The sequence below is a fragment of the Aegilops tauschii genome, chromosome 7 (genome assembly GCF_002575655.3).
Source record: "Aegilops tauschii subsp. strangulata cultivar AL8/78 chromosome 7, Aet v6.0, whole genome shotgun sequence".
Classification (NCBI taxonomy): Eukaryota; Viridiplantae; Streptophyta; class Magnoliopsida; order Poales; family Poaceae; genus Aegilops; species Aegilops tauschii.
Genome location: NC_053041.3, coordinates 541,353,555 through 541,425,643, shown reverse-complemented (window position 1 = coordinate 541,425,643; position 72,089 = coordinate 541,353,555). Strand labels below are relative to the sequence as shown.

The window sequence follows — 72,089 nt, the reverse complement described above, 5'->3', positions numbered from 1 at the left end:
TCACAACCCCGCGCCCCGCCAACCGTAGTAGGGATTCTTGTGAACCCATAGGTGTTGTTCCCCGACATCTTTGGCGCGCCAGGTAGGGGTTTGCAGTTGTGAGAATCTGGTTTAGCAGCCGGCTTAGCAGTTTCTTGTGGCCACGGCTTCTGGAGAAGAAGATGGCCAAGAGGACGGTGCCGCCTACAAGTGCGAAGGGCGCCAGTGCAGCGACGGGAAAGCTAAGTCATGCCGAACTTTAAATATCTCCTTTTTATATAAGGCTATCCCCTCGGAGATCTCGTTCTTTGTACGGAAAACCTGCACGCAAAGGGGCCCTCCCGCGATTGGCAACGCCCTTGTTCTGTTTCGAGTCTGCTAAACAACGCAAGCGGCCGCGTCGAGAGTGGCAGGGTAGCCTTTCGCAATTGGCAACGCTCTCGATTCTGACTCGAGTCAAGCTCGACAGTTCGAGCGGCCACGTTAAGGGCTGTAAGGTGGTTCGCCCGGCAGCAACCACACCCGGCAGGCCATTGGGGATCCGTCCTCAAGACGCCGCCCTGGGTTTACGCGCTGGCAAGCCTACCCGATAAACGTAGGGTGGACATACAAAGAGGGGTTGAACAGGAAAATAACATGCATCATATCAAAAGTACTGCAGAGTTATATTACATCAATTGCCGCCGCGGTTCTAACTAAAGATAGGAATTGTCTTGGTCATGAACCTGCAGCGACGGTAAGAACGGGGTGACTAATCCCGGCGTTGGCCCTCCACCCTCTGAATTCTATCGATACCGCTGATGACGGGCTTGATACGCTCCTTGAGCGGCGCGAGGTCAGGATCCTCCGGCAAGCTCTCCAGCGCGGCGTCAAAGTCAAGGTCAGGATACCAGTACGCCACCTTGGTGAGGACCTTGGTCATGGCACCCCGGCAAAGTCTCCGGGACTCATCGGCCATGGAGGCCGCCCAGTTGGAGTGAAGCTGCTCTAGGGCCCCGAGGACGCCCTCGAAGAACAGGGTCAGCTTGGCGTTGGTAGTCCCGCTGCGCTCTGGGGCGTACCTCACATTTGGCATCCCCATGGTAGCCAGCTGCATGGTGATCCTGCCAGCGACGTCCACGAGACGGCCGATCCAGCAGTTCACGCCCTCCACGGGATCCTCGTGGTTGGCGGCTTCGTTCTTCCGAAGCTGCTTCTCGGTGTCCAGCTCCTTGGCCAGGGTCCCCTCCCGGGCCTTGGCCTCCGAGAGCGTCCCCTCGAGGCCCTCCAACTTCAGCTTCAGGTCCCTGATGGAGTTGTTGGCCGTGGAGAGCAGCTCGGCCTTGCCGAGGATGCGGCCTGCGCGTCAGCCAAGGCGCCCTTGGCCGCGTCCCTCTCCCCCGTCAGCTCCAGGGCTTGCTTCTTCAGCTCATCCTACGCCACCTCTAGCTCCTTCACCTTGTCGGCGTGAACCAGAGCCTGGGCATCGAGCACCTCCTTGTGCCTATGCTTCAGCTATTGGGTCCGCTGCACGACAAGTTTCTCCACTTCCTCATCCTTGGCGCGGAGTTTGGCGTCGACGGCCGCCTCGCGTTTGGCGAGGTCCTCCTCCTGGGAGTTCAGCGCGGCCTGGTGCTGGGTTCGAGCGGCCTCGGCTGCGGTGGCCAAGTTCTCCGCCGTCTCCTGGGCCTTCTTGATGTCAGCCCGCTTCATGGTGAGCTCCACGTCGCGCTTGGCTAGCTCACCCTGGGCGACCTTCAGCTCCTCGCAAGCCTGGCAGAACCAAGTCTGCGTCTCGGTGACGCGCACCTTGAGGTCCGCCTCCGCCTTATCCACCGTTGCCATCCTGGACTTGGCCTTGTCCAGGCGGGCGCGGTGAAGCGCCTGGAGCTTCCAGAAGTTGGCGCCCATGGCCTGGAGAAGCCGCTCCTCCTGAGAACCATCGCCCCCGGTGCTCGGTTCGTCAACAACCTCAAACCCGGCAGCGGCAAGCACCTCCTCGTCGAACACCTCTCCCTTGACGGGCGCCCTGGAGCTCGACGCCCCTGGAAGGTGGACAAAAAGGTCGTTTCCCACCCTCAGATACCTGCCGGAGCCAGAGGCAGCAGAGAAGGAAGGCTGGTCCCTCAACCATCTCCTCCTTGGCAGCGGCCTTGCCGGCCTCCCCGGCAGGCCCCTTGCCGGCCTCCTCGGTAGTGGCCTTGCCAGGCTCCTCGACAGGCCCCTTGGCGGCGTCCTCAGCAGCACCCTTGGCGGTCTCCTCGGTAGCAATCTTCTCGGCCTCCGCCGCGGCATCCTTGGCAACATCCTCGATAACGGTGTCGACGTCCTCTGGGTCCAACGAGGGGAAATCTAGATACCAAGAAGGGGATGAGGCGAGGCCAAGATCAAGATTCAGAAAGAACAGAAAAAAAAAAAGAACAGTGACGGAAGGCAAGTGGCTTACCCGTGCCGGGCTGGGAAGCGGAGGTCCCCTCCCCGCCAATGTTTGGCGCTGAGGCAAAGCCACCAGCACCCGAGTTCGCCTCCTCCTCCTCCGTGTGCATGGGCTCGGTGCTTGGCGGCCTTGCCGGGGATGCCCCTCGGGGCGGCGTGGTCGATGGGGGCGGCGTGTTGGGGGTGGCCCTCTGTGGCTCCTCCTGCTGCTGTCCCCCTCCTGCAAACGCGGCAAGGTTAGCACCAAGGGACCATGCCCCCAACACACGCTGACAAGGGGCGAGTGATGGACTTACGCTGGGGGCTGTGCCGGGGGCTGCTGTCTGGACTGCTCAACACCACCAGCGGCGCGCCAGCAGCGCCCACCGGGGCTGGCCGCCCGCCGAAGCCTTGGCCCTCTTCACCCTCTGGGCCAGCGTCTCCGTGTCCCTGCAAAGATGAAAACAAGTCGAGATAAGTGGTGCGGTCTGAGGGGGTGGAGATGACAGAAAAGAACAATACTTACTCGTCCTCCACCTCCTCCTCTGCTGCTTTCCTCTTCCTCCTTGGGTTGAGGGACCCGAAGTCGAAGGTGACCCCTGCGTCGTCATCTATCGGAGGAGGGGAAGCTGATGGAGTCCGAGGGCGTTTGGACGAAGAAGAGGCGGTCGCTCTCATCTTCGCCGCCGCGGCCCTTGTCTGGCTCCCGGACCCCTCCTGGGCTTGCCGCGGTTGTACGGCCTTGCCGGGCCGGACCGGCTCGCCAGAGGTGGCCCGCCGCAGGACCAGCCCTCTCCCCGTGGCCGGAGGATCGACAGCCTCCTCCTCCTCCTCAGACGACTCGTCGACCACATCCTCGACGAGAGGAGCCCCGGTGCCAGTGCTGCTGGCCTCCCCAGCGGCCTCCGCCCACTGGGTGAGCTCCGTCTCCTCTACTTCCGCTGCGGCCTTGTCCTCCATGCTACCGGCGCTGCCGGCCTCCTTGGCGAGCTCCGCCTCCATCGCCCTGGCGGTGTAGTCCAGCTCCGCCTGGGTGGTGTCCTGGACGAGCCGCGGCTCGGCGGTGACGTACCCCTCATGCAAGGTGTCGAAGAACTCCTGCACTTGAATTACCTCTGGCTCGACCCAGCTCAGGTCGAGACCATGCGCATTGAAGTCCGGCATCATGGCGATGATGTCGGTCCGGCGAGAGTTGTTGCTCAGCGGGACCACTCCCGCCGGCAACTTAAACAAGGGCCCTTGGCGACCTTGCCGGCCTTCGTGGCGGCCCTCATGGCCTTGCCGGACCGCTCGACCTCGCCATCGCGGTTCACGTCGAGCTGGAAGAGCCGTTGGTAGAGATGGGCGTGCCTCATCACTGTGAGGTTGTGGTCGAGGCCGGGGCGGAGCCTCATGATGTCGGCGGCATTTGTGAAAATCCAGGCCGGCCTCCCCTTATTGTGCAGCAGAGCGATTCGGCGACGGATGAAATCCGCCCCGATCATCTCAAGGGTGAGCCCGGCCTCGGTAAGGCGAAGAATCCTGGTGGTGGCGACCGTGAGCTTCGCGTTGTCAGCAACAACATTGCTCCAGTCGCTTCGCTGAACCGGCGGCGCCTGGCGAACCTGGCAGAAATCTTGTGGATCATCCTCCTCAATCCAGCACCACCGGCCCCGCCATTCTTCCCACCTCTCCTTCTGAGCGCCCTCCGGGTATGCACCCTTGGACCGTGGGATCTAGCCGACGCAATCGGAAATGGCGCCCCCCGATTGGATTCGAGGGAAGAAGTAGTGACGGAAGAGCGCTGTGTTGGGATGCACCCCGGCGAAACCCTCGCAGAGGTGCGCAAAAAGAGCCATGCACGCCACGGCATTTGGAATAAAATACAGAAGGTGGAAGCCATAGGTGTGCATGACGTCATTGAAGAAATCCGAGAAGGGGGGCAGAGGCCGCATGAGAAGTAATCGACGGAATGGATACCGATTTGGGGCGGCTTCGACGCAATTGGCAGGGATGACGCGTGTGGCCGGATGCCCCGTCGTCTCTCCCCCCGTCTTGCACCCCCACAAGGGCTTGAAGCAGTCCTGGAGCTCGAACACATCGACCATTGAGGGGAAGTAGGCAAGCTGCGTCCGCCGCGCCGCCAACGCACTCTCCGGCAGCTCCGTCGCTCCGGCATCCTTGGCCACTCGCTTGCCCTTGGTGGATTTGGGGGCCATGGCGACTGCGAGGGGCGAGGGATAGAGTACAGCAAAGATGCAGCAACTGCGGGCAAAGGCAAAAAGCTCGAGAAAGAGGACGAAGGGGGAGGCGGCAGCTCTGAGATTGGAGAAGACGCGGGAAGGAGGGTAAAGTGAGCAGCGCGCCTGTGGTTATCCCTTTTTACGGGGAAGGCGCGGGCCGCATCCTTTCCCATTAACTACGACGTGACACATGCATGCGGGAACCGCATCGCGCATGACCCCCACGTCACGCACGACCCCCCCCCCCCCCACGTCGCGCGTTCAACGCGGGTCGTGGGGAAGCACAGCGGACGGAACAGTTATTGCGGTAAAAATCCGCCCCGCCTGCCCGTGCACCATTCTGGGCCTGGCCCAACAACCCGTCGCGCTTATGTGTGGCCCAGGCCCGGGGGCTCCTATCGGTGTACAAAAGTAGGGGCTCTCCCTTTGTACCCCTTTACTTGTGCATGGGCAGTCGGAGCCACGCGCCACAGCAACACTTAGCAGGGCAAGGGAGGGAAGCCAGAGAGAAGCTGAAGCCCAAGACAAACAAGGCAACGCCAAGACCAGAAACACCAAAAAGAAAGAGGGCGAGGTGGACCCCCAGCAAGGCCCTTGCCGGGGCAGCCTCCGTGGCCCCGGCCAGAGACTTGCCGGGGCAACTTGCCCGACACCAACAGAGCGAGCCACCCTTGAGCCCACGGGTTCCGACCCAATTGACCACGTTGGGACCAAGGCTCGGGAGGCACCTCTGTGGTAGCATGCAGATCTTTGTCAACATCATAAACATGTGATATCAGATGAGGGCCAGAATACGGCGATCCTCCGCGGGATTCTAGCCGAGGGAATCCACAAGACCCCCGGCAAGCACTTTGTCGGGGACGACTGCAACGCAACGGCAAGGCCCTTACCGAGGACATCAGCGGGGCCACAGCCAGGCCCGCATCGACCAAGACTCCACCACCGTTCGCATGCAGCTGCCAGCCCAACTACCTGGGCAGGCACCTGCGTGGCAACATGCGGCTTCCAGGCCAACTCAGCAAGCTCCTGCGTGGTGGCATGCATATCTTCGTGAAGGCTCCACCACCGTGCCACCTCAGCTGCCTGTCTGCCTACATGGCGCCACATGCATCGCTGGCCTGGGCGCGTGTCAAAGCAAGGCGAGGCGGCGACGGACGGGACGGGCCTCGCCCCCATCCCCGATAAAGATAAGGGACACCTAAGCAATGCATTAAATGCGTCTTGTCCTGTAATACGGGCGATAAGCTCGCGGCACTATAGACATTTCCACCTTCTGTATGCCACTGTGGCAGCCCCTTTTGACTATAAAAGGAGGCCCATGGCATACTGGAGGGGGATTCGGCTCTTTTGAACCACATAGCTCCCATTGCTAGTTCAAGAGCTCAAGAACACTCTCAAATACACATCAAAGCAGGACTAGGGTATTACGCATCCTCGCGGCCCGAACCTTGGTAAACGAACTGTGTCTGGCTCCTAATCCTGCTCTTTTCACAACCCCGGGCCCCGCCAACCGTAGTAGGGATTCTTGTGATCCCATAGGTGTTGTTCCCCGACATCTTTGGCACGCTAGGTAGGGGTCTGCAGTTGTGAGAATCTGGTTTAGCAACCGGCTTAGCAGTTTCTCGTGGCCACGGCTTCTGGAGGAGAAAATGGCCAAGAGGACGGCGCTGCCTGCAAGCGCGAAGGGTGCCAGTGCGGCAACGGGAAAGCTAAGTCATGCCGAACTTTAAATATCTCCTTTTTATATCAGGCTATTCCCCTCGGAGATCTCGTTCTTTGTATGGAAAACCTGCACGCAAAGGGGCCCTCCCGTGATTGGCAACACCCTTGTTCTGTTTCAAGTCCGCTCAATAGCCCAAGCGGCCACGTCGAGAGTGACAGGGTAGCCTTCCGCAATTGGCAACGCTCTTGATTCTGACTCGAGTCAAACTCGACAGTTCAAGCAGCCACGTTAAGGGCTCTAAGGTGGTTCGCCCGGCAGCAACCACACCCGATAGACCATTGGGGATCCGTCCTCAAGACGCCGCCCTGTGTTTACGTGCCGGCAAGCCTACCCGATAAACGTAGGGTGGACATAAAAGGAGGGGTTGAACAGGAAAATAACATGCATAGTATCAAAAGTACTGCAGAGTTATATTACATCAATTGTCGCCGCGGTTCTAACTAAAGATAGGAATTGTCTTGGTCATGAACCTGCAGTGACGATAAGAACGGGGTGCCTAATCCCGGCGCTGGACCTCCACCCTCTGAATTCTATCGATACCGCTGATGACGGGCTTGATACGCTCCTTGAGCGGCGCGAGTTTAGCATCCTCCGGCAAGCTCTCCAGTGCGGCGTCGAAGTCGAGGTCAGGATACCAGTACGCCACCTTGGTGAGAACCTTGGTCATGGCACCCCAGCAAAGTCTCCGGGACTCATCGGCCACAGAGGCCGCCCGGTTGGAGTGAAGCTTCTCTAGGGCACCGAGGACGCCCTCGACGAACAGGGTCAGCTTGGCGTAGGTAGTCCCGCTGCGCTTTGGGGCATACCTCACATTTGGCACCCCCATGGTAGTCAGCTGCATGGTGATCCTGCCAGTGACGTCCATGAGACGGCCAATCCAGCGGTTCACGCCCTCCACGGAATCCTCGTGGTTGGCGGCTTCGTTCTTCCGCAGCTGCTTCTCGGTGTCCAGCTCCTTGGCCAGGGTCCCCTCCCGGGCCTTGGACTCCAAGAGCGTCCCCTCAAGGCCCTCCAGCTTCAGCTTCAGGTCCCCGATGGAGTTGTTGGCCGTGGAGAGCAGCTCGGCCTTGCCAAGGACTGCGGCCTGCGTGTCAACCAAGGCGCCCTTAGCCGCATCCCTCTCCCCCGTCAGCTCCAGGGCTTGCTTCTTCAGCTCGTCCCGTGCCACCTCCAGCTCCTTCACCTTGTCGGTGTGAACCAGAGCCTGGGCATCGAGCGCCTCCTTGTGCCTCTGCTCCAGCTCTTGGGTTCGCTGCACAACGAGTTTCTCCACTGTCTCGTCCTTGGCGTGGAGTTTGGCGTCGACGGCCGCCTCGCGTTTTGCGAGGTCCTCCTCCTGGGAGTTCAGCGTGGCCTGGTGCTGGGTTCGAGCGGCCTCGGCTGCGGCGGCCAAGTTCTCCGCCTTCTCCTGGGCGAGGCGGCGACGGGCAGGATGGGCCTCGCCCCCGTCCATGATAAAGCTGAGGGACACCTAAGCGATGCATTAAATGCGTCTTGTCCTGTAATACGGGCGACAAGCTCACGGCACTGTAGACCTTTCCACCTCCTGTATGCCACTGTGGTAGCCCCTTTCGACTATAAAAGGAGGCCCATGGCATACTGGAGGGGGATTCGGCTCTTTTGAACCGCGCAGCTCCCATAGCTAGTTCAAGAGCTCAAGAACACTCTCAAATACACATCAAAGCAGGACTAGGGTATTACGCATCCTCGCGGCCCAAACCTGGGTAAACGAACTGTGTCTGGCTCCTAATCCCGCTCTTTTCACTACCCCGCGCCCCGCCAACCGTAGTAGGGATTCTTGTGATCCCATAGGTGTTGTTCCCCGACACACATGTTAAGGCGTTGACTATGTCTTTTGTAGCAACCATGGAACATTTTTATGCATTTAGGCTTGTTTGGGGAAACCGATAGACCTTTGTTTGTTTCCTTTTACCAATCCTAATAACCTCAACGTAACTTTTTGGTCAAATGGTGGATTTTAGAGTGAAGACACATTCCTCTAAAGATGTTAGTTTAGAGCCCAAAGACCTTAAAACTTGAAATTTGAGAAATTAATTCATCTCATATAGTCGTGATGTATGAAACAAATATGCGGACGTTGGTTAATTGGCAACCCTTTGTGTGTGAAAAAGGTTGACTGTATAATCAGGATTAGTGAATCATGCTAATAAGTTGGTGAAGAGGCATCAAACTAAAATTTGGCTCATATCTTGTGTTATTACACCAAGGAACCTATTCGACTAGATATCTCAATCACCAAATTTTAGCAACTTTTAAGATATCATATGATAGGAAATACAATAAAATTAAGTAAGCAACTCAAGTTATACTAGTGTCGGTATCATTATTTTTGCAAAAACAATTAGCTATATCTTCTGCATCATCCACCGGCTTTGGGACTTACTCGGGTCCCCGAAACGGCTGGTACTACTTACAGTTGTGTTGTACCAAGTTGCGAGATTGGGTTAGATGACGTGGATGGAATGTGGCAGAGGGTGGAATAACCCTAGGATTTCGATCCACTTTTAATTTGGAAGCTAGAAATGGGAACAACAATGGAGCAAGTATTTTTGAGTAGCTCTCAGTTGTCTTGTATGACATGGGTTGCTCCCATTCTGTCATCCAAATGTTCTCCATATTTCCTAGTTCATCCTTTTTTGAAATTCAGACTAGGATGATGATCTCTAAATAAGCTTGCGTGTTGGTCGAAAGATATGATTTTTTGCCAAGAGACATCACCAACCATTTCACATATTTGCCAAATTCACCCTCTTGAAATAAAGTTAGAGGGGTGTTTGCTTGAAGCCATGATAAAATTGGTGTACTTCTTTTTATTGGAATTAAACCCTAGGTTGGCAGTTCATGTCTCTTATCATAGTTTTAGTATACTTGGCGATAGATTGGTCGCTTGGAGTCATCTACGATGGTTAGAGCATTTACTGGGAAGGAAAATTGCTTTTCCAAGGGAGATTGACATGTTTGTAAATCATTGCATTGATGCTATCAAAGAAGATAAAGAGGTACCTTATGTATATGGAACTATGTAGTAGTCAATAAGGGAATGATGGAATGACTTGAGTCAGATCCAACTAGATACATCAAAACATTGCGAAAAACACATGAATACCAAATTTGATATGATAGATTTTTATGTGCAGCCGAGTTCATGAAAATGGATGTAAAACACATATTTGAAGTTGGCGGAGCAAGGGTGGAACCTAGTAAGTTGTTACTCAGAATAGATAGAATGCACTGTTCACTTCACTGTGATAGAATCATAATAGTGAGTTCCGTCAGCGAGCTTCCATCTTGAGAATTTTTGTTAGGAGGCACTAGATATACAAGGTAATTCTTGGATGCTAGACATCTTTTGGCTGCTCTGAGTGCCACCCTCTTGCAAGCAAATAGGGCCAAATAGCTTCCCAAAATTGATCATTTAACTTCCCCTTAATTCTCCTAAAATCACCTGCTAAGGCGTTGGTTACATCTTTTCTAGCAAGCATGGAACAATTTATGCCTTTTGTCATGTCGGCTGAAACTGATAGACCTTTGTTTGTTTTTCATTTGTCTTGAACAAAATCCAATTATATTATGCTTCCCTTTACCAATCTCAACAACCTCAACAAATTTTTTTTGGGTCCAATAATGGCAGACATGTTCCTCTAAAGATGTTACGTTGGAGCCCAAAGACCTTAAAACCTGAAATATATAAAAGTAATTCAGCTCATATAGTTATGATGTGTGAAACAAATGTGCGGCTGTCAGTTAATTGGCAACACTTCATGTGGGAAAAGGTTGGCTATACAACCATGATTAGTGAATCATGCTAATAAATTACTAAAAAAGCATCAAACTGAAGTTGTTCTATTGTGTTAATACACCAGGCAACATATTTGCCTCATCATTTGAATCACCAAATTCATAGCAACATTTAGGGTATCATATGATAGGAAATACAATTAAATTCGGTAATCAACTCAAGTTATACTATTGTATGGATAATTCTTTGTTGTTGCCTTATAAAATGTCTATGTATAGTTACAAATTAGAGACATGTAGGTTTGTCAAGAAGACGTGGTATCACATGACTATTACAAGTATTTCACTATTGTTTTTTATAGATTTCTATCCGATTTTCATTGAAGGGACGTAATAATGTTTTAAACTAGTATCTATTTCTTGCTACAATCATGTAGAATGTTCTGGGCAAATCCCATAAATATCCGCATACAACCAAGTGGTTTAATTACTTTCTCTATAACAATTAGCTATCTACGTCGGATCATCCACTGGCTTTGGAAGACGCTCGGGTCCTCGATGCGGCTGGTAACTTACTATTGTGTTGTCCCAATGCAAGATTGGGTCATACGACAGGGATGGAATGCGGCGGCGGGTGGAATAAGCATAGGATTTTGATCTAGTTTTAGTTTGGAAGGTAGAAACGGAAACGACAATGGAGCGAGTATTTTTGAGTAGATCTCAGTTGTCTCGTATGATATGGGTTCTGTCCCATTCATTCATCAGAATGTTCTCCATATTTTCTAGTTCATCCTCTAAAAAAATTAACCTAGGGTGATGATATTGAAAAAATAACCTTGGGTGGTGCTCGAAAGACATGTTTTTTGGCCAAGTGACATCACCTACCATTTCACATGTTTGTTTGATTCGTACTCTTGGAATGAATAGATCGGGTGTGCTAGAATCAATGATAAAATGCGTTTTCCTATTTTTGTTGGAATTAAACCCTAGGTTTGCACCTTGGTAATAGATTCTTCGCTTGGAGGTAGATTGTTGGTCCGAGGGAGATTGACATGTTTGTAAGTTATAGCATTGATGCTATGAACTAAGACAAAGATCAACTTGATGTAGAAGGAACAATGTAGTAGTGAATAAAGAAATGATGGAATGACATGAGTCGGAGCCTACAAGATACTCAAAAACAATGCAAAAACATATGAATACTAACTTTGATATTATAGAGTTTTACGTGCCAATAAGTCATGAAAATTGATGTAAAACACATATTTGAAGTTGGCGGATGAGGGCTGGAGCCTCGTGCACTGTTATCAAGGATAGATGGATTGCACTGACCGCTTCTGCATCAGTCGTAGAATAGAAATATTGAGTGCCTTCGGTGATCTTCCATCGTGAGATTTTTTATAGTAGGCACTAGATATACAAGTCAATTCTTGGTTGTGCGGGCGTCTTTTGGCTGATGTGGGCATCACATCTTGCAAGCAAACAGGGCCAAACAACTTCCCTGAATAGATAACTTCGCCTTAGTTCTCCTGAAATCACATGTTAAGGCATTGACTATATCTTTTGTAGCAAGCATGGAACATTTTAATGAATTTAGGCATGTTTGGGGAAACCGATAGACCTTTGTTAGATTTGGATGTTTCCTGAACAAATCTTGTCAACCATGCTTCCCTTTACTAATGCCAACAACCTCAGCAGAAGTTTTTGGTCAAATGGTGAATTTCGGAGTGATGACACATTCCTATAAAGATGTTAGTTCAGAGCCCAAAGACCTTAAAACTTGAAATATGATAAAGTAATTCAGCTCATATAGTCGTGATGTATGAAACAAATATGCGAACGTTAGTTAATTGGCAGCACTAGGTGTGTGGAAAAGGTTGATTGTACAATCGTGATTAGTGAATCATGCTAATAAATTGGTGAAGATGCATCAAACTAAAATTTGTCATTATCTTGTGTTGTTACAGCAAGGAACATATTTGGCTTGATATCTCAATGATCAAATTCTTTGGAACATTTAAGATGTCATATGATAGGAAATACCATAAACTCAAGTAAGCAACTCAAGTTAGAATAGTTTATACTAGTGCATTGATAAGTCATAGCTGCCGAGTGATAATAAAGTCCATGTGTAGTTACAAAAAAGAACAACTCATGTAAATCTTATAATGAACCGCACACAGACCTGTCGATTTGTCAAGCCGAAGTGGTTTCGCATGACTATAACAAGTATTTCACCTACGTTTGTTATAGATTTATTTATCCTATTTTAATGAAATGTACGTAACAATGTTTTAAACAAGTGTTTATTCCTCGCCACAATCATGTAGAATGTTCTGGACAAATTCCATAAATATTCACATACAACCGCGTTGATTTACTTATTTTCTCAAAAACAATTAGCTATCTCTGACTGGTTATCCATTGACTTTTGGAGATACTCGGGTCCCCGACGTGGCAGGTATGACTTACCATTTTGTTGTGCCAAGATGCGAGATTGGGTAAGACAAAGGGGATGGAATGCGACCGATGATGGAATAACCCTAGGATTTCGATCTAGTTTTAGATTGGAAGGTGGAAATGGAAATGACAATGGAGCAAGTATTTTTGAGTAGATCTCACTTACCTAGTATCATATGGGTCGCGTCCCGTTCTGTCATCCGAATGTTCTCCAAATTTCTGAGTTCATCCTTTATTATAAATTCAACATAGGGTGATGATATATAAAAACCCTTGGGTGATGCTCGAAAGACATAATTTTCAGCCAACAGGCATCACATGCCATTTTAACATATTTGTGTGATTCACACTCTTGAAATGAAGTTACTGGGGGGGGTTGCTAGAAGATATGATGAAATTTGTGTACATCTTTTTTGGGAATGAAACCCTATGTTTGCATTTCATGTCTCTTGTCAAAGTTTTAGAATATTTGGTGATAGATTCGTCGCTTGGAGTCATCTACAATGGTTTAACCCTCTACGGGGGACAAAAATTATTGTTCTGAGGGAGATTGACATGTTTATAAGTTATAGCTTTGATGCTATCGACTAAGATAAAGAGAAACTTGATGTAGAAGGGACAATGTAGTAGTGAATAAAAAAATGAATGCATGACACGAGTCGGAGTGTAGGAGATACTCGAAAATAATGCGAAAAACACATGAATACTAACTTTGATATTATAGAGTTTTATGTGCCAATGAGTTCATGGAAATAGATGTAAAACACATATTTGAAGTTGGCGGAGGAGGGTTGGAGCCTCGTATGCTATTATTAAGGATAGATGGATTGCACTGACCACTTCATCAATAATGATAGGATCGAAATAGTGAGTGCCTTTAGTGAGCTTCTATCTTGAGAATTTTTTGATAGCAGACACTATATATACAAGGTAATTCTTTGTTGTGCAGGCGTCTTTTGACCACTCTAAGATCCGCCATCTTGCAAGTATGTGGGGCCAAATAGCTTCCAAAGATAGACAACATCGCCTTACTTCTCCTGAAATCACCTGTTAAGGCGTTGAATGTCTTTTGTAGCAAAAATGTAACATTTTTATGCCTTTAGGCTTGTTTGCGGAAACCGGTAGACCTTTGTTTGTTTTGGATGTGTGCTGAACAAATCCAGTCAAATCCTACTTCCCTTTACCAATCCCAACAAGCTCAATACATGTTTTGGGTCCAATGGTGGATTTCAGAGTGAAGACACATTCCTCTAGAGATGTTAGTTAAAAGCTCAAATATCTTAAAACATGAAATATTAAAAAGTAATTCAGCTCATATAGTCGTGATGTATGAGGCAAATATGAGAATGTTGGTTAATTGGCAACACTAGGTGTGTGGAAAAGGTTGATTGTACAATCATGAAGTGAATCATGCTAAAAAATTGGTGAAGATTCATCAAACTAAAATTTGGCTGATATTTTTTAGTAGATCTCAATTGTCTCGTATGATATGGGTCGCATCCTGTTCTGTCATCCAAACGTTCTCCATATTTCCGAGTTCGTTTATTTTAAATTCAACATAGGGTGATTATATTGAAAGAACCTTGGGCGATGCTAGAGAGAGATGATTTCTGGCCCATGTGACATCACCTACCATTTTCACATATTATTGCGATTCACACTCTTGAAATAAAGTTAGAGGGGGTTTGCTAGACGCAATGATAGAATGGGTGTACCTTTTTGTTGTAATTATACCCTATGTTTGCATTTCATGTCTTTTGTCAAAGTTCTAGTATGCTTGATGATATATTCGTTGCTCGGTGTCATCTACGATGGTTTAGCCATCTACTAGGGAAGGAAAATGGTAGTTCTAAGGGATAGTGACATGTTTGATGCTATCATCTAAGACAACTAGGAACTTGATGAAGATGGGACTATATAGTAGTTAAAAAAGGAATGACGAAATAATATAAGTCATAGCCTACTCGATACCGAAAACATTGGAAAAAACAAATGAATACCAACTTTGATATTATAGAGTTTTATGTGCGAATGATTTTATGAAAATAGATGTAAACACATATTTGAAGTTGGTGGAGGAGGGGTGGAGCCTAGTACGTTGTTATTGAGGACAAGTAGAATGCACTTGCCGCTTCATACTCAACGATAGAGTAGGAATAGAGAGTGCCTTTAGTGAGATTCCTTCTTGAGAATTTTATTTATAGTAGGTGCTAGATATACAAGGTAATTGTTGGTTGTGTAGATGTCTTTTGACTGCTCTAAGTGCACCTCATGCAAGCCAATGGGGCCAAACAACTTCCCAAAATAGATCGTTTAACTTCTCCTTACTTCTCCTGAAATCACCTATTTAGGCGTTGACTATTAATTTTGTAGAAAACATGGAACAATTTATGCCTTCAGGCATGTTGGCGGAAACCGATAGACCTTTGTTTATTTTGGCTGTGGATGAGGGTTGGAGCCCCGTATGCTATTATTAAGGATAGATATTGCACTGACCACTTCATCATCAGTCATAAAATTGAAATATTGAGTGCCTTCAGTGAGCTTCCATCTTGAGATTTTTTTAATAGAAGGCACTAGATATACAAGGTAATTGTTGGTCGTGTGGGCATCTTTTAGCTACTCAGAGCGCCACCATCTTGTAAGCAAACGACGCCAAACAACTTCCCAAAATTAATAACTCTACCTTACTTGTCCTTAATTAAATCACCTGTTAAGGTGTTGACTATGTCTTTTGTAGCAAGCATGGATTTTTTTTATGCCTTTAGGCATGTGTGTGGAAACCGATCGACCTTTTTTGTTTTGGATGTGTCCTCTTCAAATCCAGTCATATTATGCTTCCCTTTACCAATCTAGACAACCTCAACGGAAGTTTTTGGTCGAATGGTGGATTTCATAGTGGAGAGACATTCCTCTAAAGATGTTAGTTCCAATCCCAAAGACCTTAATTTCTAAGACGCAAAAGTAATTAAGCTCATATAGCCATGATGTATGAAACAAATATGCGAACATTGGTTAGTTAGCAACACAAGGTGTGTGGAAAAGGTTGACTGTAAAAAATCATGATTAGTGAATCATGCTAATAAATTGGCGAAGAAGCATCAAACTAAAATTTGACAGTTATCTTTTGTTATTACATGAGGGAACATATTTGCCTCGATATATCACCAAATTCATTGAAACATTTAAGATGTCATATGATAGGAAATCCTAGCAAGTTAAGTAAGCAACTCAAGTTGGATTGGTGTATACTAGTGTATTGAAAATTCATAGTTGCCGCATGATAAAAAAGTCCATGTATAATTACCAAGGAGAAGAACTTATGTATATCTAATAATGGACCTCATAGAGACATGTTGGTTTGTCATGCAGAAGTTGTTTGACATGAGTATTACAAGCATTTCACCTACGTTTGTTATAAATTTTTATGCTAGTTTCCTGTAAGGGATGTAACAATGTTTTAACAAAGTGTTTATTTATCATTAGAATCATGTAGAATGTTCTGGATAAATTCCATGAATATTCGCATACAACCGCATCGGTTTCATTATTTTTTCAAAATACTATTAGCTATCTCCGCCAGGTCATCCACCGGCTTTGCGAGACGCTCCGGTCCCCAACGTGGCTGGTATGACTTACCGTTGTGTTCTTCCAAGATGCGAGATTGAGCCAGATGACGGGAATGGAATGCAGCAGAAGGTGGAATAACACAAGGATTTCAATCTAGTTTTAGTTTGAAAGGTGGAAATGGAATCAACAATGAAGCGAGTATTTTTTAGTAGATTTCAAATGTCTCGTATGATATGGGTCGCATCTTGTTCTATCATCAGAATGTTCTCCAAATTTGCGAGTTCATCCTTTCTTTTAAATTCAACCTATGGCGATGAATCAAAAAAACCTTGGGTGATACTCGAAAGACATGATTTTTGTCCAAGAGACACCACCTATCATTTTCACATATTTGTGTGATTCACACTCTTGAAATGAAGTGAGAGGGGGATTTGCCAGAAGCAATTATAAAATGTGTGTACCTACATTTGTTGGAATTAATCCCTAGGTTTGCATTTTGTGTGTCTTGCCAAAGCTTTAGTATACTTGGTGATAGATTCGTCGCTTGGAGTCATCTGTGATGGTTTAGCCGTTTTCCAGGGAAGGAAAAATGTTGGTCGAAGGGAGATTGACATGTTTGTAAGTTATAGCGTTGATGCTATCAACTAAGACAAACAGGAACTTGATGTCAATAAAGAAATGATGGAATGACATGAGTCGGAGCCTAAGGGATACTAAAAAACAATGCGAAAAACACATGAATACTAACTTTGATATTATCGAGTTTTATGTGCCAATGGGTCATGAAAATATATGTAAAACACATATTTGATGTTGGCGGATGAGGGTTGGAGCCTCGTACGTTGTTATTAAGGATAGATGGATTGCACTAACCACTTCATCATCAGTCATAGAATCGAAATATTGAGTGCCTTCAGTGAGCTTCCATCTTGAGATTTTTTATAGTAGGCACTAGATATACAAGGTAATTCTTGGTTCTGCGGGCATCTTTTAGCTGCTCTGAGCGCCACCATATTTCAAGCAAACGGGGCCAACCAGCTTCCCAAAATAGATAACTTCACCTTACTTCTCCTGAAATCACATGTTAAGGCATTGGCTATGTCTTTTGTAGCAAGCACGGAACATTTTAATGCATTTAGGCATGTTTCGGGAAACCGGTGGACCTTTGTTTGTTTTGGATGTGTTCTAGACAAATCTAGTCGAATCATGCTTCCCTTTACCAATCCCAACAACCTCTACATAACTTTTTGGTCGACTGGTGAATTTCAGAGTGAAGACACATTCCTCTAAAGATGTTAGTTCCGGGCCCAAAGACCTTAAAACTTGAAATATGAAAAAATAATCTAGCTCATATAGTCATGATGTATGAAACAAATATGTGAACTTTGATTAATTTGCAACCATAGGTGTGTGGAAAAGGTTGACTGTACAATCATGATTAGTGAATCATGCTAATAAATTGGTGAAGAGGCAACGAAGTAAAATTTAGCTGATATCTTGTGTTATTAAACCAATGAATATATTTGGCTAGATATCACAATCACCAAATTCTTAGCAACATTTAAGATATCATATGATAGGAAATACAATAAAATTAAGTAAGCAACTCACCTTATACTAGTGTATACTAGTGTATGGAAGATTCATAGCTGTCGCGTGATAAAAAGTCCATGTATGGTTACAAAGAAGAAGAACTCATGTATTACTTATAATAATCATGTAGAGATATGTTGGTTTGTCAAGCAGAAGTGGTTTCACATGACTATTACAAGTACGTCACCTATGTTTGTTATAGATTTTTATCCTGTTTTCACGAAAGGTATGTAACAATGTTTTAAACAAGTGTCTATTCCTTGGTACAATATTTAGAATGTTCTCGACAAATTCCATGAATATTTGCATACAACCACATCAGTTTCATTATTTCTGCAAAAACAATTAGCTATCTCCGCCGTGTCATCCACCGGCTTTGGGAGTTGCTCGGTTACCCCACGTGGCTGGTACTACTTACTGTAGTGTTGTCCCAAGATGTGAGATTGTGTCGTATGAAGTGGATGGAATGTGGCAGAGGGTCTAATAACCCTAGGATTTCGATCAACTTTGTATTTTGAAGGTGGAAATGTGAGCAACAATGGAGCGAGTATTTTTTAGTAGATCTCCGTTGTCTTCTATGATATGGGTTGCGTCGCATTCTATCATCTGAATGGTCTCCATATTTACTAGTTCATCCTTTTTTTAAATACAACCTAGCATGAAGATCTCTAAAAAACCTTGGGTGATGCTCGAAAGACATGATTTTTCGCCAAGAGACATCACCTACCATTTCACATATTTCTCTAATTCACACTCTTGAAGTAAAGTTAGAGGGGGATTTGCTAGTAGCCATGATAAAACTTGTGCACCTCTTTTTGTTGGAATTAAACCATAGGTTGGCATTGCATTTCTCTTATCATAGTTTTATTATACTTGGTGATAGATTCATCGGTTCGAGTCATCTACGATGGTTAAAGCATTTACTAGGGAAGGAAAATTTATTCTCCAAGGGAGATTGGCTTGTTTGTAAGTCATTGCGTTGATGCTATCCACTAATTAAGACAAAGAGGAACCTTATGTAGATGGAACTATGTAGTATTCAATAAAGGAATGATGGAATGACATGAGCCGGAGCATACTAGATACACAAAAACATTCTAAAAACACATGAATACCAAATTTGATATGATAGATTTTTATGTGCAGCCAAGTTCATGAAAATAGAGGTAAAACACATATTTGAAGTTGGCGCAGCAAGGGTGGAACCTAGTAAGTTGTAACTAAGAACAGATAGAATGCACTGGCCACTTCATAGTGATAGAATCAAAATAGTGAGTGCCTTTAGCAAGCTTCCTTCTTGAGAATTTTTGTTAGGAGGCACTAGATATACAAGGTAATTCTTGGATGCTGGATGTCTTTTGGCTACTCTGAGTGCCACCCTCTTGCAAGCAAACAGGGCCAAACCGCTTCCTAAAATTGATCATTTAAATCACCTTAGTTCTCCTGAAATCACCTCTTAAGGCGTTAACTACATCTTTTCTAGTAAGCATGGAACAATTTATACCTTTTGGCATATCAGTGGAAAACAATAGACCTTTGTTTGTGTTACATGTGTCTTGAAAAAATCTAGTTAAATTATGCTTCCCTTTACCATTCCCAAAGACCTCAACAAAAGTTTTTTGTCCAATAATGGATTTGAGAGTGAAGAAATGTTCCTCTAAAGATGTTAGGTTGGAGCCCAAAGCCTTTAAAACCTCAAATATATAAAAGTAATTCATATAGCCATGATGTATGAAACAAATGTGGGATTGTCGGTTAATTGGCAACACTTCGTGTGGAAAAAGGTTGGCTATACAATCATAATTTGTGCATCATGCTAATAAATTACTGAAGAAGCATCGAACTGAAGTTATTGTCTTGTGTTATTACACCAGGCAACATATTTGCCTCGTCATCTCAATCACCAAATTCATAGCAACATTTAAGATGTCATATGATAGGAAATACAATTAAATTTGGTAAGCAACTCAAGTTATACTAGTGTACGGATAATTCATTGTTGTTGCCTTATAAAATGTATATATATAGTTACAAAGCATAGACATGTAGGTTTGTCAAGAAGACGTGGTTTCACATGAGCATTACAAGTATTTGACTCTTGTTTGTTATAGATTTCTATCTGATTTTCATGAAAGGGATGTCATAATGTTTTAAACAAGTGTCTATACCTTGCTACAATCATGTAGAATGTTCTGGGCAAATTCCATAAATATCCCCATACAACCAAGTGGTTTCATTACTTTTTCTAATACAATTAGCTATCTACGTCGGGTCATCCACCGGCTTTGGAAGGCACTCGGGTCCCCGATGCAGCTGGTATGACTTACCATTGTGTTGTGCCAATGCAAGATGCGAGATTGGGCCGGACGGTGGAGATGGAATGCGGCAGAGGGTGCAATAAGCATAGGATTTTGATCCAGTTTTAATTTGGAGGAGGAAACGGAAATGACAATGGAGCGAGTATTTTTGAGTAGATCTTAGTTGTCTCGTATGATATGGGTCGTGTCCCATTCATTCATTCGAATGTTCTCCATATTTTTGAGTTCATCCTTTAAAAAAGCAACCTAGGTTGATGATATAAAAGAAACTTGGGTGATGCTCGAAAGACATGATTTTTGGCCAAGAGACATCACCAACCATTTCCACATATTTTGTGACTCACATTCTTGAAATGAAGTTATCCGGGTTTGCTAGAATCAATAATAAAATGCTTGTACCTATTTTTGTTCAAATTAAACCCTAGGTTTGCACCTTAGTGTTAGATTCGTCGCTTGGAGTCATCGATGATGGTTTAGCCATCTACCAGGGAAGGAAAATTGTTGGTCCAAGGGAGATTGACATGTTTGTAAGTTATAGCATTGATGCAATCAACTAAGACAAAGAGGAACTTGATGTAGAAGGAACAATGTAGTAGTCAATACAAAAATGATGGAGTGCCATGAGTCAGAGCCGATGAGATACTCAAAAACAATGTGAAAAACACATGAATACTAACTTTGATATCATAGAGTTTTATGCGCCAATGAGTCATGAAAATATATGCAAAACACATATTTAAAGTTGGCGGATAAGGGTTGGAGCCTCGTACACTGTTATTAACGATAGATGGATTGCACCAACCACTTCTGTATCAGTCATAGAATTGAAATATTTAGTGCCTTCGGTGATCTTCCATCTTGAGTTTTTTTAGCAAGCACTAGATATACAAGGTAATTCTTGGTCGTGCAGGCATCTTTGGCTGCTATGATCGTCACATCTTGCAAGCAATCGGGGCCAAATGCCTCCCAGAATAGATAACTTCGCCTTACTTCTCCTGAAATCGCGTGTTAAGGCGTTGCCTATGTCTTTTGTAGCATGCATGGAACATTTTTATGCATTTAGGCATGTTTGGGGACACTAATAGACCTTTGGTTGTTTTGGATGTGTCCTGAACAAATTTTGTCAAATCATGCTTCCCTTTACCAATCCCAACAACATCAGCATAACTTTTTAGTCGAATGGTGGATTTTGTAGTGAAGACACATTCCTCTAAAGATGTTAGTTCAGAGCGCAAAGACCTTAAAACTAGAAATACGAAAAAGCAATTCAACTCATATAGTCATGATGTATGAAATAAATATGAGAATGTTAGTTAATTGGCAACACTAGGTGTGTGGAAAAGGTTGACTTTACAATCATGTGTAGTTACAAAGAAGAACAACTCATGTATATCTTATAATGAACTGCGCAATGACATGTTGACTTGTCAAGCCGAAGTGGTTTCGCCTGACTATTAAAAGTATTTCACCTGTGTTTGTTATAGATTTTTTATCCTATTTTCATGAAATGGAAGTAAAAATGTTTTAAACAAGTGTTTATTCCTCACTACAATCATGTAGAATGTTTTGGACAAATTCCATAAATATTCACATACAACCGCGTTGATTTCATTATTTTTTCAAAAAAAAATAGCTATCTCCGACTGGCCATCCACCGACTTTTGGAGGTCTCTGGTCCCCGGTGCGGTTTGTATGGGTTACCGTTGTGTTGTGCCAAGATGTGAGATTGGGTCAGACAAAGGGGATGGAATGCGGCAGATGGTGGAATACCCTAGGATTTCAATCTAGTTTTAGTTTGGAAGGTTGAAATGGAACCGACAATGGAGTGAGTATTTTTCAGTAGATCTCAGTTATCTCGTATCATATGGGTCGTGTCTTGTTTTATCATCCGAATGTTCTCCAAATTTCTAAGTTCATCCTTTATTTTATAATTCAACCTAGGGTGATGATATCGAAAAAACCTTGGGTGATGCTCGAAAGACATGATTTTCAGCCAACAGACATCACCTACCATTTTAACATATCTGTGTGAGTCACACTCTTGAAATGAAGTTAGTGGGGGGTTTGCTAGAAGATATGATAAAATTTGTGTACGTCTTTTGTTTGAATTAAACCCCAAGTTTGCATTTCATGTGTCTTGTCAAAGCTTTAGTATATTTCATGATAGATTCATCGCTTGGAGTCATCAACAATGGTTTAGCTCTCTATGGGGGACAAAAAATTATTGTTCCGAGGGAGATTTACATGTTTTTAAGTTATAGCATTGATGCTATCAACTAAGACAAAGAGGAACTTGATGTAGAAGGAACAATGTAGTAGTGAATCAAAAAATGAAGGAATGACATGAGTCGGAGTCTAGGAGATACTCAAAAACAATGCGAAAAACGCACGAATAGTAACTTTGATATTATAGAGTTTTATGTGCCAATGAGTTCATGAAAATACATGTAAAACACATATTTGAAGTTGGTGGAGGAGGGTTGGAGCCTTGTACACTATTATTAAGGATGGATGGATTGCACTGACCACTTCATCATCGGTGATAAGATCGAAATAGTGAGTGCATTCAGTGAGCTTCCATCTTGAGAATTTTTTATAACATACACTAGATTTACAAGGTAATTCTTGGTTGTGCATGCGTCTTTTGACTGCTCTAAGCGCCGCCATCTTGCAAGTAAGTGGGGCCAAACAACTTCCAAAGATAGATAACTTTGCCTTACTTTTCCTAAAATCACCTGTTAAGGTGTTCAGTATGTCTTTTGTAGCAAAAATGGAACTTTTTATGCCTTTGGGCTTGTTTGCAGAAAATGATAGACCTTGGTTTGTTTTGGATGTGTCCCGTACAAATGTAGTCAAATCATGCTTCCCTTTACCAATCCTAACGAGCTCAACAAATGTTTTCGGTCCAATGGTGGATTTCAGAGTGAATACACATTCCTCTAGAGATGTTAGTTAAAAGCCCAAATACCTTAAAACATGAAATATTAAAATTTAATTTAGCTCATATGGTCATGATGTATGAAACAAATATGAGAATGTTGGTTAATTGGCAACACTAGGTGTGCAGAAAAGGTTGATTGTATAATCATGAAGGGAATCATGCTAACAAATTGGTGAAGATTCATCAAACTAAAATTTGGTTATTAGTTTTTAGTATATCTCAATTGTCTGTATGATATGGGTCGCATCCTATTTTGTCATCCAAATGTTCTCCATATTTCGGAGTTCATCGTTTATATGAAATTCCACCTAGGGTGATGATATCAAAAAAGCCTTGGGCGATGCTCGAGAGAGATGATGTTTGGCCCAAGAGACATCACCTACCATTTTCACATATTAGTGTGATTCACACTCTTGAAATAAAGTTAGAGGGGGTTTGGAAGAAGCAATGATAAAATGGGTGTACCTCTTTTTGTTGTAATTAAACCCTACGTTTGCATTTCATGTCTTTTGTCAAAGTTCTAGCATACTTGATGATATATACATATCTCGAAGTTGTCTATGATGGTTTAGCCATCTACTAGGGAAGGAAAATGGTAGTTCCGAGGGATATTGACATGTTCGATGCTATCATCTAAGACAACCAGGAATTTTATGTAGATGAGACTATGTAGTAGTTAATAAAGGAATGGCGGAATAATATAAGTCAGAGCCTGCCGGATTCCCGAAAACATTGGGAAAAACAAATGAATACCAACTTTGATATTATAGAGTTTTATGTGCCAACGAGTTCATGAAAATAGATGTAAACACATATTTGTAGTTGGTGGAGGAGGGGTGCAGCCTAGTATGTTGTTATTGAGGACAAATAGAATGCACTTGCCGCTTCATACTCATTGACAGAATAGAAATAGAGAGTGCCTTTAGTGAGATTCCTTGTTGAGATTTTTTTAGTAGGTGCTTGATATACAAGGTAATTCTTGGTTGTGCAGATGCCTTTTGACTGCTCTAACTGCACCCTTTGCAAGCAAACAGGGCCAAACAACTTCCCAAAATAGATCGTTTAACTTCTCCTTACTTCTCCTAAAATTTTAACTTCTCCTTACTTCTCCTGAAATTACCTATTTAGGCATTGACTATTAATTTTGTAGCAAGCATGGCACAATTTATGCCTTTAGGCATGTCGTCGGAAACCGATAAACCTTTGTTTATTTTGGTTGTTTCCTGAACAAATCCAGTCAAAGCATGCTTTCATTCCCAACAACCTCAATAATTTATTTTGGGCTCAGTGGTGGAATTTGGAGTGAAGGAACATCTATCTATTGTATATTATTATTTAAAAAAGACAAACAAGCGATTATGTCTGTCCACATAGATTAAATTATAGCGGTCGTTCATTTTTTATATCGACGACTGAGATTTAATATATAAACTTACATACAGTATTGACATGTGTGACCAGTGCAACATGTCAGGTAAAAATATGTTGCTATTAAATATGGCCGATATAACCAAGAGTACAAGGATAGACAGGAGTGTATACAAGGAAACATTCATGGTTTCCATCAAGGAGTCATGGGCAACCACGAATATGACTCGACATCCATGCAATCATTAAAACACAAGGATATGTAACCACACCACCCACAATTTCAAACTAGACGACATGCAAATAAAACGGCTACGATCAAAGCTTTACATGGCGGCCATAACAACCCATATATACAGATCCTGCTCAGCACACAAGCACACATGCATGAAGTATAAGTCAGAAAGTGCAACTCGAACACACCATCAAGCTTGGGGATGCTTGATATGTCTCGAACGTATCTATAATTTTTTATTGTTCCATGCTATTATATTATCCATCTTGGGTGTTCTATATGCATTATTATGCTATTTTATATCATTTTTTGGGACTAACCTATTAACCTAGTGCCATGTGCCAGTTGTTGTTTGTTCCTTGTTTTTGCCTTTACAAAAAATCAATACCAAATGGAGTCCAAATGAAAAGAAACTTTTTGACGATTTTTTTGGACCACAACACACCTTGGAAGCTTCGGGAGGAGGCCAGATGGGCCACGAAGCGATGACAAGCTCAGGGGGCGAGCCCAAGGGGGCGCGCCCCATGCTTGTGGGCCCCTCGTGGCTCCTCTAACCCTAATTCCTCTTCTATAAATACCCAAATATTCCTCGTAGACCACAGGGCACACCAAATACTTTTCCGCCACCTCAAGTTTCTATCCTTGTGAGATCCCGTCTGGAGGCCTTTTCTGGTACTCTGCCGGAGGAGGATTCAACCATCGAGGGCTTCTACATCAACCTTGTTGCCCTTCCGATGATGTGTGAGTAGTTTACCACAGACCTACGGGTCGATAGCTAGTAGCTAGATGCCTTCTTCTCTCTCTACGATCTTCAATACAATGTTCTCCTTGATGTTCTTGAAGATCTATTCAATGTAATCTTCTTTTGCGGTGCCTTTGTTGAGATCCGATGAATTGTGGGTTTATGATCAAATTATCTATGAATATTATTTGAGTCTTTTCTGAACTCTTTTATGCATGATTAAGATAGCTTTGTGTTTCTCTCTGATCTATTAATTTGGTTTGGCCCACTAGATTGATTTTTCTTGCCATGGAGAGGTGGTTTGTAATGGGTTCAATCTTGCAGTGCTTATTCCCAGTGACAGAAAGGGACATAACATATATTTGTATTGTTTCCATTAAGGATAAAAAGATGGGTCTTTTTAAAATTGATTGGACCTATCCCTCTACGTCATGTCATCTTGCTTAAGGCGTTACTCCGTTCTTGTTAACTTAATACACTAGATGCATGCTGCATAGCCGTCGATGTGTGGAGTAATAGTCATAGATGCAGGCAGGAGTCGGTCTACCTGTCACGGACGTGATGCCTATATTCATGATCATTGCCTTAGATATCGTCATAACTATGTTGTAGCGACCCGACACGAATGGATCGAAGTCTCTGTGCTTAAGTGTCATCCCTGGATCAGTATGTTGACACACACAGTAGTTGAGGATTTATAACAGGGGTAAATCACATGCATAAAGTAACGTATATACTATTACCTCAATCCATAAAGCGGAACTAACAACAAGGTTGTGGAGTCCCAACAACACCAACGGCAAAGTTGAATGTAGACATCATAACCCTAACGTATCACTTTCTCGTAAGAATCCTGCAACATGAGACGTTGCAGCCATGTAGGTCAGTACATTGAATGTACTGGCAATTTCACACCATAGAGTAATAATGAAAATGTCTATCTCTATATGCATATTTGGCTGGTGGAGGCTCTAGATTTAATTTTGCATAAAGCTAATTTTTCCCTACAACAAAGGAATAAATTTTATTTATTACCAAGTTTATGCCATTATTGAGAAGGTTCCTCCAACTCAATCCCAAAATTCCCAAATTATTAATAACAAAATACATTAATTAAGTAACGTGATGAGATCAACCAATAATCCATTTCTAGATACTCAAATTGTCCATAACCAGGGACACGGCTAATCATGATTAGTTTTTACACTCTGCAGATGTTTGCGCACTTTTTCCCACAAGACTCGACCACCTCCACGATCGGAAGATTGAGACACAGTCTTTCTGAAGCATTAACTCTTTACTCTGGGTAGACCGTTACACCTACTTTTCCCTACATCTTCTAGTCTACCACTAAAAGAGGTCACACAACTTACTCAACTATGCCAGAGCCCATAATGGCTTGTGGCTGCACACGGAAGTTTCTAGGCATGAAAAATTGTATGATCCCATTGAGCCTGGGTGGCATTCCATAGGGTAATCACACGGTTACTCTGGGATCCCCTTGGGCAAGAACTGGATTCTCCAGGTGCCCGGGCAAGCCATTGGGTTCTCCAGGGTGCCCCAACCATTCCACCCATATGTGTGTTAATGTTGCCACCTTAAAGTTACCCTTAATTATTATATCTCTCTCATATTTCATGAATCACACATACCAATCCCCGTCTACGAGCATGGCTAAGCTATATATAGTCATAACGAATATACCCGGGGTGTTTCAAGGATCATAGGTTCCTACCTCATGAACTACATAGCAAACCACATGTACCCAAATCCTACACATGCAAATCTTTGAGGGGTGTATCTAATGCAAGTAAAACTGGGTATAGGAAGAGTATGATCAAAGTGTGAACTTGCCTTGTACTTTTGATGAAGATCCTTTTCACTCATAATTCCTCATAGTTCCACTCGTCACACACCATTCAATCTATCGTAAGGAAGCAATTATAACCACACATAAGCAATCACTCAGAGATCCGAAAGAAACAAAGAAAATACTTCGGAAAACTTCAAACCATCAAATAAAACTCATGGACACAAATATATTTTTAATAGCAGCAAAATTATGTGATTTTGATCTTAACAGAAGGTACATGTCAAGAATTTTGATTTGAAAAAAGAATCAATTAAATCGGAGTTATAAAACTCAAGTTATAGCCAAAACAAGTTTGAATTTGAATGTTTGAAACCAAATTTTAAAACTTTCAAAAATATAATTGAGTTGGTTTACTGGATAGAGGAGATCATAACAAAGAATTTGGCGCTGGTTTCGTTGGATTTGGATAAAGAAGCAAAAATTTGCGATCATTTGAAAAGTAGGGGCTAATCTGTAAACCTTTTATTCGTGAAAAGGTCCCTGACTTAAAATAAACAGAAAAAGAAAAATCTAAATAATGGACGTTCGCTAAACAGAACTACAGAACAAAAATGTCCACTAAAACTTTCTAAACAGAAAACGTTCGCTAATTAGATCTAACTAAAAAAACAGATCGGGTTTTAAGAGAAAAACCGAAAACTGAAAGAAAACCGGATCGGACCAGGGTGGCGGTTTTACCGGTCCACGGCGGTTCGTTGACGGAGGCGGTTCTCCGGCGACGCCGGGCGAGGTGAGGCGGCGACGGCGGCAGCTACGTGGGGCGGCGGCGGTGGAGAAAAATGAGCGGCAGCGGTGGCGAAGTGCGGCAGCGGCGGCGGCGGCGGTTGGCGAGTGCGGCGGAAGCTGCGAGATGAGGAGGCGAGGGGGTCGGGGTCCGGCTTTTTAAGGCCCGGGGAGGCGGTAGCTTATGGAAGGGGCAAGGGGGCGGTGCGGAGTCCGGCCGGGGCACAGACGCCGAGGTTGGTGCGGCGGCGGCTTTGCTTGGGACTTCGTCCCGAGCTCAGAGACGGGCGGTGGCGCACTGGGCTGGCTGGGCCACGGCCTGGCTGGCTAGCTGGGCCGGCCTAGTTCGGCAGTTTCTTTTTTTTAAATCACAGACAACAAAAGAAAAGAAAACCAAATGAAATAAAATATAATATAGGCATATTATATATCAAAATTTTCAAAAAAGATTTTCTAAAACATGAACATTTTTTCAGCGGCAAATAAATTCAACAAAAATTTAAATAAAGCAAACATTACTACTGGTTCATTTAAAAACCAAATAAAATATTTTAAAATACCGAAATGATTTCAAACTTATTTCTCTCCATTTTTCTACTGTAGGGAATCATTTTACCCTATTTTCCAAATATTTTATTTTTGAAGAAAAATAATTTGAATAAGAACCAAATAACTCCAAATTGAAAGTGGGTTTCAAAATAACTTCGAAGGGACTTTCAATTTGATTCTTTTAAACTTCCAACTCATATTTCATACGATTTGAAGAAGTCATTTTATCTTCTCTCATGAAAATCATTGAGTTGCATAAAGTTTGTGAATTTGAAATATTTCCAAATGAGATTCAAATATTTTCAAAACCCTTTTTCATTTAATTAAATGGAAGAAGTCATATCATCTTCTCTCTAGGGTTTTGTGATGAAATGAATTTGAATTCATGGAGATCATAAATGCAAGGTGAAAGTTTGGGAAAGTCATTTTATTCCCTCTTGTTAACTTTCAAAAAGTTTCAAATTTCACTCAATTTCACACAAGCAACCACACCACAATCAAACAAACAATCAAAACTATTTATTTAATATAGCATTCCAAAATTTAGAATTTTAGGATGTTACAAACCTACCACCCTTAAAATGAATCTCGCCCTCGAGATTCGGAGAGGCTAGCAAGAAATAGGTTAGGTTCGGGGGTCTCCTCAAAAATCCATCGATTGGCACGAAGGTCTCCGGTGCTACCACCCTTAGAAACATCGTTACGGTTCTATCAAAACTCAGGTCGTACATCCTTATTGTTAGCAGTGTCGATCTTCTCATATTCTCGGGAAATTCCTACTCTGGCTCTTCCGGTAGTGGCATAACCTTTTCCTCAATTCTTCTGTCCTTCTATCTTGGTACGGTCCTCCTGCGACTGGGTCTTCTTAGCTGATGGGTCTGGTGCCAATACTAAACAACTATCGATATCTCATGGTGGTCAACAATTTATGGTTTCTCCTGCAGGAAATGGGTCCGGGCTTCATTCTCACCGTATGACCTACGATTGGCAACAACTGCCTTGTACAAGGAAAAATTGTCATACCATTCTAAGGTTCAATTAGGCTTAATATCGTCATCTCTCTACTATAGGCAAATCACTCAGATTTACCATCCCATATAGCAGAGGCGAATAATAAGAGTAAGTCGGCATGGTGATCAATTCATTCTGCACCCAAATCATTACCTTGTATATGGTTTAGTGAATCTCACTTTCCAACACTCAGTCATCCTCGCAAGCATTGCAGAATTTCTCTTGTCGACGAACTAAGTTCGGATAAATCCATGGATTCTGCAAGCCAAACAAACATCTATCGTTTCTTCACAACTCCCAGGTTTTGCATAACTCCTATAAGATCGTCTGTTGATAAAGTCGTAACTTCTTCCAGGGTTTTTCCTTCAGCAAGAGTGTGCTTGCTTCTTGGCAGGTCCTGGAGCCTGTGGGTTATAGGCCCACCACATCACATTTATAGCTTTAACTCATCCTGGGGTTACAATTGCTCCATATTACCAACATTATACCTCCTTTATATCCAATAGTACTTCATCCCTTCATATTCTTGGGGTATCCCACATATCGAGATAAAACTTGTACTTACTTTGTCTGAAGTCCACTCCGTGAATGTCATTATCTTTTCCAGGGGTCAAGTGTCCTCACAGGGTATTACCACCCTTGAAATGCACAAATTCTTCCATAGACAATATTTCTCATATCCTCGAAAATGGCCAAAATCTTTCTTCATAGAGTAACAACTCGTAAAATTCAACGTATGAAATCATGACACATGAACTTTATTGATTTCATGAATTTATTACAATCTCTAGCATTTCCATTACATGCCTCAACTTGTCGGTGTACAAAAGTAGGGGCTCTCCTTTTGACCCCTTTACTTGTGCACGGGCAGTTAGAGCCACGCGCCACGACCGCACGTAGCAGGGCAGAGGAGGGGAGCCGGAGAGAAGACGAAGGCACAAGGCAATGCCAAGACCAGCAACACCAAAGAGCAAGAGGGCGAGGTGGACTCCCCCGGCAAGACCCTTACCAGGACGACCTCCGCGGCCCCGGCAAGAGCCTTGCCGGGGCAACTTGCCCAACGCCAACGGAGTGAGCCACCCTTGAGCCCAAGGGTTACAACATCACCAACAACTACGATTGGACCCAGGGCTCGGGAGGCACCTCTGTAGTGGCATGCAGATCTTCGTCAAGATCATGAACATATGTGATTAGGTGAGGACCAGAAGACGACCACCCTCAGCAAGATCCTTGCCGAGGAAAACCACAAGGCCCCCGGCAAGATCCTTGCTGGGGACGACTACGACGCCGCGGCAAGACCCTTGCCGAGGGCATCAGCGGGGCCACAGCTAGGCCCGCATCAGTCAAGACCTCGCCACTATTCGCATGCAGCTGCCAGCCCAACCAGCTGGGCAGGCACCTGCGTGGCAACATGCAGCTTCCAGGCCAACTCAGCTAAACACCTGCGTGGTGGCATGCAAATCTTCATGAAGATCCTACCACCGCGCCACCTCAGCTGCCTGCCTGCCTACATGGCACCGCACGCACTGCTGGCCTGGGCGCGTGTCGAAGCGGGACGGAGCGGTAGCGGACGGGACGGGCCTCGCCCCCGTCCCCGATAAAGCAAAGGGACACCTAAGCGGCGCATTAAATGCGCCTTGTCCTGTAATACGAGCGATAAGCTCGTAGCACTGTACGCCTTTCCACCTCCTGTGTGCCACTGTGGCAGCCCCTTTTGACTATAAAAGGAGGCCCATGGCATACTGGAGAGGGATTCGGCTCTTTTGGACTACGCAGCCACCATAGCTAGTTCGAGAGCTCAAGAACTCTCTGAAATACATCCACCAAAGCAGGACTGGGGTATTACGCATCCTTGCGGCCTGAACCTGGGTAAACGATCCTTGTGCTGATTGTTGATCCTGCTCTTCTCACAACCCCGCGCCCCTACAACCGTAGTAGGGATTCCTGTGATCCCATAGGTGCCGTTTCTCACCGACATCTTTGGCGCGCCAGGTAGGGGGCGCAATTGTGAAAATCTGGTCCAGCAGTTGGCCTAGCGGTTCTTCGTCGCCATGGCTCCCAAGAAGAAGAAGGCCAGGAGAAAACGGCAGCACCTACAGATGTGATGGACGCCCGTGCACGACAGAAAAGCTAAGTCACGCCAAACTTTAATTCTTTCCTTTCTATATAAGGTTATCCCCCTCGAAGATCTCGTCCTTTGTATGGAAAACCTGTACGCAAAGGGGCCCTCCAACGGTTGGCAACGCCCTTGTTCTGTTTTGAGTCCGCTCGACAACTCAAGCGGCGGCGGCGAAAGTAGCAGGGTAGCCTTCTGCAACTGGCAACGCTCTCGATTCTGACTCGAGTCAAGCTCGACAGTACGAGCGGGCGCGTTAAGGGCAGTAAGGTGGTTCGCGCGGCAGCAAGCACACCCGGGAGGCCATTGAGGATCCGTCCTCAAGACGCCACCCTGGGTTACGCGCCGGCAAGCCTACCCGATTAACGTAGGGTGGACATACAGAGAAAGAAATTGAACAGGGAAATAACATGCACTGATCCAAAAGTACTACAGAGTTATATTACATCAAATTGTTGCTGCGGTTCTAACTAAAGATAGAAATTGTCTTGGTCATGAACCTGCAGCGGCGATAAGAAACGGGGTGCCTAGTCCCGGCGCTGGCCCTCCACCCTTTGAATTCCGTCGATGAGGCTGATGATGGGCTTGATACGCTCCTTGAGCGGCACGAGGTCAGTAGCCTCCGGCAGGCTCTCCAGCGCGGCATCGAAGTCAAGGGTGGGTTTCCAGTACGCCACCTTGGTGAGGACCTTGGTCATGGCACCCCGGCAGAGCCTTCGGTTCTCGTCGGCCAATAAAGCCGCAATGTTGGAGTGAAACTGCTCCAGGGCCCCGAGAACACCCTCGAAGAACAGGGTCAGCTTGGCGTTGGTAGTCCCGCTGCGCTCTGGGGTGTACCTCACGTTTGGCATCCCCATGGTAGCAAGCTGCACGGTGATCCTGCCGGCGACGTCCACGAGAAGGCCGACCCAGCGGTTCTGACCATCCACGAAATCTTCGTGGTAGGCGGCCTCGTTCTTCCGCAGCTACTTCTCGGTCTCCAACTCCTTGGCCAGGGTCCCTTCCCGGGCCTTGGTCTCCGAGAGCATCCCCTCAAGGCCCTCCAGCTTCATCTTCAGGTCCTTGATGGAGTCGTTGGCTTTGGAGAGCTGCTCAGCCTTGCCAAGGACAGTGCCTTGCGCCTCCGCCAGGGCACCGTTGAGCGTGTTCTTCTCCTCGGCCAACTTCAGGGTCTGGTCCTTCAGCCCGTCCCGCTCCTCCTCCAGCTCCTTCACCTTGCCGGCATGAACCAGAGCCTGGGCATCGAGCGCCTCCCTGTGCCTCTGCTCCAGCTCTTGGGTCCGCTGCGCGACAATTTTCTCCACCTCCTCGTCCTGGGCGTGGAGTTTGGCGTCGATGTCCGCCTCGCGTTTGGCAAGATCCTCCTCCTGGGAGTTCAGCGCTGCCTGGTGCTAGGTCCGAGCAGCCTCGGTTGCAGCGGCCATGTTCTCCGCCGTCTCTTGGGCCTTCTCGATGTCGGACCGCTGCATGGTGAGCTCCACCTCGCACTTGTCCAGCTCGCCCTGGGGGGTCTTCAGCTCTTCGCAGGCTTGGCGAAACCAAGTCTGCGCCTCGGCGACGCACACCTAGAGTTCCGCCTCCGCCTTCTCCGCCACTGCCATCCTAGACTTGGCCTTGTCCAGGCGGGCGCGGTGGAGGAGCCGCTCCTCCTGGGAGCCGTCGCCACCAGCGCTCGGCTTGTCGACGACCTCGAGCCCAGCGGCGGCAAGCACTTCGTCGTCAAACACCTCTCCCTCGACGGGTGCCCTGGTTCGTCCAAGGGAGATTGGCATGTTTGTAAGTTATAGCATTGATGCTATCAACTAAGACAAAGAGCATCTTGATGTAGAAGAAAAAATGTAGTAGTCAATACAGAAATGATGGAGTGCCATGAGTCAAAGCCGATGAGATACTCAAAAACAATGCGAAAAACACATGAATACTAACTTTTATATTATACAGTTTTATGTACCAACGAGTCCTGAAAATATATGCAAAACACATATTTAAAGTTGGCGGATAGGGGTTGGAGCCTTGTACGCTGTTATTAAGGATAGATGGATTGCACTGACCACTTCTGCATCAGTCATAGAATGGAAATATTGAGTGCCTTCGGTGATCTTCCATATTTAGTATTTTTATACCAAGCACCAGATATACAAGGTAATTCTTGGTCGTGCAGGCATCTTATGGCTGCTACGAGTGTCACATCTTGATACCAATTGGGGCCAAACAGCCTCCCAGAATAGATATCTTCACCTTACTTCTCCTGTAATCACATGTTAAGGAGTTGCCTATGTCTTTTGTAGCATGCATGGAACATTTTTATGCATTTAGGCATGTTTGGGGACATAGATAGACCTTTGGTTGTTTTGGACGTGTCCTGAACAAATTTTGTCAAATCATGCTTCCCTTTACCAATCCCAACAACCTCAGCATAACTTTTTAGTCGAATGGTAGAATTTGGAGTGAAGACACATTCCTAAAGATGTTAGTTCAGAGCGCAAAGACCTTAAAACTTGAAATATGAAACAGCAATTCAGCTCATATAGTCATGATGTATGAAACAAATATGAGAAAGTTAGTTAATTGGCAACACTAGGTGTGTGGAAAAGGTTGATTGTACAATCATGTGTAGTTACAAAGAAGAACAACTCATGTATATCTTATAATGAACCGCGTAGAGACATGTTGACTTGTCAAGCCGAGGTGATTTCGCATGACTATTACAGGTATTTCACCTTCGTTTGTTATAGATTTTTTATCCTAGTTTCATGAAATGGAAGTAAAAATGTTTTAAACAAGTGTTTATTCCTCGCTACAATCATGTAGAATGTTCTGGAAAAATTCCATAAATATTCACATACAACCGCGTTGAGTTCATTATTTTTTCAAAAACAATTAGCTATCTCCGGCTGGCCATCCACCGACTTTTGGAGGTCTCGGGTCTCGATTCGGCTCGTATGACTTACCGTTGTGTTGTGTCAAGATGTGAGATTGGGTCAGACAAAGGGGATGGAATGCGGCAGATGGTGGAATAACCCTAAGATTTCAGTCTAGTTTTTGTTTGGAAGGTTGAAATGGAACCGACAATGGAGTGAGTATTTTTGAGTAGATCTCAGTTATCTCATATCATATGGGTCGTGTCTTGTTTTATCATCCGAATGTTCTCCAAATTTCTAAGTTCATCCTTTATTTTAAATTCAACCTAGGCTGATGATATCGAAAAAACCTTGGGTGATGCTCGAAAGACATGCTTTTCAGCCAACAGACATCACCTACCATTTTAGCATATCTGCGTGAAACACACTCTTGAAATGAAGTTAGTGGGGGTTTGCTAGAAGATATGATAAAATTTGTGTACATATTTTTTTGGAATTAAACCCTATGTTTGCATTTCATGTCTCTTGTCAAAGCTTTAGTATATTTGGTGATAGATTCATCGCTTTGAGTCATCAACAATGGTTTAGCTCTCTATGGGGGACAAAAAATTATTGTTCCGAGGGAGATTGACATGTTTGTAAGTTATAGCGTTGATGCTATCAACTAAGACAAAGAGGAACTTGATGTAGAAGGAACAATGTAGTAGTGAATAAAAAAATGAAGGAATGACATGAGTCGGAGTCTAGGAGGTACTCAAAAATAATGCGAAAAACACATGAATACTAGCTTTGATATTAGAGAGTTTTATGTGTCAATGAGTTCATGAAAATAGATGTAAAACACATATTTGAAGTTGGCGGAGGAGGGTTGGAGCCTTGTATGCCATTATTAAGGATAGATGGATTGCACTGACCACTTCATCATCAGTGATAAGATCAAAATAGTGAGTGCCTTCAGTGAACTTCCATCTTGAGAATTTTTTATAGCAGGTACGAAATTTACAAGGTAATTCTTGGTTGTGCAGACGTCTTTTGGTTGCTCTAAGCGCCGCCATCATGCAAGTAAGTGGGGCTAAAGAGCTTCCAAAGATAGATAACTTTGCCTTACTTTTCCTGAAATCACCTCTTAAGGCATTGAATATGTCTTTTGTAGCAAAAATGGAACATTTTTATGCCTTTAGGCGCGTTTGCAGAAACCGATAGACCTTTGTTTGTTTTGGATGTGTCATCTACAAATCTAGTCAAATCATGCTTCCCTTTACCAAACCTAACGAGCTCAACAAATGTTTTTGGTCCAATGGTGCATTCCAGAGATGTTAGTTAAAACATGAAATATTAAAAAGTAATTCAGCTCATATGGTCATGATGTATGAACCAAATATCAGAATGTTGGTTAATCGGCAACACTAGGTGTGCAGAAAAGTTTTATTGTATAATCATGAAGGGAATCATGCTAAAAAATGGTGAAGATTCATCAAACTAAAATTTGGATGTTATTTTCTGGTAGATCTCAATTGTCTCGTATGATATGGGTTGCGTCCTGTTTTGTCATCCAAATGTCCTCAATATTTCGGAGTTCACCGTTTATTTGAAATTCAACCTAGGGTGATGATATCAAAAAATCCTTGGACGATGCTCGAGAGAGATGATTTTTGGCCCAAGAGACATCACCTACCATTTTCACATATTAATGTGATTCACACTCTTGAAATAAAGTTAGAGGGGGTTTGCAAGAAGCAATGATAAAATGGGTGTACCTCTTTTTGTTGTAATTAAACCCTACGTTTGCATTTCATGTCTTTTGTCAAAGTTCTAGCATACTAGATGATATATTCATATCTCGAAGTTATCTACGATGGTTTAGCCATCTACTAGGGAAGGAAAATGGTAGTTCCGAGGGATATTGACATGTTTGATGCTATTCTCTAAGATAACCAGGAATTTTATGTAGATGAGACTATGTAGTAGTTAATAAAGGAATGACGGAATAATATAAGTCAGAGCCTACCGGATACCCGAAAACATTGGGGAAAACAAATTAATACCAACTTTGATATTATAGAGTTTTATGTACCAACGAGTTCACGAAAATAGATGTAAACACATATTTGGAGCTGGTGGAGGAGGGGTGGCGCCTAGTACGTTGTTATTGAGGACAAATAGAATGCACTTGCCGCTTCATACTCAGTGATAGAATAGAAATAGAGAGTGCCTTTGGTGAGATTCCTTGTTGAGAATTTTTTTTATAGTAGGTGCTTGATATACAAGGTAATTCTTGGTTGTGCATATGTCTTTTGACTACTCTAAGTCCACCTCTTGCAAGCAAACGGGGCCAAACAACTTCCCAAATAGATCGTTTAACTTCTCCTTACTTCTCCCGAAATTACCTATTTAGGCATTGACTATTAATTTTGTAGCAAGCATGGAACAATTTATGCCTTTAGGCATGTCGGCGGAAACTAATAGACCTTTGTTTATTTTGGTTGTGTCCTGAACAAATCCAGTCAAAGCATGCTTTCGTTCCCAACAACCTCAACTATTTATTTTGGGTTCAGTGGTGGAATTTGGAGTGACCGCACATCTATCTATTTTATATTATTATTAAAGAAAGACAAACAAGCGATTATGTCTGTCCACATAGATTAAATTATAGTGGTCGTTCATTTTTTGTATCAACGACTGAGATTTAAGACATAAACTTACATACAGTATTGACATGTGTGACCAGCGCAACATGTCAGGTAAAAATATCTTGCTATTAAATCTGTCTGATATAACCAAGAGTACAAGGATAGACCTCAGTGTATACAAGGAAATATTCATGGTTTCTATCAAGGACATTGGCAACCACGAATACGACTCGACATGCATGCAATCATAAAAACATAAGGATATGTAACCACACCATGCACAATTTCAAACTAGACGACATGCAAATAAAACGGCTACGATCAAAGCTTTACATGGTGGCCATAACAACCCATATATGCAGATCCTGATTAGCACACAAGCACACATGCATGAAGTATAAGTCAGAAAGTGCAACTCGAACATGCCATCAAGCTTGGGGATGCTTGATACGTCTCCAACATATCTATAATTTTTTTATTGTTCCATGCTATTATATTATCCATCTCTGGGTGTTTTATATGAATTATTATGCTATTTTATATCATTTTTTGGGACTAACCTATTAACCTAGTGCCAAGTGCCAGTTGCGGTTTTTTCCTTATTTTTGCCTTTACAAAAAATCAATACTAAATGGAGTCCAAATGGAATGAAACTTTTTGACGATTTTTCTTGGACCACAACACACCCTGGAAGCTTCGGGAGGAGGCCAGATGGGCCACGAGGCGATGACAAGCTTAGCCCTAGGGGGCGTGCCCCCATGCTTGTGGGCCCCTCGTCGCTCGTCTAACCATAATTCTTCATCTATAAATACCCAAATATTCCTCGTAGACCAGAGGGCACACCAAAATACTTTTCCTCCTCCGCAAGTTTCTGTCCTCGTGAAATCCCATCTGGAGGCCTTTTCGGTACCCTGCCGAAGGAGGATTCGACCATGGAGGGCTTCTACATCAACCTTGTTGCCCTTCCGATGACGTGTGAGTATTTTACCACGGACCTACGGGTCCATAGCTAGTAGCTAGATGGCTTCTTCTCTCGCTATGATCTTCAATACAATGTTCTCCTCGATGTTCTTGGAGATCTATTCGATGTAATCTTCTTTTGCGGTGCCTTTGTTGAGATCCGATTAATTGTGGGTTTATGATCAGATTATTTACGAATATTATTTAAGTCTTCTCTGAACTCTTTTATGCATAATTAAGATAGCTTTGTGTTTCTCTCTGGTCTATGAATTTAGTTTGGCCAACTAGATTGATTTTTCTTGCCATGGGAGCAGTGCTTTTTAATGGGTTCAGTCTTGCGGTGCTTATTCCCAGTGATAGAAAGGGACATGACAGGTATTTGTATAGTTTCCTATCCCTCTACATCATATCATCTTGCTTAAGGTGTTACTCCGTTCTTGTTAACTTAATACACTAGTTGCATGCTGGATAGCGGTAGATGTGTGGAATAATAGTCGTAGATGCAGGCAGGAGTCGGTCTACTTGTCACGGACGTGATGCCCATATTCATGATCATTGCCTTAGAGATTGTCATAACTATGCGCTTTTCTGTCAAATGCTCAACAGTAATTAGTTTACCCAGCGTATACTTTCTTTCAAGAGAGAAGCCTCTAGTGAAAACTATGGCCCCTGGGTCCATCTTTTATCATATTATTTTCAGATCTACAAATTCAATAACCCAAAAATACCTTGCCGCAATTTATTTACCTTTATCTTATTTTGATCTTTTACTTATCTTTTGTATCTTAGATCTCATCCTTGCAACTAACCGTGAAGGGATTAATAACCCCTTTATTGCGTTGGGTGCAAGTATTTGTTTGTTTGTGTAGGTGCAACCATTGGTAACTTGTATGTTCCTCCTACTGGATTAATACCTTGGTTCTCAACTAAGGTTAATACTTATCTCTACTTTGCTGCATCACCCTTTCCTCTCCAAAGAAAAAACCAACTCAAGCTCAAGAAGTAGCGGAAACCGATAGACCTTTGTTTGTTTTGGATGTGTCCTGTACAAATCCAGTCATATTATGCTTCCCTTTACCAATAACGACAAGCTCAATAGAAGTTTTTAGTCGAATGGTGGATTTCACGATGAAGAGACATTCCTGTAAAGATGTTAGTTCCAAGCCCAAAGATCTTAAAATTGTAAGATGCAAAAGTAATTAAGCTCATATAGCCTTGATGTATCAAACAAATATGCGAACATTGGTTAATTAGCAACACTAGATGTGTGCAAAAGGTTAACTGTAAAAATCATGATTTGTGAATCATGCTAATGAATTAGTGAAGAAGTATCAAACTAATTTTGACAGTTCTCTTGTGTTAGTACATGAGGGGATATATTTGCCTCGATATCTCAATCACCAAATTCATAGAAACATTTAAGATGTCATATGATAGGAAATACTATCAAATTAAGTAAGCAACTCAAGTTACACTAGTGTATACTAGTGTATTGAAAATTCACAGCTGTCGCATGGTAAAAAAAGTCCATGTATAGTTACAAAGGAGAATAACTCATGGATATCGAATAATGAACCGCGTAGAGACAGTGTTAGTTTGTCATGGAGAAGTTGTTTCACATGACTATAACAAGCATTTCACCTATGTTTGTTATAGATTTTTATCCTAGTTTCATGAAAGGGATGTAACAATGTTTTAAACAAGTGTTTATTCCTCGGTACAATCATGTTGAAAGTTCTGGATAAATTCCATAAATATTTGCATACAACCGCATCGGTTTCATTATCTTTTCAAAAACAGTTAGCTATCTCCGCCAGGTCATGCACTGGCTTGGTGAGATGCTCGGGTCCCCAATGTGGCTGGTCCGACTTACCGTTTTGTTGTGCCAAGATGCAAGATTGGGCCAGACAATAGGGATGGAATGCGGCGGATGGTGGAATAACCCTAGAGTTTCTATCCAGTTTTAATTTGGAAGGTGGAAATGGAAACGACAATGGAGTGAGTATTTTTCAGTACATTTCAATTATCTCGTTTGATATGGGTTGCATCCTATTATGTCATCCAAATGTTTTCCATATTTGCGAGTTCATCCTTTATTTTAAATTCAGCCTATGGCGATGAATTAAAAAACCTTTGGTGATGCTCAAAGGATATGATTTTTGTCCAAGAGACATCACCTATCATTTTCACATTTTTGTGTGATCCACACTCTTGAAATGAAGTGAGAGGGGGGTTTACAAGTTTGCAAGTGAGAGGGTGGAAGCTAGTCAGTTGTTACTAAGAATAGATAGAATGCACTGGCCACTTCACAGTGATAGAATCATAATAGTGAGTGACTTTAGCGAGCTTCCTTCTTGAGAATTTTTCTTAGGATGCACTATATATACAAGGTATTTCTTGGATGCTGGACGTCTTTTGGCTGCTTTGAGTGCCACCCTCTTGCAAGCAAATAGGGCCAAACAGCTTCCCAAAATTGATCATTTAACTTCGCCTTAGTTCTCCTGAAATCACCTGCTAAGGCGTTGGTTACATCTTTTCTAGCAAGCATGGAACAATTTATGCCTTTTGTCATGTTGGCTGAAACTAATAGACCTTTGTTTGTTTTGCATGAGTCTTGAACAAAATCTAATTAAATTATGCTTCCCTTTACCAATCCCAACAACCTCAACAAAAGTTTTTGGGTCCAATAATGGAAGATATGTTCCTATAAAGATGTTACGTTGGAGCCCAAAGACCTTAAAACCTGAAATATATAAAAGTAATTCAGCTCATATAGTCCTGATGTATGAAACAAATGTGCGGTTGTCAGTTAATTGGCAACACTTCAAGTTGGAAAATGTTGGCTATACAACCATGATTAGTGAATCATGCTAATAAATTACTGAAGAAGCATCAAACTGAAGTAGCTCTCTTGTGTTATTACACCAGGCAACATATTTGCCTCATCATCTCAATCACCAAATTCGTAGCAACATTTAAGATGTCATATGATAGGAAATACAATTAAATTCGGTAAGCAACTCAAGTTATACTAGTGTATGGATAATTCATTGTTGTTGCCTTATAAAATGTCTATGTATAGTTACAAAGCAGAGACATGTAGGTTTGTCAAGCAGGCGTGGTTTCACATGAGTATTACAAGTATTTAACTATTGTTTGTTATAGATTTCTATCCAATTTTCATGGAAGGGGTGTAATCATGTTTTAAACTAGTGTGTATTCCTTGCTACTATCCTGTAGAATGTTCTGGGAAATTCCATAAATATACGCATACGATGAAGTGGTTTCATTACTTTTTCGGTAACAATTAGCTATGTACGTTGGGTCATCCACCGGCTTTGGATGGCGCTCGGGTCCCCGATGCGGCCGGTATGACTTATGTTGTGTTGTCCCAATGCAAGATTGGGCCATACGACAGGGATGGAATGCGGCGGAGGGTAGAATAAGCATAGGATTTTTATCTAGTTTAAATTTGCAAGGTGGAAATGGAAACGACAATGGAGTGAGTATTTTTGAGAAGATCTTAGTTGTCTCATATGATATGGGTTATGTCCCATTCATTCATCCGAATGTTTTCCATATTTCTGAGTTCATCATCTAAAAAATCCTAGGGTGATGATATCGAAAAAAAACTTGGGTGATGCTCGAAAGACATGATTTTTGGCCAAGAGACATCACCTACCATTTTCACATATTTGTATGATTCATAGTCTTGAAATGAAGTTAGAGGGGGTGTGCTAGAATCAATGATAAAATGCGTGTTCCTATTTTTGTTGGAATTAAACCCTAGGTTTGCACCTTGGTGATAGATTCATCCCTTGGAGTCATCAACAACGGTCTAGCCATCTACCAGGGAAGGAAATTTGTTGGTCCGAGGGAGATTGACATGTTTGTAAGTTATAGCATTGATGCTATCAACTAAGACAAAGATGAACTTGATGTAGAAGGATCAATGTAGTAGTGAATAAAGAAATGATGGAATGACATGAGTCAGAGCTTCCAAGATACTCAAAAACAATGCGAAAATCATATGAATACTAACTTTGATATTATAGAGTTTTATGTTCCAATGAGTCATTAAAATAGATGTAAAACACATATTTAAAGTTGGCAGATGAGGGTTGGAGCCTTGTACGCTGTTATCAAGGATAGATGGATTGCTGTTATCAAGGATAGATGGATTGCACTGACCACTTCTGCATCAGTCGTAGAATATAAATATTGAGTGCCTTCGGTGATCTTCCATCTTGAGATTTTTTCTATAGCACGCACTGGATATACAAGTCAATTCTTGGTTGTGGGGGCGTGGCTGCCATGAGCGTCACATCTTGCAAGCAAACGGGGCCAAACAACTTCCCTGAATAGATAACTTCGCATTAGTTCTCCTAAAATCACATGTTAAGGCGTTGACTATGTCTTTTGTAGCAACCATGGAACCTTTGGTTGATTTGGATGTGTCCTAAACTAATCTTGTCAAACCATGCTTCGCTTTACCAATCCCAATAACCTCAGCAGAACTTTTTGGTCGAATGGTAGATTTCGGAGTGATGACACATTCCTCTAAAGATGTTAGTTCAAAGCCCAAAGACCTTAAAAATTGAAATATGAAAAAGTAATTCAGCTCATATAGTCGTGATGTATGAAACAAATATGCGAACGTTAGTTAATTGGCAACACTAGGTGTGTGGAAAAGGTTGATTGTACAATCATGATTAGTGAATCATGCTAATAAATTGGTGAAGATGCATCAAACTAAAATTTGTTGTTATCTTGTGTTGTTACACCAAGGAACATATTTGGCTTGATATCTCAATGAACAAATTCTTTGCAACATTTAAGATGACATATGATAAGAAATACCATAAACTCAAGTAAGCAACTCAAGTTAGAATAGCGTTTACTAGTGCATTGATAAGTCATAGCGGTCGCGTGATAATAAAGTCCATATGTAGTTACAAAAAAGAACAACTCATGTATATCTTATAATGAACCGCGCACAGTCCTGTTGATTTGTCAAGCCGAAGTGGTTTCACATGGCTATTACAAGTATTTCACCTACGTTTGTTATAGATTATCTATCCTATTTTCATGAAATATACGTAACAATGTTTTAAACAAGTGTTTATTCCTTGCTACAATCATGTAGAATGTTCTGGACAAATTCCATAAATATTCATATACAACCTCGTTGATTACATTATTTTCTCAAAAACAATTATCTATCTCTGACTGGTTATCCATCGACTTTTGGAGATACTCGGGTCCCTGACGCGGCAGGTATGACTTACGGTTGTGTTATGCCAAGATGCGAGATTAGATTAGATAAAGGGGATGGAATGCGACAAATGGTGGAGTGAACCTAGGATTTTGATCTAGTTTTAGTTTGGAAGGTGGAAATGGAAACGATAGTGGAGCGAGTAATTTTGAGTAGATCTCAGTTACCACATATCATATGGGCCGCGTCATGTTCTGTCATCCGAATTTTCTCCAAATTTCTAAGTTCATCCATTATTTTAAATTCAACCTAGGGTGAAGATATCGAAAAACCCTTGGGTGATGCTCGAAAGACATGATCTTCAGCCAACAGACATCACATACCATTTTAACATATTTGGGTGATTCACACTCTTGAAATTAAGTTAGTGGGGGTCTGCTTGAAGATATGATAAAAAATTTGTACATCTTTTTTTGGAATTAAACCCAACGTTTGCATTCCAAGTCTCTTGTCAAAGCTTTAGAATATTTGGTGATAGATTCATCGCTTGGAGTCATCTAGAATGGTTTAGCCCTCTATGGGGATCAAAAAATTATTGTTCTGAGGGAGATTGACATGTTTGTAAGTTATAGCTTTGATGGTATCAACTAAGACAAAGAGGAACTTGATGTAGAAGGAACAATGTAGTAGTGAATAAAAAATGAAGGACTGACATGAGTCGGACTCTAGGAGATAATAAAAAATAATCTGAAAAACACATGAATACTAACTTTGATACTATAGAGTTTTATGTGTCAATGAGTTAATGAAAATAGATGTAAAACACATATTTGAAGTTGGCGGAGGAGGGTTCGAGCCTCGTACGCTATTATTAAGGATAGATGGATTGCACCGAGCACTTCATCATCAGTGATAGGATCAAAATAGTGAGTGCCTTTAGTGAGCTTCCATCTTGGGAATTTTTTGATAGCAGACACTATATATAGAAGGTAATTCTTTGTTGTGCGGGCGTCTTTTGACTGCTCTAAGCTCCGCCATCTTGCAAGTAAGTGGGGCCAAACGGCTTCCAAAGATAGATAACATCACCTTAATTCTCATGAAATCACCTGTTAAGGCGTTGAATATGTCTTTTGTAGAGAAAATGGAACATTTTTATGCCTTTAGGCGTGTTTGCGGAAACCGATAGAGCTTTGTTTGTTTTGGATGTGACCTGAAAAAATCCAGTCAAATCATGCTTCCATTTACCAATCCCAACAAGCTCAACACATGTTTTGGGTCCAATGGTGGATTTCAGAGTGAAGACACATTCCTCTAGAGAGTTAGTTAAAAGCCCAAATATCTTAAAACTTGAAATGTTAAAAAGTAATTCAGCTCATATAGTTGTGATGTATGAAACAAATATGAGAATGTTGGTTAATTGGCAGAGGTTGGTTAATTGGCAACACTAGGTATGTGGAAAAGGTTGATTGTACAATCATGAAGTGAATCATGCTAAAAAATTGGTGAAGATTCATCAAACTAAAATTTGGCTGTTATTTTTTAGTAGATCTCAATTGTCTCGTATGATATGGGTCGCGTCCTGTTCTGTCATCCAAACGTTCTCCATATTTCCGAGTTCATCGTTTATTTTAAACTGAACTTAGGGTGACGATATTGAAAAAACCTTGGGCAATGCTCGAGAGAGATGATTTCTGGCCCAAGTGACATCAACTAGCATTTTCAAATATTAGTGTGATTCACACTCTTGAAATAAAGTTAGAGGGGGTTTGCTAGAAGCAATGATAAAATGGGTACCTTTTTTGTTGTAATTAAACCCTATGTTTGCATTTCATGTCTTTTGTCAAAGTTCTAGTATTCTTGATGATATATTCATTGCTCGGAGTCATCTACGATGGTTTAGCCATCTACTAGGGAAGGAAAATGGTAGTTCTAAGGGATATTGACATGTTTGATGCAATCATCTAAGATAGCCAGGAACTTGATGTTGATGGGACTATGTAGTAGTTAATAAAGGAATGACGGTATAATATAAGTTAGAGCCTACTGGATACCCGAAAACATTGGGAAAAATAAATGAATACCAACTTTGATATTATAGAGTTTTATGTGCGAATGATTTTATGAGAATAGATGTAAACACATATTTGCAGTTGGTGGAGGAGGGATGGATCCTAGTACGTTGTTATTAAGGACAAATAGAATGCACTTGCTGCTTCATACGCTGTGATAGAGTAGGAATAGAGAGTGACTTTAGTGAGATTCCTTCTTGAGAATTTTTTTTGTAGTAGGTACTAGATATACAAGGTAATTGTTGGTTGTGTAGATGTCTTTTGACTGCTCTAAGTGCATCTCCTGCAAGCCAACGGGGCCAAACAGCTTCCCAAAATAGATCATTTAATCTCCCTATTTCTCTTGCAATTACCTATTTAGGCGTTGACTATTAATTTTGTAGCAAGCATGGAACAATTTATGCCTTTAGGCATGTTGGCGGAAATCGATCGACCTTTGTTTATTTTGGCTGTGGATGAGGGTTGGAGCCCCGTACGCTGTTATTAAGGATAGATGATTGCACTGACCACTTCATCATCAGTCATAAAATTGAAATATTGAGTGCCTTCAGTGAGCTTCCATCTTGAGGTTTTTTTATAGGAGGCAGTAGATATACAAGGTAATTCTTGGTTGTGCGGGCATCTTTTGGCTGCTCTGAGCGCCACCATCTTGCAAGCAAACGACGCCAAACAGCTTCCCAAAATTAATAACTCCACCTTACTTGTCCTTAATTAGATCACCTGTTTAAGGTGTTGACTATGTATTTTGTAGCAAGCTTTGATTTTTTATGCCTTTAGGCATGTGTCTAGAAACCGATAGACCTTTTTTTGTTTTGGATGTTTCCTGTACAAATCCAGTCATATTATGCTTCCCTTTACCAATCTAGACAACCTCAACAGAAGTTTTTGGTTGAATGGTGGATTTCGCAGTGAAGAGACATTCCTCTAAAGATGTTAGTTACAATCCCAAAGACCTTAAAATTGTAAGATGCAAAAGTAATTAAGCTTGTATGGAACAAATATGTGAACATTGGTTAATTAGCTACACTAGGTGTGTGGAAAAGGTTGACTGTAAAAATCATGATTAGTGAATCATGCTAATAAATTGGTGAAGAAGCATCAAACCAAAATCTGACGGTTCTCTTGTGTTATTACACAAGGGAACATATTTGCCACAATATCTCAATCACCAAATTCTTAGAAACATTTAAGATGTCATATGATAGGAAATCCTATCAATTTAAGTAAGCAACCCAAGTCAGACTAGTGTATACTAGTGTATTGAAAATTCATAGCTGCCGCATGATAAAAAATTCCATGTATTGTTACCAAGGAGAACAACTCATGTATATCTAATAATGGACCGCGTAGAGACATGTTGGTTTTTCATGCAGAAATTGTTTGACATGAGTATTACAAGCATTTCACCTATGTTTGTTATAGATTTTTATGCTGATTTCATGAAAGGGGTGTAACAATGTTTTAAACAAGTGTTTATTTATCATTACAATCATGTAGAATGTTCTTGATAAATTCTATAAATATTCGCATACAACCGCGTCAGTTTCATTATTTTTTCAAAAAACAATTAGCTATCTCTGCCAGGTCATCCACCGGCTTTGCGACATGCTCCGGTCCCCAACGTGGCTGGTATGAATTACTGTTGTGTTGTGCCAAGATGCGAGATTGGGACAGACGACGGGAATGGAATGAAGTGGATGGTGGAATAACCCAAATATTTCTATCTAGTTTTAGTTTGAAAGGTGGAAATGGAATCGACAATGAAGCGAGTATTTTTTAGTAGATTTCAAATGTCTCGTATGATATAGGTCGCATCTTGTTCTATCATCTGAATGTTCTACATATTTGCGAGTTTATCCTTTCTTTTAAATTCAACCTATGGGGATGAATCAAAAAAAACCTTGGGTGATGCTCGAAAGACATGATTTTTGTCCAAGAGAAATCACCTATCATTTTCACATAATTGTGTGATTCACACTCTTGAAATGAAGTGAGAGGGGGATTTGCCAGAAGCAATGATAAAATGTGTGTACCTACTTTTGTTGGTATTAATTCCTAGGTTTGCATTTCCTGTGTTTTGTCAAAGCTTTAGTATACTTGGTGATAGATTCGTCGCTTGCAGTCATCTGTGATGGTTTAGCCATTTTCCAGGGATGGAAAAATGTTGGTCCGAGGGAGATTGACATGTTTTTAAGTTATAGTGTTGATGCTATCAACTAAGACAAAGAGGAACTTGATGTCAATAAAGAAATGATGGAATGACATGAGTCGGAGCCTAAGAGATACTAAAAAACAATGCGGAAAACACATGAATACTAACTTTTATATTATAGAGTTTTATGTGCGAATGGGTCATGACAATATATGTAAGAGATACTAAATTTCTCCGAAACAACTACATGCTGGCACAAGTTCACAATTTCTAATGGTGAGAAAACTGTTCTATTTCTGGCTTCCCTACTGTATGTGCTTCAGCAACAAAAAAAGTACAATAGTGCAAGCAAGTAGATGATTGCACATTATGAAGGCCATTAACGTATCAAATAAAGGCCAACATGAAGACAAACCAAGCTTGTGACTTACCATTGCTCGAAACATTCGAGTATTCATTGTTGCAACTTGTATGAGCGTATTTGGAGCAATTACATTGTGCCTTGTACCTAGAGTCCCAGTAGTACTAGCGGTCTGTAAAAGAGAATTTTGCAAGTTTGGATTCCTATTTTATTTGCCAGTCCTTTTCTTAGGCATCTGCAAATAGAAGTGCACTTTCAGCAATGCAAGTAAGCAAACAAATCTGACAAGTTCGCAAGCATATGACATAATCACCTGATGTGTTTGCGTCTGTTGGGCTCCCATCTGTTGGATCACCAGTAGGATCTTGCGTTGAATTCATCCTTGTGCCCTTCTGTACGTAATATCATAATTTGAGTCAATTTCAGAAGAAACGCGATACTTAAAGCAGGCATAAAAAAGTAACCGGAAAAATATCTATTCAAGTCTATACTGAAGCTGTTGTAAGCAAAACTAAGCTAGGCTTCAAAGATTAAATGAAATCAAATTGTGTTATAGCGTGCAGAACAAAAGCATGCAGAACAGAAGTCTTTTAGCATAACATATGTCTACAATTTTGATTTAGAAATTGAAAGCTAGGCTTCAAAGATCAAACGGAGCATATATATGTGTACATCAATAAAATGTAATCAAGTGTATACTAAAGTTGTGAGGCATACACATGACACACCAATTAGAGCCCATCCTGACAGGGCTACTCCCAATACATACAGATGCAGTAACCTAGCCCGAATGTGGTAAGCAAACTGCCAAGGTTAAATAAGCTGAATGTGGCAGTATGCTTTAGTATAGGCACATACGCTTTTAAGAAGTCCGGACAGTGGTTCTGGTATTAGCTTGGTAATATTTTACATAGTGAAAAGGAAAACTTGGTACTATTTACACCAAATGTGGGACACTCCAAAATACAAAAATAAATTAGTCGTGGTCGTGGCCGTGGCCGCTATGGCTGTGGTCACCGTGGCCGAGGCCGTGACGGCATTGATGACAGCAGGTCGACCGTCTCTCAGCTCGGCATGAGTGCCGCCACCACCGCCAGCGAGGGGGCATGTTGCATCCCCGGGGTTGTTGCAGTGGCGGATCCAAGAATTCAACTTTGGGTGTTAAAAAATTCACCCTAACATCAACTCTTTTTTTTCCGTTTCAACCTACATTTGCTTTTAAAAAATTCATTTGTTATTCTTTTATTAATGGAATCAATTACATCAGGACAGTTCTATTTACAAAGATACATCTCTAAATCCAAACAGAAGCTACACATGAATGCAATTTCAAATTGGAACTTTGGAGGGGATTGGTGAACTGTTGGCTTGCTTAGACTAGTTTATCTGGACTGAAACTGAGTTGTTAACTCACTCCGCATACTCTCTGAAGTCTGAACTCAAGCATGTACGCAGTACTTTTTGTCATATACCTATGCCGGATACGCCCCTGGGTTGCTGTAGTATGAAGGTGAGGCTATTGCATCCCTGCCGGAGGCGAGAGTGACTAGATATGCCTCACATGAGTATAGACTTGATTACATACAAATGTGATGCACAGCGGCAGTCAGCGTGGTAGTTCTACGACGGAAAGGGGGCACTGCCATGGCCATGTCGTCCACCGCCTCCTGCTGCCCCTCCTCCTCGTCTCCCCATGGCCGCCAAACCAAGATGGCTTGGTCTAAAACGCTTAAACTATAATCTAGTTGGGTTGGAATCTAAATGCAGTCTGTACACATTGCTTGCACATGTCAAATGAGCGATGAATGAACTACTTTTCCAGCACAACAAGCAAACACTCCATTCACAATAGAAGAAAGTCTGATTTTACACAAGCAAAGGTTAAAGTTTGAATGTTCAGTGGCACAGATAATATAACAGTAAAAAAGACACAATTGTAGCATCAGATTGGCAGCAAGATTTTCTTATTCTTGGGCATGGAGAGCTCTATATAAACTGAACCAAGCCAATGGATCAATTTGGCGTAAGCAGGACCAACCCAAAACCATGGCAAAAAAGGGTTGAAAGCTAGCTCAGTTGATGATTTTGTTACAGCTGAAAAAATAGGGCCTAGACCATCTCTGAAACCAACCATCCCTGCATGTACATAGTAAACTGAAACCAAATCCAAGCTACTCCATGGATAGGATATGATAGGATCGTCAAAGCAAACTAGTTTGTTAGCTATAGGAAGGGTGGGGGGGCTAAAACGCTGCAAGGAGGAAGGAAGGGTCGTGGCCTTACCACCGCTTTGGTGCAAGGGCGCCGGAAATGGCTGGCAGTGGCGGATCGGACTAAACGGGAAGAGAAGGGAGGCCCTGACTGTTCCATGGCGGCGTCCCTGCATCTATCGAGCTGCAGCTGCGTGGCGAAGGAAATCAGGGGAGGAGATCAAATCAAATCGAAGAGAAAGGATGGGCGAGGGTTGACCTTGAAGCGCAGCCATGTGTGTGCCCACGTGGCTCTCATGGCCTCCATCGACGGATGGTCGATCTGGGATCGGAGGAAGCAGCCTCCCACGTTGACCTCCGTCATGGGATCCTTGACGAAGCCCTCTTCTCAGCCATGGGAGGAAGCTGGATAGGGAGGAAGAGGACGCCGGTTCTGGCCGTGGCAGATCTGACCGCCGCCCGACCCGCATCAACGGTACCGGCGCCACGTGCACTAGGTTCGCCTTAAGGGAAGTCCCCGCCTCTGGGGACGAGGATGTCGTCGCGGCGGTTGCGGGACGCATAGGGGCAGATGGCCATGGATGGGGAGGTGGCGCGGTCGTGGATGGGGAGGGGGAGGATCTGAAAGAGGAGGACGGCGAGATCAGGGAAGTCGGGGCGGACAAAGGGGAAGGAAGAAGCTGGCGGAGATCTACATAGGAGTTGACTGCTTGCCGTTGGATCACGGAAGAGTAGACGGTCTGGATTTGTGATCCGTGGGTTAGCTCGCTCCACCAATCACATCGCAAGTTCTTCCTCTCGCTGGATTGCCACGTCAGCACCATCCATCCATCACGGCCTAAATGGTGTATAAGAACGGAACTAATTGTTCGAACCATGACGATTATGGTGACGGTCTCTCTTTGTCTGTCATGATGGGTCTATGATTTGGGGTGCCATCCTCATGTTGCTTATATATGACGGATTTTACGAGGAACCAGAAAAATCATCATAAATAATGCAGTTTCTGGCAATGTCATCACAATTTCATCATGGATTAACATATTTTTTGTAGTGGGATGACCGGATGAGCGGTACGGGTTCGAGAGAAGGTGCGGAAGCTGCCGGGGAAGAAGAACCAGCGGCTGGTGCATGCGCGGGTGCGGGTCGGCGCGTCGCTCGAGGCCGTCTGGGCCACGCTCACCGACTACAAGGACCTCGCCGGTTTCATCCCCGGCCTCTCCGAGTGCCGCCTCCTCCAGGACGCCGCTTTCGCTCGCCTGTAGGTGCTGCGATGCACATCTATAAGGAGGAGATTTGGGAGAAAGGAATAACCTGAGGTAGTGTTCGTTCGATGGACTCTGGTCGGTGTGGTTCGTAGTGTCGACGCCGACATGACACCGTGAGGACCGAGGAACCCGAACGAGAGAGCTCAGATCCAATCTTGACAATTTGTCGCTCCCGGGCTGCCAACTCACCCGGGCTTCTAGTGCGAGGACAATGCCGATCCATATAATCCAATCCAAGGAAGACCCGATGACCATGCCAAAGTAGAACCTCGCAAGGGAAAGATTGGCGTTGTGAGAATCACATGGCAGAAATAGTAGCTATCCCCTATCAGGGCATACTAGAACCTCGCATGAAAATACCTACACCAAAAACATATATAGATTGTCTCCATGGAAGGTGTTGTGGTTTTCACACATATGGGGAGAATAGAGCCATAGCTCATCTATCTTATCATCATCTCTGTCCTAGATCAAGTAGTTTATACACACATAGATAGGGGATCATCATGTTAATCATGTTAAGTATCATGATTGGATTGGAAATATAGGATAGCCGGATGCATTGGGCTCGCCAGCTGCCTCAGCTCGGGTGCGACTGCTGCTTTGGTCACTCGAGCCTTGCTGCCCGAGCTGACACGCTCGTCTGCACGTCGTCCGACGCCATCCATCGTAGCCAGCTTCATCTTGGACTCCGCCGCCACCCCCGCCTCCACCAAGCGGCGTCGTCGACCTCGCGCGGGCCCGGCCGCCCATGATCCGCCTCATCTACGCCGTGCGGCTGATCTGGCCCGTCGGTGGCGCGCGCCTCCGCAGGTCCCGTGAAGACTCTCCCTAGTACAATGCGCCCCTCCATCGATCGAGCATCGGGCTGCCACCGCCCCGTGGTTCCCCCATGACTGCACCGGCTCGCCCGCCGCCACTGCATCACCCATTCGGATCGTAGCCTCGCGGCACATGGTCCCTCCGGCTGCATCGACACTCGCGCTGCCGCTGCATCGCCCCTTCGAGTCATACTGCGTGTGGCACATGGTCTACACCGCTGCCCTGAGGTCTTCACGCCAATATATTTGGCATTTCCCAACGAGCATACCCTAGCTAACCGTAACCAGCGCTCCTGGGTTACCAACTCACCGGGGCTTCTAGTGTGAGGACGATGCCGATCCAACATAATCCAATGCCACCACATATATTCGGCATTTTTCAACTAGCAAACCCTAGCTAACTGATCTAGCTATCTAACCGTAACTAGCTCTCTCGAGCTACCAACTCATCGGTGCTTCTAGTGCGAGGACGACGCCGATCCAATATAATCCAATCCAAGGAAGACCATGTTTATATTGTAAAACAACCATCACATACATCGAAGCAACCGATACAAACGAACGCCACACACACCCAAGGCAAGATACATGAATGACGGGCACCGGCACACAACCTCAACGACTACCAAGCACCTATAAGATGTCCAAAAAAGGGGTCCGGTTAGAGCCAACGGAGACCACCAGCGCGAGGAGCGATCATCTTGGAAGATGTGCGACGGACATGCTGTACCGAGGACTCAAAGACGATGCCTCCAGGAAGGGCACGACCACGAACGTCGCCACCGTCCGGTCCGAAGATCAAGTTTTCACCGAGAGTAAGATGGAAGGAGTGGGAGGAACACGACGTCCATGGACGCCTTCACCGTCAACCAGTGAACGGACTGGGTATGTACCACGGTGGTTCAACCCCTCCGCCGCAATCCCGGTCCGCCAACCACCCGCAGCCAATTAGGAAGGTGTTGTTTCATCATGGATCTACACTTAGGTTGGGATATGTCAAAAATTTGTGCCTTGGTCAACTGTCGGTCAAAGCAGGAAAAATTTGGCCAGGTCTGAACTACATGTCACAGAAACCTCATGCGACCCTCACTTTAAAACTATTAGGTTATACTCTTGTCTCGAAACATAAGTACTGATGGGATGGGTTGATGAGACGGTCGATCTATATCAGTCTCGATCTTACATTCCGATCTTGAGATGGGGTGATCTCAGTATCTTTCATTTTACCGGACAATCCGTCGAGGGTTTGCCCACACCAGAGCAGGTCAACATAATTATGCCGCTTTTGTTCAAACGATAAGCATAGAGATTCACCTATGTAAATTAAACAACCCTGCATCCCAACGCTTTCCCTGTCGGATCTGTCCTACTTCGGATCCACACGCAAGGGGGAGAACGAGCCCTGTCGCCTTAGGTTGGGATATGTCAAAAATTTGCATATTTGTATATTTCTTATTTATACTGATTTATTGCAACGACTCCTGGGTAGATGGACGGAGGGCTCGGGAATGGAGCGCACGGTATTGGAAGCTTTCGACGGAGCCGCGACCAGAGTCGAATCGGTCGTCGAGGGCGACCCGATCATCGAAGGCGACGTTAGTGATCACATGGGTGGTGCAGGATGTTGATACGTGTCAATTGTTGGCCGACATATGCTACCTACACTGCTTAAGTAGGTAAAAGTATGCAACCAAATTACTATATAAAAATTAGTTTAATTTAAAAAAATTCAAAAATAATGAGGTCACTTGGATTTGTGGTTTACAAGTTGCAGATAATCAAAGTTTGATAGAATTACTATCTTCTTTCAAACAAAAAAAGAAGGGCTACGTCGATCACATATTTTAGTAATTTTTTTTTGCCTGGACATATTTAAGTAATACTATACGCTATCAGACATTTAAAAAAAAAGTAATATACGCTATCTGGTGGAGCGCGTCCGCGTCCGCGCGATGGATCAGACGCCCTGGTCTGTCTGGTGGGTTGCGCCGCGCGAGATCTCCTCCTCCCTTTCCTTCGATCCTTTTTTTGCTCCTTTTTTCCCACGATCCTTTTCCTCTTTCTTTTTCACGCGCCGGACCCTGGTCCTTAAAAAAACCATAGCGACCCGAGTCGTACCTCGATCCCTGTTCCGCCGCCGCGCGACCCGAGCGCTGGCCGCATCCAGCAGCCACATCATGGCGGCGCGACGAAGCAGCCCACGCCAGCGCCTCCCTGCCGCTCCCCTCTCCCTCTAACCTTGCTCCGCCACCCGCCGCTCGGCGCCTTCCGCCCGTCGGCCTCCTCCTCCCTGGATCTCGGCTGGTCGATCCTGCAGCAGCTCTCACTGGATCTCAGCTGGATCAGACGCCCTGCAGTAGCTCTCCCCTGGTCAACCGCCCCTTTGCTCAGCGCCGCCCGGACTGGCTCGCCTGCCTCCCTTGCGACCATCGAGCTCGACTGACTTGCGGCTAATACCTCCAGAACAACAATAGTATGATTATCCCCTCATGTTTCCCTCTGTATTTTTCATTGCAAGTGCAGCATCACATGGGCATTAGTACTGTGCTATACATACAACATAAGGATGCTGATTTTAGGTTGAAAGTAGCAGACTGATTTTCCCTTGCTTGCTGTTTTATTGGTATGTAGAACCACACATTCGTGGAGGTCAGTAGCATAAAGGTATGCTATGTTCTTGAGAAGAAGAGCAGATCATGATGCAGGTGGTGGACAAACAAAGCAAATGGCAAATTTTCCCTTTCATGATTTACACTTAAATCGACAACGCTATAAATGGGCATCTTAACATGAAACACTAATCAACATACTTGTGGCCTAGGCAACGTACTGTACCAAGTTAGCCAAGCTAATTAAATTGCTCCACCTAATACATTACTGCAAAACAAATAACTGATATGTCCTGACCAATTAGTTCTTGGCAGTGAGAGCTTGTTTCCCTTGATACGATCCCAGTTGTCCAACTTGATGGAACACCTCAGGTCTTTGCAAGGCAGTACCTTGGCATCTTTCCTCCGAAGCTCGCTCAGTAGTCAGTATGAGATGCTTGCCAACCAGGTCCTACAGCCGGGCACTCAGAATCTTGATTAGAACCCTCCTTCAGGATTGGACCCAAACACACCTGTACTATTCATTTCTTTGTTGAGCACAGGAGGTCTAGCATCAGCCGCGCCACCTGTTCCGCCCTTCTTATCTGCATCAACCGCAATGATTCTGAACCCAAACGAATTGAGCTGCTGCATCTCCTGTAATAACTCCAGGCTTCAGTACTCTTCTCAAAGACAGTGCCATACTTGGGTTGATAGTTCTTAACTACATATAACATCACAACTAGTTGTCAACTGAAAAAACCCCAGGAAAACACCAACTGTGACAAAAAGAAAGTTCCGCAAATAATCAAGACACTTGGAAGGTCATGTGAGTGCATATATGTAGAACGATTATGTTTGAGTATATGAAACTGATACTATGAAATTAGTTTTGGGTCCTTGTTATGCAGGTTGTTTATGCCACTAAACTTTTATATACTGAAATTGCAATGCAATATAGAGCATTACAGCTCTGGAAACCAACATGTGTTACTTACTAAAAAATATTTTGAAGTTACTAATTACTATGATTGTCATAAGAGATAATATACTTTTTATGCTGTTCTACTGATACATGACCCTGCAAATGGTTAAAGATGTGATAGTCAGATATAACCCCATCATTTAAAGTAAGGTTATTGCCAAAGTTAATAGCAGTTAGAACTTTTGAGCCGTGATCTCTTCACTGTCTCTCTGAATTTCTGTTTTTGCATTATCTAGCCAACTACTAAACTGAACTTATTTACCCTCATGTCACACATACTACCATGTGACAGTAATACTATTTCTTCTTCCATCAACCAAATTTTGCTTTACAATGTATAGATAAATTTTGCTTTACCATGTGACAGTAATACTGGTATGTATGTATCCCTGTTGTCTTGTCTTGTAATGCATCTAGTAATGCTATTGACTGTAATGCAGCTACTAAAGCAGCTGTTATGTTTGTTTAACAGGACTGGCTTTACGGAGATAAGGCAAAAATGACACGAGATAAGAGCTGGATGGACAAGGAAAGAGATTCTGTTGAGTGGCAAACTGGCATGAATGATTTCTTGAATTTTGCCTTCGATGGTGCTCACCCAGACTCAACAGTCCCATGCCCATGTAGGAGATGTCTCAATATTGTTCAGAAAAAGAAAAGGGATGTTCATAGTGACTTGCTGTTCAATGGGATGGATCCAACCTACACTCACTGGATATACCATGGTGAACAATCGGATGAGGGAAGCATGTCTGAAGATTCTGATAATGAAGACGCTGTAGATGATGGTGCTGGGGTATGTGACATGCTCAATACTCTCATAAGGGGCACAAACATGCAAAGCAATGCAAACATTGGTGAAGGTGTGGGAGACATTCATGTGGATGATTCCAGCGGTGATGAAAGGAACCAGGAGCCAAATGCAACAGCTAAGGTCTTCTTCGAACTATTGAAAGAGGCAAAAAAATAGTTGTACCCAGGTTGCAAGGATTTCACGAAGTTATCTTTCATTGTGAAGCTTTACCAAATCAAGTGCGTGTCTGGGATGACCAATAGAGCATGTGACTTACTTCTGCAGATGTTCACGCAGGTGTTGCCAAAGGGCCACTACATTCCTACAAATCTCGGAAAAGTAAGGAAGGTGATCCGAGATCTTGGGCTGGACTACAAGAAGATACACGCTTGTGCTGTCATTTTGATACACGAGATACAATCTATACAAGTATGGCTGCTGAAACTTGTGTGCTGTGATTTTGAAACATGTGTTATATATCTCGTTGAGATGGTTTGTTATATCCTACTAAAATCTTGTGTCATATGTCCTTATATATATATCTTGATGTAGTGTTGTTGATTTGCTGATGAATTCTTGCTGGAAATTAGGCTGGGATACAGTTGTTATGCTGCTCAATTGGTGGCTGGAGAGCTGTTTAAATGGAGCCTGGGAGTGTTTAAAAATAGCTAGTATGCAGCCTTGCTCAATTTCTCTGTTTAACACATAAATGTATATTGAATCTCCTTTTTTTATTAAAGCACACATAAATACATACAATCACATCAAGCAAGATACATAAAAATTAGGAAGAGAATGTGAGGATTTGTTGCTCAGTTCTCACGACTCACCTTTGTGAGAAGGGCCCTGAGCTTGCCGTCTTTCTGGTGCCGAGGACGACCTTGCTACCGGGGGAGGTCAGTAGGGCGAGTGGAGGAGACCCTGGCGGTGCAAGAAACCCTAAAGTGAAGGGCGTCCGCGAGTGTGCAATGCTTCACACATGCGTAAGTGAGCCTTCCTCCAAGTCGTGGTACCACTGATGCCCACTTTGCAAGATATGTGACTAAAATGTAACTTGGGTGCAAGTTGTGGTACCTAATGTCTTAATACCTCTGTAAACTAGTACGCCCCTTTAATCAGATCATGCTAAATAGTATAATAAATAAAGGAAAAAAAATTAGGAGCGCTGTCGAGAATACCGTTGCAATATCCTACTCCCTTTTTTGGCAACACTAGAGGATTGTTGCATTATGTTTGTACGTATTACCATGAATGCTCAATTTGTCGCAATATGTAATAGTTATTGCAACGCAACGAAGGTGAGGCAAAAAGTCACCCTATTACAACCAATACATGCTTTGTTGCAATAGTATCCATGACTAGCGCCACATGTCAGAGTTGTTGCAATATATGTCTAAATATTACCACAAAGATGTACTTTGTTGCAATACCTAGCCTTTATTGCAACAAGATGACCAATTCATGCAATGGAACAAACTGTCGCAATATCACTACCATATTACAACGCCAATGCAGCTTGTGGCAATAGATGGCTTCTATATTGCAACAAAACAAGGACTTAGCGCGATGAAACGAAATTGTGGCAATATGTAGATCCTGTTACCACGAACTGGAATTTTGTGGTGATATAGCATTTTATTGCAACAAAAGATAGTTGTAGCAATAATTTTTGTTGCAATAGACCGGAATCCTTGTAGTGCTGGTTGTGTTTTCAGGGAAAGAATGGTCGATCAAGCTGAATTGCTATTGAATAATACGTTGACTAATGAAAATAATTGGACTCTTCCTAAGCCAATTCCTCAGCCAATTGAGCCAACTCCTGAGCCTATTCCTAAACCGACTCCAAAGAAGAGGGGTGTTCTATTTCTCAGTCCTGAAGATATGCAAGAGGCAAAGAGGTCTATGAAAGAAAAATGTATTAAAGCTGAAGATGTTAAGAATTTACCTCCTATTGAAGAAATACATGGTCTTAATCTACCACCTGTTGAAGAAACACATTGTCTTAATAACCCGACACAGGTAGTAAAGGTAAATTCTCTCTATAGATATGATAAAGTTGAAATCCCGTCCACTAACTTCCCTAGCCAATGTTTAGATGAATTTGATGACTTTATGGCTAGGCAAGAAAACTTCAATGCTTATGTTGGTAGAGAATTAAAGAGTAATTCTTACATGATTGGACGCTTGAGTGATTATATGGCTAGAGTTAAAGGTGAACTTAAACTCATTAGTAAATATGCTTCTATGGTTACCACTCAAGCAGAACAAGTAATTAAGGCTCAAAGTGATTTGCTCGATGAATTAAACAATAAACATGACCTTGCTGTTAGAGTGGCTACTAGAACTGGTAAAATGACTTAGGAACCTTTGTATCCTGAAGGCCACCCTAAGAGAATTGGGCAAGATTCTCGGAGAAATAATTTAGATGCATCTAGTCCTTCTAAAAAGAAGAAAAAGAAAAATGATAGGGCTTTGCATGCTTCTAGTGAACTTATTGTAGACACACCTGAGAATCCTAATGATATTTCTATTTCTGATGTTGAAACACAATCTGGTGATGAACATGAACCTAGTGATAATGTTAATGATAATGTTCGTGTTGATGCTCAACCTAGCAATAATGATGATGTAGAGATTGAACCTGCTGTTGATCTTGATAACACACAATCAAAGAATCAACGTTATGATAAGAGAGATTTTGTTGCTAGGAAACATGGTAAAGAAAGAGAACCATGGGTTTAGAAACCCATGCCTTTTCCTCCTAAACCATCCAAGAAAAAGGATGATGAGGATTTTGCGCGCTTTGTTGAAATGATTAGACCTATCTTCTTACGTATGCGCTTAACTGATATGCTTATAGTAAATCCTTATGCTAAATATATGAAGGATATTATTACAAATAAAAGAAAGATACCGGAAGCTGAAATTTCCACCATGCTTGCTAATTATACTTTTAAAGGTGGAACACCTAAGAAACTAGGAGATCCAGGGGTACCAACTAAACCATGCTCCATTAAAAGAAACTATGTTAAAATTGCCTTATGTGATCTTGGAGCCGGTGTTAGTGTTATACCTCTCTCTTTATACCGTAGACCTGAAATGAATAAGTTGACACCTACTGAAATATCTTTGCAAATGGCTGATAAATCAACTCACTACAAAAAAAGACACATCCGTGACATTTTGGCCCGAACGAATTTTTTTCTGTCATACTTATGACACTTCTATGACGATAATTGTGACGAACCCAGTATCATCATAGATGTGGCGGGCTCCTACTTTTATGACAAAAAATCATGACAGAAAAATGGGCTTTTTGTCCTGGGCGGGCCGGAGACGCAACTGCATGACATTCTTTGGGCCGTCCATGACGGAAAAAACCGTGGTAGAAGCGAGGGCGAGGAAAATTTCGGCGAGTTCCGGGTTACGGTGGGTGGTCGGGGGCACGGTGGGTGGTCGGGGGCCGAGCGATGCGCGTTTCTCTCGTACACGTACGCGCGTGTGTGCGAGGCGTTGGCTCTAACTGAACCCGAGCGAGGCGTTGGGCTCTAACTGAACCCGGGCGATTGCACTGCAGGCTATGTGTTACTGAACCCGAGTGATCGATTGATGGCTGTTAACTGAACCCGATCGAGCGATTCCTTCGCTACTACTGCTAACTGAAGCCGATCGATGCTACCTCTGGATGAACAGTGAGCGTTGCGGGGGGGGGGGGGGGTGGATGAACAGTGAGCGGTGGGGGTGGATGAACAGGACCCCGTGGCGTTGCCTCTGGATTAAGAGGACCCCGATCGATCGAGCCGGTTGGGGCTGGATGAACAGGACCCCGTGGAGGGCTGGATGAACAGGACGACCCCGTGGAGGGCTGGATGAATAGTAGATGGTGGAGGGGTGGATGAACAGTAGCCCGTGGAGGGGTGGTTGAACAGGAGCCCGTGGAGAGGGGTGGTTGAACATTAGCAGATGGAGTAGCGCGCGGTGGAGGCTGGATGAACAGGAGCCCGTGAATGAACAATGGCAGGTGGAGGCTGGAGGAGGTCGCCGGTGGATGAACAGTAGCCCGTGGAGGCTGGAGGAGGTCGACGGTGGAGATGAACAATATTCCGTGGAGTCCCGTTTTGCGGTACGCCACGCCCCTCCCGATGAACAGGACCCTCGTTTCGACCGTAGCGCTCCAACACAAGTCCGTTTCATCCGTTTTGCGGTACGCCACACCCCTCCTGATCAACAAGACCCCGTTTAGACCGTAGGAGGTCGAACACAAGTCCGTTTCATCCGTTTTGCGGTACGCCAGACCCCTCCCGATGAACATGATCCCGTTTCGAATGTGGCCGGTCGAACACAAGGCCGTTTCCTCCGTTCTGCGGTACGCCAGGCCTCGTTTCCATCGCTTGTTCTATCCAAGCCCTCCTGATGAACACGACGACGCATTCCGTTCCGACCCACCCGGTTGGCTCCCCATGAACACGACGACGACGTTGTTTCTCCGTTCCAACCCAGCCATGTACACGAGCCCTGGCCGTACGTATGCGCGAGTAGGCGTCCGAGACCCCGCCCGTATGTATGTACGTGGCCGTATTTTCTTTCTTGCACACTGGCCGCTGTATGTACGTGTACATGCTACGTGTGCGCCTCTACTACGACACGTGCGCGCCTCTACATCCACCAGTATGTACGTACACGTTCGCGACTAGAATGACAACGCTGCGTACGCTTCGACCAGGTGGGTCCCGACAGTCAGGCACTTCCTTGCGTGCGAAGATGTAGATGGTGGGTCCCAGCAGTCAGGGGGCGAATCATTTTTTTGCCCGGACGCACTTCCTTGCGTGCGAAGATGTAGCTGGTGGGTCCTAGCAGTCAGGGGGGCGAATCGTTTTTTTTTCTCGGATGCACTTCCTTGCGTGCGAAGATGTAGCTGGTGGGTCCCAGCAGTCAGGGGGGAAACGTTTTTTTCGCGAAATACAGTGGCCCGTCCGGTGGGTCCCAGCTGTCAGGTGGAGGAATAATTATTTTCCGTGTAATAAGGAGGCACTTCCTTGCTGCGGCCGTGGACCCAGCTGTCAGCCTCTCCACGTACAGTCCACGTCCGATGGAAGTCGTTCCTTGACCACGTTGACCACGACGCGCCGAGAGCTCCATGGCGGTGGACGACGACGAGGCCTAGGAAGGGGACGACGCGAAGCCGGGGAAGACGCGGCAGTGGATGCCCACGTGTAGAGGAGTATGAGGGTTCACTCGTTCGGCTGCGGTGTGAGGCTGCCGTCGCCGCAGAATAACAGGGGGTGTGGGTGAGTAGAGGGATGGCCTGGCCAGCGGTGGGAGTAGTAGGGGGCGGTGTGGCCTCCGCGGCATCACAGCCAGCCACGGGAGGCAGGAGCACACGGCACGACCGGCGCTGCTTTGGGCGGCTGGAGCAAGAAGACCAGAGGTTGAAGAAGCACTACGGCCTTTGGATGGACATCGTACGGTCACTGGAGCTAGAATCGTTCATATTGACTAAGTTGACAAAGCCCTCCGTCCCCGTCAACTTAGTAGGCCCACAATTCAGCCTCCCACCAAGGTGGGTCCCAGGTAGCAGGGGGAGTATTCATTTTTTTCTGCTTAATAAGGAGGCACTTCCGGTGGGTCCAAGCTGACAGCGAGGGGAATGTTTTTTTCACGAAATACGGTGGCCCGTCAGGTGGGTCCCAGCAGTCAGGGGGGAAACGTTTTTTCACAAAATACGGTGGCCCATCCAGTGGGTCCCTGCTATCAGGTGGAGGAATCATTATTTTTCGCATAATAAGGAGGCATTTCCATGCTGCGGCCATGGACCCAGCTGTCAGCCTCTCCACGTACAGTACACTTTTGATGGAAGTCGTTCCTTGACCACGTTGACCACGCCGCGTTCTGTTGCATGCATGTGTCCATGGGCAGTCAAGGGGGAAACGCCATGTGACGCCCCCGATTTGACCGTACACTAATCATGCACGCAAATGTGTACGATCAAGATCAGGGACTCACGGGAAGATATCACAACACAACTCTACAACATAAATAAGTCATACAAGCATCATAATACAAGCCAGGGGCCTCGAGGGCTCGAATACAAGTGCTCGATCATAGACGAGTCAGCGGAAGCAACAAAATCTGAGTACAGACATAAGTTAAACAAGTTTGCCTTAAGAAGGCTAGCACAAACTGGGATACAGATCGAACGAGGCGCAGGCCTCCTGCCTGGGATCCTCCTAACTACTCCCGGTCGTCGTCAGCGGCCTGCACGTAGTAGTAGGCACCTCCAGCATCGTAGGTGTCGTCGTCGAGGGTGGCGTCTGGCTCCTGGACTCCAACATCTGGTTGCGACAACCAGATAGAAAGGGAAGGGGGAAAAGAGGGAGAGAAGCAACCGTGAGTACTCATCCAAAGTACTCGCAAGCAAGGAGCTACACTACATATGCATGGTATATGTGTAAAGGGGCATATCAGTGGACTGAATTGCAGAATGCCAGAATAAAAGGGGGATAGCTAGTCCTGTCGAAGACTACGCTTCTGGCCATCTCCATCTTGCAGCATGTAGAAGAGAGTAGATTGAAGTCCTCCAAGTAGCATCGCATAGCATAATCCTACCCGGCGATCCCCTCCTTGTCGCCCTGTTAGAGAGCGATCACCGGGTTGTATCTGGCACTTGGAAGGGTGTATTTTATTCAGTATCCAGTTCTAGTTGTCATAAGGTCAAGGTACAACTCCGGGTCGTCCTTTTACCGAGGGACACGGCTATTCGAATAGATAAACTTCCCTGCAGGGGTGCACCACATAACCCAACACGCTCGATCCCATTTGGCCGGACACACTTTTCTGGGTCATGCCCGGCCTCGTAAGATCAACACGTCGCAGCCCCACCTAGGCTCAACAGAGAGGTCAGCATGCTGGTCTAAACCTATGCGCGCAGGGGTCTGGGCCCATCACCCTATGCACACCTGCACGTTGCGTACGCGGCCGGAAGCAGACCTAGCCCCCTTAATACAAGCGCGAGCTTACGGTCCAATGCGGCGCGCGCCACTCAGTTGCTGACGTCAAAAGAGCTTCGGCTGATACCACGACGTCGGGATACCCATAACTACTCCCACGTAGATGGTTAGTGCGTATAGACCAAATGGCCAGACTCAGATCAAATACCAAGATCTCGTTAAGCGTGTTAAGTAACCGCGAACGCCGACCAGGGCCAGGCCCACCTCTCACCTAGGCGGTCTCAACCTGCCCTGTCGCTCCGCCACAAAGATCCACTCGCGGGTACTCCTACGAGCCGACCCGACTTTAGTCATCACATGTGTCATGTATATAGTATGTAAGTATATACCCGTGATCACCGCCCAGGTGATCACGGCCCGTTAGTATAGCACAGCAGACGGACAAGGATGTAGGGCCACTGATGGAAAACTAGCATCCTATACTAAGCATGTAGGATTGCAGGTACAGGTAACAACAGTAGTAGCAAGGATAGGCTATGCATCAGGATAGGATATCGAAAATCAGTAACAAGCTACATTACTCTAATGCAAGCAGTATACAGAAGAATAGGCGATATCTGGTGATCAAGGGGGGGGGGCTTTGCTGGTTGCTCTGGCAAGTAGGAGGGGTCGTCAACTCCGTAGTCGAACGGGGCAGCAGCAGTGTCGGTCTCGTAGTCTACCGGAGAGAAGAGGGGGAAGAAACAGTAAATACAATGCAAACATAAGCATGACGATGCGTGACATGACAATGAACAGTGCGAGGTGTGTCCTAACGCGACAGTAGGTGGTACCGGCGAAGGGGGGGAACATCCGGGAAAGTATTCCCGATGTTTCGCGTTTTCGGACAGACGGACCGGAGGAGGAAAGTTGCTAGTTCGATAGGTTAGGGAGGTGGTGGACGAACGGACTGCGTATTCGGATTCGTCTCGTCGTTCTGAGCAACTTTCATGCTGAAAATATTTTAATCCGAGTTACGCATTAAAAGATATGATTTTTCAAAGATTTTATTAATTTCTGGAATTTAATTAATTATTTAATTTAATTCGAAAAATTTGGATTTATGACATCGGCATGATGTCATGCTGACATCAGCAGTCAACAGGGGTTGACTAAGTCAACTGACATGTGGGCCCAGTGGGACCCACCTGTCATTCACTGTTTAGGTTAATTAGTGTTTAGCTAAATAATTACTGTTTAATTAAATTAAACAGGATTAATTAACTTAATTAATTTAGTTAATTAATTAATTAAAATTAAAATTAAAATTATTTTCTTTATTTATTTATTTTTATTAATTTATTATTATTATTATTATTATTATTATTATTAATTTAATTTATTTATTATTTTATTTTTATTTTTATTTTTATTTTATTTAATATTCGTTCTGTGGGCTGGGCCCCGTTTGTCATAGGCCCACGGGGTCGGGCCCAGTGGGCAGTGGCTCAGGTGGGGCGAGGCCCACCTGGCAGTGGCCTAGAGGGGGCGATGCGGGTGCAGGTGCGGGTTATGGGCGAGCAACGGGGCAGGGCGCCCGAACGGGCGCGAGACGAGGGGCGCTGGGCGCGCACGGCGCACGCCGGCGCCGGCGGCCAGGGCCACGGGAGGCGGGGCTCCGACGAGCCACCGGAGCGGCGGTGGAGCAGCGCGGGCAGAGCAGAGGCGAACGGCGGAGGCGAGGCTGCGGGCGTGCGGGCGGGGTCGCCGAAGGAGGGAAGGGCGTCGAGGCCGGAGTGGCTGGAGCGGGACGGCGGCGGCACAGCCCGCGGGCAGGGCGGCAAAGGGGGGGGCAGTGGTCGTGGGCAAGTGCGGGCGCGCGCGGGCAGAGCGCGGTGACCGCGGGGGTGAGGGAGAGGGGCGGTCGCGGTCCTCACCACGATTCGTAGGGAACGGGGCAGTGGGGGTCGAGGGGGATGGCGGGGACGGCGGCGTAGGGGAGGCAGTCCGGCGGGGGAGAGCGCTCCGGCGAGGCGGCGGCGAGGCCGGCGGGGGCGGTCGGCGACGGTGGCCTCCTCTCGATCCCGTTCTGGATCGGGGGAGGGAGGAGGAGCAGATATTTCGGGGGTGGGGGGGGGGAAGTGGGGGGTGGCTATCGGTGGGGGGGGGACTGGGGAGTGGATAAGGGGATAGGGGTGGGCCGGCCGGCTGGGCCTCGGGGTTGGCCCAGTTGGGCCAGGTCCAGTGGGGGCGCTTTTGTTTTTTTTGTTCTGTTTTGTTTTGCATTTTCTTTTATTTATTTTCTTTCACCTTTTAATCCATTTTAAAATACTTAGGCATTTTCTAAAAAGGAGTTTTCTCCACAATAATTACCAGTGGATTATTTGGCACCCACCGAACATTTTTGTTTTGACGTTTGAAAACTTTTATCGTTTGATTTAATTTTAAAGTTGAATTTGACTCCGTTTCGAAATGCTGCGAGGTTAGCAACAGTAACGGAGGTGACGTGGCAAGATTAGCGTGAGATTACTGTAGCATGATTATCCGGGCGTTACAAATCTCCTCCACTACAAGAAATCTCGTCCCGAGATTTAGGAGGTAGAAGGAAACAGTGCGGGGTATTCTTCGCGCAGACGATCCTCTCGTTCCCAAGTGGCCTCATCTTCAGAATGGTGCGACCACTGGACTTTGAGAAACTTGATCGCCTTCTGACGTGTGCGGCGTTCAGCTTGGTCGAGAATGCGGACCGGATGCTCCTTATAGGAGAGGTCTTGCTGCAATTCGAGCACTTCATGATCCACAGCTCGGATTGGGTCCTTGAAGCAACGGCGGAGCTGTGACACATGGAACACATCGTGAACCTGAGAAAGGTTCGGCGGTAGCTCCAGTTGGTATGCCACTTTTCCACGCCTTTCGAGAATAGTGAATGGGCCAATATAGCGAGGAGCTAGTTTGCCCTTGATCCCGAAGCGGTGAGCACCCTTCATAGGTGTGACTCGAAGATAAGCCTTTTCGCCAGGTTGATAGACCATGTCTTTATGATGACGGTCATACTGACTCTTCTGACGTGACTGAGCAGTCTTGAGATTCTCACGGATAATGCGGACTTGTTCTTCGGCATCTTGGATAATATCCGGACCGAAGAATGGACGTTCCCTAGTTTCTGACCAGTTCAGAGGGGTTCGGCACTTTCGTCCATATAACACTTCGAAGGGGGCCATCTTCAGACTAGCTTGATAGCTATTATTATAAGAGAACTCAGCATACGGGAGAGATTCCTCCCATTTCTTGCCGAAGGAAATAACACAAGCTCGAAGCATGTCTTCGAGAACTTGGTTGACGCGTTCAACTTGCCCTTGCGATTGAGGATGAAACACAGTACTGAATGACAGATGAGTTCCCATAGCTTCTTGGAAACTTGCCCAGAATCTTGAAGTGAATAAGCTGCCACGGTCTGAGCTGATAACCAATGGAATACCGTGGAGTGAAACAATCCTGGACATATAGAGCGTTGCCAGTTGGCTAGCAGTGATCGTTTCTTTGACTGCCAGAAAATGTGCAACTTTGGAAAGCCGGTCAATGACGACAAGAATAGCATCATTACCTTTCTGTGATTTGGGAAATCCAGTGACGAAGTCCATCTCAACATGGTCCCATTTCCATTCAGGAATAGAGATAGGTTGCAGAGTTCCAGCAGGCCTTTGATGTTCTGCTTTGATACGACGGCAAACGTCACACTCAGCAACATAACGAGCAATGTCTTGCTTCATATTAGACCACCAGAATCTCTGACGGATGTCTTGGTACATCTTTGTACTACCAGGATGGATACATAGAGGCGTATCATGAGCTTCTTTCATAACTTCCTGTGTCATATCCAGGTTTTTCTCTGCACATGGCACCACTAGGCGGCCCTTGAAGTATAGGGTGCCATCTTTAGCAATGGTGAAGAATGAGGGCTTTCCTTCTGCGAGGTAGCGCTTAATCTTGTGGGCTTCAGAGTCATACTTCTGTAGCCTTTTGATGCTATCCACGAGATCTGGTTTAGCAACTAGGGTATTGAGGGAACCCTGGGTAACAACGTGGAGGTTCACCTTGCCAAACTCCTTAGGAGGGGGAGCGAGTGCACCCGGAGGAACAATATGGAGGTTCAGCTTCCTGAATTCTTCAACAAGCGAGGGCTGAACTTTGTGAACCTGGAGGTGGTTGCAGTAAGACTTGCGGCTCAAGGCATCAGCCATTACATTAGCCTTGCCTGGCGTATAGGAAATACCCAAGTCAAAGTCTGCAACAAGCTCCATCCATCTCTGTTGACGGAGGTTCAGATCTGGCTGAGTAAACAGATACTTCAGACTTTGGTGGTCAGTGAAGATCTCGCAACGATTACCGAGAAGGTAATGTCGCCACTGCTTCAGTGCATGAATGACAGCAGAAAGTTCGAGGTCGTGAACTGGGTAGTTCTCTTCGTGAGGGCGCAATTGCCGAGAGGCATAAGCAATCACTTTGCGGTCTTGCATTAGGACACAGCCTAATCCTTGACGGGAAGCGTCGCAGTAAATGACAAAGTCCTTCTTAGTATCAGGTGGAGCTAGAACTGGAGCGGAAGTCAACTTGTCTTTGAGTGCCTGGAAACTTTCCTGACATTTGTCTGTCCATTGGAACTTGACGCCCTTATGCAACAGGTTAGTCAGAGGCCTGGCGATCTTGGAGAAGTTCTCGACGAATCGACGGCAATAGCTGGCGAGACCGAGAAAACTTCTGACTTGCTTAACGTTCTTGGGAGGAGTCCAATCAAGAATAGCCTGAACTCGCTCGGGGTTGACGGCAATACCATCCTTAGAGATGACATGCCCAAGATAGGTTACTTCTGGTAGCCAGAATTCACATTTGGAGAACTTGGCATATAGTTGATGCTCTCGTAGCTTTTCCAGCACAAGTCGAAGATGTTCAGCATGTTCTTCTTCGTTCTTGGAAAATACCAGGATATCATCCAGATAAACCACGACGAACTTGTCGAGGTAATCCATGAATATATAGTTCATCAGACGAGAGAAGGTGGCTGGAGCATTGGTTAAACCGAAAGACATGACGGTGTACTCGTATGAACCATAGCGAGTCAGGAAGGCGGTCTTTGGGATATCCTCTTCGCGAACACGGATCTGGTGGTAGCCCAACCTCAAGTCGAGCTTAGAGAACACTGACAAACCCACCAGTTGATCATACAGATCATTGATCCGAGGAAGGGGGTATTTATTCTGGATGGTAGCTTGGTTTATAGGACGATAGTCTTGAACTAACCGGTTTGTCCCATCCTTCTTCTTGACAAAGAGAGAAGGTGCTCCCCAAGGAGAGCAACTTGGGCGAATGAATCCTTTGCGAAGAGATTTGTCGATTTCCTCCTTAAGCTCAAGGAGTTCATGCGGCGGCATTTTGTAGGGCCGCTTGGCTATAGGAGTGGTGCCTGGTTTCAAGTCGATGATGAATTCGACAGCTCTAGCAGGGGGAATCCCCGGAAGTTCTTCAGGGAAGACGTCGAGGAATTCACGCACAACGGGAATGTTTTCAATGCCCTCGAGTGGTGCAGCATTCAATGCATTTAATGCATAGAGCCTTGCCTCGGCATTTTGCACCAGATGAGCTTGGTAAGCAACTATTTCATCTGAAGGGTGTAGCAGATGGACGGTCTTAGTGGCGCAAACTATAGAAGCAGTATGCGCTTTCAACCAATCCATACCCAAAATGAGGTCGATGTTAGACGACTTCGGGATAATGGGAGAGGCATAGAATTCCAGCCCTTCGATTTCCACGGGGACATCGATGCCAACCAAGGAGGTTTCACACTGTCCCACGGGGGTTTTGACCAATACAGAGGTGTTCATCTCCTCACATTTAACGTCGTGCTTGTATGCAAAATCTTCTGACATGAATGAATGCGATGCACCTGTATCATATAAAACGGATGCTGGTACTGAATTTACGAGGAGTGTACCCATCACAGTAGCAGGCTGGTCTTGAGCTTTGTTGAGATCAACGTGGTTGGCATGAGCACGACCATAAGACTTAGCATTGTTGTTGCGGGGCTGGTTGTTACCACGACCCGATGCTGGAAGGGCAAGTTGATTCTGATTTTGATTGCAGTCCCTGGCACGGTGACCTGGTTGTCCACACTTGTAGCACAGACCATTATTGGGAGTGGGAACAGGAGCTTGGGATGGTGGAGCTGGAAGTCTTGACTGCCTAGATGGTGGTGGAGGCAGACGAGGTGCAGCATAGGTCTGCCTTGGGGCAGATGCATTTGGACGGTACATGCTGTTCGGGATCCATATCTTACGCTTCTGTGCGGGCGAGCCCGAAGATGAGCCCGTGTCACGGTTGCGCCTGTGAGAGCTCTGGTATTCCTGCAGACCAGTTTCGACATTGATGGCCTTGTTCACCAAGGTGGCGAAATCAGCAAAGTCATGCACTAGAAGTGCGAGCTTGATGTCAGCTTGAAGGCCATCACGGAACTTCTCCTGTTTGCGTGCATCAGTTGCAATGTCCTCTTCAGCATAGCGAGACAAGTCCAGAAACTCCCGCTGATAAGCTTCAATAGTTTTGTTGCCTTGGGTGAGGTTGCGGAACTCACGCTTCTTCCGGTCCATGACTCCTTGAGGAATGAAGCGGGCACGGAAAGCAGCTTGGAAGTCTGGCCATGTGATGATTGTTCCAGCTGGCAGAGTACGCCTATGGCTGTCCCACCATTGAGCTGCGGGTCCCTTCAAGAAGAAGGAAGCAAAGGTGACATAGCTGGCAGGGGCTACATCAGCAGACTCCATCTCATAGGTGATGTCACGGAGCCAGTCATCAGCATCCAGAGGCTGAGTTGAGCTGCGGTAGATGGTTGGGTTGAGGCGTATGAAATCTTGAAGAGTCACTTGGGCTGGCTGCTGGTTCATATTGGGGCGAGGAAACTGAGCCATCATATTTTCCATGAACTGGCGGTTCAGTTCAAACTGTTGGATCATACCAGCCATGTACTCAGGTGGTGGTGGGGCATCGCCACCACGACCACGACCACCTGGTCTAACCATCCTGCTAATATATAACAGGGGTAGTTCAGCATTGAGAGATAATTGCAAGACAAGAATCATTCATGATGAAACATGCATAACGAAAGGAGCACGATAGCTACTACGTAGTAGTCGGCATAACTTACAAAGGGGTCATGCATAGAGTTCAGTACATAGACTAAAACATCATAGGAGGCACACAGGCTCGCGGCGAATGCATCTAACACTACTAGCAAGCCTACATCAGTCCCAAGAGGTACTGTGGAGGTAATCGTAGCCCGACAGCTGGTAGTGAGGCAACGGATAGCCCTCCACGTTAGCAGACTGGGGGCCGCGGATACTCAGGTGTAGAGCCCGACGCTCAGGTGGCAGAAGAGGACCAAGTGCAGGGGAGTAGCCTCCCACCTCTGGCCAACCGACACCGTGGGGCATCACGGTCCTGGCTGGGTAGATCGCAGTACGCGGTACCTGTCCAGATCGGACAAAGGGGTGCAGCAGCGTCAGAGCACGGTAAAGGTGCTGACGGGTGGTGTACATCTCGTGGCGAAGAGCTCGGTTAGCTCGATCCAGCCCATCAGCATGCAGAACCAGGTTCTGATGGTAGAAGGGCTCTCGGGTGACAGTGGAGTAGGCAGCAGTATAGTATCCCTCCGCACCAACATCAGATGCGATAGCAATGTGCCTGAAAGGGGAGGTGTCCAACTCCCGATGCTCTCCACGAAGACGTGTCAGAGCAGCATAGGCAGCATCGTGGATAGCCATATCGATGGTCACCCCAACACCATGTGCGGTGTGCAGCACAGTAGTGGAGTCATACTCCCGTGAGTAGAGGTGGACGATGGCACGGTACTGCTCCTGGTTAAAGTCCTGGTACTCCTCGTAGACGGTGTACTCAGGGTGCCAGCGATAACCCAGATAGGTCATCATCTCAGCTAGCACAGCAGGTGATCCCGAGGCACCAATGGCCGTCGTGTGGCGAACGACCTGCCTCGTGGGTTCCATCTGAAAGCAAAGACGTTTCAAAGGAGTCAAATGACAGTGTGTGAATTGTTCAAAATACTATTCTAAGAAACAACTATGGCTTATCCAGCTTTGGGGTGAATGTGGTCACGGGATCCTAGTGTTAGAGTTAGTAAATTCGTTTAACCCGAGTAGAAGAGAGTTCAGAGTCCCAGAGTAAAGGTCGAGGAGTAAAAGATCCTAGTACCACCCAATGGCGACGTGGGCCCGTAAGACACACAACCATGTTAGTAAAAGTTTTGTAATGTCTAGACTCGACTTCGGCCAAGAAGTGTGGAAAGGGGGATTCCTACAGGCAGTCGGCTCTGATACCAACTTGTGACACCCCCGATTTGACTGTACACTAATCATGCACGCAAATGTGTACGATCAAGATCAGGGACTCACGGGAAGATATCAGAACACAACTCTACAACATAAATAAGTCATACAAGCATCATAATACAAGCCAGGGGCCTCGAGGGCTCGAATACAAGTGCTCGATCATAGATGAGTCAGCGGAAGCAACAAAATCTGAGTACAGACATAAGTTAAACAAGTTTGCCTTAAGAAGGCTAGCACAAACTGGGATATAGATCGAACGAGGCGCAGGCCTCCTGCCTGGG

General features: G+C 44.7%; 1 protein-coding gene and 2 long non-coding RNA genes across 6 annotated transcripts; 1 reads left to right on the top strand and 2 right to left on the bottom strand.

The window, feature by feature from the left end:
• Positions 1–9,438: 9,438 nt before the first annotated feature.
• On the bottom strand, positions 9,439–11,818 carry LOC141026406 (uncharacterized). The gene is made up of 2 exons (XR_012188485.1): positions 11,410–11,818; positions 9,439–10,017 (listed from the first exon to the last, which is right to left on the bottom strand). It is a non-coding gene; the product is annotated as an uncharacterized lncRNA (long non-coding RNA).
• A 28,526-nt stretch (positions 11,819–40,344) lies between these two features.
• Positions 40,345–50,749, bottom strand: LOC109735902 (uncharacterized). Of its 4 annotated transcripts, none has more exons than XR_002226276.4 (5): positions 50,294–50,697; positions 50,108–50,224; positions 48,138–48,216; positions 47,895–48,059; positions 40,345–40,770 (listed from the first exon to the last, which is right to left on the bottom strand). XR_002226276.4 is itself a non-coding variant. In XM_040394595.3 (4 exons), exons 1-4 carry the CDS (start codon positions 50,396–50,398, stop codon positions 48,052–48,054), a joined length of 309 nt encoding a protein of 102 aa, XP_040250529.1. In that variant the 5' UTR covers positions 50,399–50,749; the 3' UTR covers positions 47,622–48,051. The 4 variants fall into 4 exon arrangements, 1 of the variants encoding a protein (XP_040250529.1); XR_005762255.3 differs by lacking the exon at positions 40,345–40,770 and adding an exon at positions 42,033–42,616 and having other exon boundaries at positions 50,294–50,749; XR_005762253.3 differs by lacking the exon at positions 40,345–40,770 and adding an exon at positions 42,033–42,384.
• Positions 50,750–54,220: 3,471 nt separating this feature from the next.
• On the top strand, positions 54,221–57,058 carry LOC109735903 (uncharacterized). The gene is made up of 3 exons (XR_012189600.1): positions 54,221–54,596; positions 56,169–56,676; positions 56,787–57,058. It is a non-coding gene; the product is annotated as an uncharacterized lncRNA (long non-coding RNA).
• Positions 57,059–72,089: the final 15,031 nt, after the last annotated feature.

Excerpts from the sequence above, each read along its gene's own strand:
- LOC109735902 (XM_040394595.3), bottom strand. The coding sequence starts at position 50,398 with ATGACGGAGGTCAACGTGGGAGGCTGCTTCCTCCGATCCCAGATCGAC. Across the intron at positions 50,225-50,293 it reads ACACATGGCTGCGCTTCAAG|CTGCAGCTCGATAGATGCAG; the intron begins GTCAACCCTCGC and ends TTCGCCACGCAG. Across the intron at positions 48,217-50,107 it reads GCCCTTGCACCAAAGCGGTG|AAGGGCACAAGGATGAATTC; the intron begins GTAAGGCCACGA and ends TATTACGTACAG.